The sequence below is a fragment of the Diospyros lotus genome, chromosome 3, assembly GCF_014633365.1.
Source record: "Diospyros lotus cultivar Yz01 chromosome 3, ASM1463336v1, whole genome shotgun sequence".
NCBI classification, from domain to species: Eukaryota; Viridiplantae; Streptophyta; class Magnoliopsida; order Ericales; family Ebenaceae; genus Diospyros; species Diospyros lotus.
Genome location: NC_068340.1, coordinates 24,553,020 through 24,625,108, shown reverse-complemented (window position 1 = coordinate 24,625,108; position 72,089 = coordinate 24,553,020). Strand labels below are relative to the sequence as shown.

General features: G+C 35.2%; 4 protein-coding genes and 1 pseudogene across 6 annotated transcripts in view; 2 read left to right on the top strand and 3 right to left on the bottom strand.

Annotated features, from left to right (window-relative positions):
• LOC127796894 (uncharacterized) overlaps window positions 1-2,770 on the top strand; it is a 5,813-nt gene extending 3,043 nt beyond the window's left edge. The window contains exons 3-8 of the mRNA XM_052329300.1: window positions 10-45; window positions 118-307; window positions 776-1,027; window positions 1,178-1,304; window positions 1,409-2,600; window positions 2,690-2,770. Coding sequence (XP_052185260.1) covers window positions 10-45; window positions 118-307; window positions 776-1,027; window positions 1,178-1,304; window positions 1,409-2,600; window positions 2,690-2,770 — 1,878 coding nt within the window. The remainder of the gene's footprint in view (window positions 1-9; window positions 46-117; window positions 308-775; window positions 1,028-1,177; window positions 1,305-1,408; window positions 2,601-2,689) is intronic.
• A 6,820-nt stretch (window positions 2,771-9,590) lies between these two features.
• Window positions 9,591-10,478, top strand: LOC127798033 (uncharacterized). The gene has a single exon (XM_052331312.1). The coding sequence runs from the start codon at window positions 9,781-9,783 to the stop codon at window positions 10,291-10,293; it is 513 nt and encodes a 170-aa protein (XP_052187272.1). The 5' UTR covers window positions 9,591-9,780; the 3' UTR covers window positions 10,294-10,478.
• Window positions 10,479-27,430: 16,952 nt separating this feature from the next.
• Window positions 27,431-28,486, bottom strand: LOC127797757 (zinc finger protein GIS3-like). Its single transcript, XM_052330895.1, has one exon. The coding sequence runs from the start codon at window positions 28,212-28,214 to the stop codon at window positions 27,546-27,548; it is 669 nt and encodes a 222-aa protein (XP_052186855.1). The 5' UTR covers window positions 28,215-28,486; the 3' UTR covers window positions 27,431-27,545.
• A 9,257-nt stretch (window positions 28,487-37,743) lies between these two features.
• LOC127797662 (chaperone protein dnaJ 15-like) lies at window positions 37,744-45,705 on the bottom strand. 3 transcript variants are annotated; one of them, XM_052330754.1, is made up of 12 exons: window positions 45,540-45,705; window positions 45,040-45,273; window positions 44,044-44,167; window positions 43,310-43,392; window positions 43,123-43,234; window positions 42,937-43,041; window positions 42,767-42,817; window positions 39,208-39,297; window positions 39,004-39,115; window positions 38,760-38,908; window positions 38,616-38,669; window positions 37,744-38,189 (listed from the first exon to the last, which is right to left on the bottom strand). In XM_052330754.1, exons 2-12 carry the CDS (start codon window positions 45,165-45,167, stop codon window positions 37,947-37,949), a joined length of 1,251 nt encoding a protein of 416 aa, XP_052186714.1. In that variant the 5' UTR covers window positions 45,168-45,273; window positions 45,540-45,705; the 3' UTR covers window positions 37,744-37,946. The 3 variants fall into 3 exon arrangements, with proteins under 3 accessions (XP_052186714.1, XP_052186713.1, XP_052186715.1); XM_052330753.1 differs by having other exon boundaries at window positions 45,392-45,694; XM_052330755.1 differs by having other exon boundaries at window positions 45,040-45,344; window positions 45,540-45,682.
• A 14,612-nt stretch (window positions 45,706-60,317) lies between these two features.
• On the bottom strand, window positions 60,318-66,910 carry LOC127798180 (LEAF RUST 10 DISEASE-RESISTANCE LOCUS RECEPTOR-LIKE PROTEIN KINASE-like 1.2; annotated as a pseudogene).
• Between the last annotated feature and the right edge of the window lie 5,179 nt (window positions 66,911-72,089).

Below are 72,089 nucleotides of genomic sequence, written 5' to 3'. Positions count from 1 at the left end.
TTTCAACAGTCATTTGATGCTATTGAACCATTTACTACCAATGAGGTATCATACATTTTTATTAAATTTTTATTTCATTATTATTTGAACAATATTTGAATTCTATTTTTTTATCAGTTGTTTAGCAGTAAAGAAGAACTTATTGGATGGGTTAGACAAGTTGGAAAAGAAAATGGAATTGTTATCGTGATAAAGGGTTCTGAATGTGGAGGTCCCGGAAGGCCATTTAGAGTTCGTTTTGCTTGCGAAAGAGGTGGAAAATATAGACCATCAAAAAAGAGAGAAGAATCAGGGGAAGAATTAAAACGTAAGTGTACGGGTTCAAAGAAATGTGATTGTCCATTTCAATTAGTTGGCCTCAAAGTTTTAGACGAAAAATGGAAGTTGATGATTACATGTGGATTTCACAATCATGCACCATCAACTCAACTTGAGGGTCATTCATATGCAGGGCGGCTTACAGAAAAAGAGAAAAAAATATTGAATACAATGTCTAATAATCTTGTGAAGCCTAGAAATATTTTGATGGCTATAAAGGCACAGGACCATAGAAACGCAACTACTATCAAAACTATATATAATGCACGTCAAAGATATAGACTTATAGAGAAAGGTGGTCGATCACAAATGCAACAGTTGATGAAGAAATTAGGAGAATGTAATTATGTGGAATGGCATAGATGTGAGAGATCAACAGATTGTATTACAGATTTATTTTGGGCTCATCAGATGGCTATAGAGTTATTAAAGGTATTCCCCCATGTTTTAATAATAGATTGTACATACAAAACTAATAGGTACAGATATCCACTGCTTCAGATTGTTGGTGTAACATCCACTGAATTGACTTTTCCTGTTGCATTTGCATTCATGGATCATGAATACGAGGATAACTATACATGGGCAATGGAAAGATTACAGAGTTTGATGGGATCTAATATATTTCCGAGAGTAGTTGTTACGGACAGAGAATTAGCATTGATAAATGCAATACATAAAGTGTTTCCAAATGCTACCACTTTATTGTGTAGGTGGCATATATCAAAAAATGTACTCGCTAATTGTAAGAAGTTCTTCGATAGAAAAGAGACATGAGAGAAGTTTATATTAGATTGGCAGCTTGTTATGTTTGCCTCAACTGAGAATGAATATGAACGTCGGTTTCATGACTTAACAGTTGAGTATCATATATATGACAATGCACTTGATTATGTGAGAAATGCATGGTTGAATAATTATAAGGAAAAGTTTGTTGCAGCGTGGACAAATAAGATAATGCATTTTGGGAATGTTACTACTAACAGGTACTATTTATAAAACTCAGATCTTATATATTTTTACTTATTATTTATATTATAATATACTCCAAAATTACGATATCTGATATATCAATATGATTTTGTTCAAGGGCTGAGAGTGCGCATGCGAAGCTGAAAAGACATCTTGGATCATCTCAAGGTGATTTTGAGTCATCATGGACAATCATCAACTCTCTTATTGAGTTACAGCATACTGAGATCAAAGGATCGTTTGAGAAGAGCTTAACATTGGTGCAACATAATTTCAAACCAGAAATTTTCAGAGAACTACGAGGTATTATCTCTAGAAATGCAATGAATATGGTGTTAAAGGAAACACAGATAGCTCAGAAAATTGGGGTGGATAAGATTTCATGTGGATGTGTGATAAGAAGTACACATGGTTTGCCTTGTGCACATGAAATTGCAGAGTTCATCATTCAAGGACGACCAATTCCCTTATCAGTTGTGCATTCTCATTGGAGAAAGTTACATTTGATGCAGACTAGTTGTGATGAAGATATCTCATCTCTACTGATGATTGAGCCAGAGATAGATACCATATATAAGAAGTTTCAATTAGAATCAGAGGCAGGTAAATTGGTATTGAAACAAAAGTTGAGAGAATTAGTTGATCCTGCTACAACTTCATTGATGGCACCAAGTGTTAAAGTTAAAACAAAAGGTAAGCCATCCTCAAAGAAAAAATATCACTTTGATAGTTCTACCAAGCGTGATCCATCTTATTTTGAAATAGTACAGTCGTCTCATGATAATACAACCCCAGTAATACAGAGTTCAAATAAGATAGGGAAGGAATGTAAGCATTCAAAATCTCGTGTGAATGTGAAATATAGATTGCGAGGTTATGATGATTCTTTTCCACCAAACGTACAATATTTCATACACAATATTGTGAATGTAGATTCTGATGGACATTGTGGGTTTCGTGCCATTGCGGCATTACTTGGCATGAGTGAGCAAAATTGGGGAGATATTCGTCTTAACCTGATTGAAGAGTTACATGTTTTTCGTGCTGAGTATTCACAATTATATGGATCTAATATGCGTGTAGATGAGTTAATACATGCACTCTCTTACTTTGAGTCTGTTGCACCTCCCCAGCACTGGATGACATTACCTGACATGGGACATTTGATTGCTTCAAAGTATAATGTGGTCTTGATCCATTTGTCTAGACTTCAATGTCTTACTTATCTTCCGCTGAGATCAGTACCTCCTCCATCACTACAACACAGAATTATTAGTATTGGTTTTGTGAATGATTGTCATTTTGTTCAGGTATTCTTATTTGTTATTATGTTGTGTATTTGGATTATTATATAGTTATTAGATTGTTATTAATAATACATGTTATTATTATTTTTCAGGTGTTTCTTAAATCAAACTCGCCAATACCTCCTGTTGCACTCAAGTGGCATAGATATCGAGCTGATAGTGCACGAGAATGAGAAACACCATATATAGCTAGAATTGAAGCATTTTTGTCTATGATCGACAAAAATGTGGCAACTAAAGATATTATTGATTTAAGTGATGGTTGACAAAAATATGAATGTAATGTTATTGATTTAAGTGATGGTTGACAAAAATATGAATGTAATGTTATTGATTTAAGTGATTGATAAGAAAATTATGTGGTAATTTGTTTATCAAGTTTTATTTTTATAAAATTATAATTGTATTAGTTATAGTTGTTATTTGTATGCAAGTACCATTGATATGTTTCAGTTGCTTTAATTTAGTTTATTTAATTTTTTTGAAATTACATCAAAATTTATATTCATTTTGTTTTAATTTCTTTTCCATTGCTTTAATTTTAACAGAAAATTAAATTAAAACTCTCCCGAACTTCAATATTCGGGGGGAGTCGATATATCTGAATCATGTGATTCGGGAACCCGCAGCATTCCTGAACCTCTAAGTTTGGGGTCATCCTCAATCACCGAATCTAGAGATTCGGGAGGATTTGTAAATTCCGAACTCGAGGGTTCGGGAAAATTCTCAATCACCGAACTCATAAACTCAAAAGTATTTGAAAATCTCGAAGTTAAGGATTCGGGGTCATCCCCAATCACCGAAGAGAGAGATTCTGGAATTTGAGTGACTCCCGAAGGCTGCACGTCGATACCTCCTTGACAGCATTTTTAAGTATATTAAATTTATATTTTTTAAGTTACATTATATTAAATTTATATTTCTTTACTTTTAATTTGTTTAGTTCCTTTAATTTTAGTAATTTTAAAAGTTAAATCAACATTTATATTTATAATTTTTTTTAGTTGTTTTAATTTGAGTTTTCTTAAATTTTTTTAAAAGTTACATCAAAATTCATATTTTCTTTTGTTTTTTTGTCTTCAACCACTTAAAATTTAATTTGTTTAGTTAAATATAAAAGAGAAAGAAAAATTAAATAAAATTACATTAAATTAAAACTAACAATAAAATATTATTACAAATCACTTAAATAACTTGATCTATTTTAGAAATACAGCCAATAAAAGTACTAATAAAAATAATTAATTGATTCAATGTTCCATCCTACTCGTGCTTGAATTAGACATACTCATCATGCTTGAATTAGTCTTGCTCATCTTGATTGGGGGGTTGAGAAGTACGAGATGTGGAGGGTCCGGCAGCATCACACGGGGGCGATGGATTGAAGCTTGTAGAAGCTGATAAAATACGGTTTACGTGGATACACGTCTCTCTCCATGCATCTGAGGATACGGGTTCAACACTTGACATGGTAAGATTGAGAGCACGTAATGCAACATCATTACGCTGGAAAAAAAAAATATATCAATGTTTTTGATTTAAATAAACTATATTCAATAATAACTTAAACATAAACTTAAAATCTTACTGCTTCAGCAAGACTAAGTAGATCTTGGCCACCTCTATCGAACCTTGATCTACGTTCAGGATTTTGTATCAATGCATGAGTAATAGATCCATACCACGGTAAGTATTCATATGTAAAGTGCCACGGAAATTCACAAGGTCTACCACGTCGATGTGGTGGTAATAAATGAATATCCTACCGATTCCAACTATCGTCAATAAATGCATAAATTACTCGATATGATGCCGTACCTGCACCCCGCTTAGCTTCAATAGGTGATAATGGAGGTGGAGGAATAGTTTGTACATACCCAAACTGTCGTAATACCCTCTCAGGATGGTATGGTTCGATAATACTTCCACATTTCAAACAACCCGAGAAAAATGTAATCTCTGGTAATAGGTGATATGCACGAGCCCTCCAATACGGCATCCAAATTACCTGCAAGTGTTTTTTTTAATGTAAACATTAATTTTAGAATATATTAATTAATTTATAAAATCATAACACGAAAATAAAATACCTCGTCTGGTGATAAATCATCAATCTGCTCCCTCACAGATTGTAAAGTATCATTATCACGAACAGGTAACCAACGAAGAGCACGTGGTTGTTCATCACTATATAACAAATTGTATTTATTTCTACTAAATTGAAAATGTTCATACACCCATGCCTGTAAATTTCATATAAATAATTATTAATATATGTTAAATATATGTATATAGAGTTATGAAATTAAAATAATTACCTCGAGTAAAGTAAGATATCCACTGATGCTCTTCACCTCTCGTCTACTCGCAATGCCAAGCTGTCTATATAAATATGCTAGGCATGCAGCTCCCCATGCATAACTACCAATCATACTCAAATCATCCAACAATGTCAAATAGGCCACTGGAATTAATGTACCGCTCTTATCTACAAATAAGCTACAGCCTAATAAAAATAACAGATATGCTCTACTGACATGTTGGATTTCTTCGTTGGAAACTGAATCTGGTACATGCATGAATGTTTTTCTTAACCAATCTAACTTTACAAATGGTCCTCTATTTTCTGCTATCTGTTGGGCTGCTATATCTATTGAAATTCCAAGTAAACTAGATAATAAATCACGAGCTTCGTTACCACTCAAATGATAAGGGATAGATACGGGCCTTCCAGTGACTGGAATCTTCAAAATAGATGACACATCATATAATGTTATACTCAGCTCTCCAAATGGTAAATGAAATGTATTCGTCTCTGGCTGCCATCTTTCTGTAAATGCTGACACAATCGTAGGATTTATAAAACGATACGTGCAATCTATCAAAGGTGATAAACTAGAGACCATAACGATATCACGAACACGTTGATTATTTAATGGCCATTCGGGAATTTTTAATCCATGACTTCTACATTTTAATACACCTCTTTCCTGTTAAAATAAAAAAATACTTAATTATTTCAATTATAATAATAACATGGGTGTAACAAAAAAATAATATAACTTACCTCTCCTGACTATATTGCAAACGCAACGTGATTTTTAAAGCTTTTCAGAATGGATGGATCCTTGGGGCCTCCAGGTAATGGTCCAACAGAAATATCATCGTGATCGAATGGTTGCTCTTGCTGACTAGCCTCAGTAGCATCAGCAGCAATGGCAATAGATGGTGAGGCATGTGGCTCTGAAAGAGATGGATTTACTGGTTCTGATACATCTAGTGGCTCACTAGTACCCTCTACTCGTCTCCTTCTCCTCGATGCAGTGGGACGCTGTCGAGAGGAAGAAGCAAGAGCTCGTTCTTCTTCATTTCTTCTCCTGCGTACCATATCTATACAATATAACACACAAATTATTAATATTTTTCTAAAACACAAGATTAATTAAAAAAATTAATTAGGCAAGTTTCAGGGGTTGGGGTTACCCAAAAGGGGTTGGGGTTACCCAAACAACAGGTTCGGGGGAACTCGCACCCCCCCCCGAACATCGCTGTTCAGGGGGAAAATTTTCTCCCGAACATCGTTGTTCGGGGGAAAATTTTTTCCCCGAACAACGGGGTTCGGGGGAGCCCGAACCCCCGAAACTCGTTGTTCGGGGGAAAAATTTTCTCCCGAACAACGTTGTTCGGGGAAAAAATTTCCCCCGAACGGAAAAATTTTCCCGAGTTCCCCCGAATCTCAAGGTTCGGGGGAACCTATCCTTCAAACGCCCAAGTCTGCCGAATCAAAATTAACAATAAACAATATGAATCAAAATGTTTACCTATTTATGCGATTTGGGGACTCCAACAAGCTGGATGAGGCAAACAAAGTGGGCGAGGCTAAGTCGGTGGCACTGTCACAGAAGACGAAGAAGAAGAAGAAGGAGAATGAGGAGGAGAAGAATAGGGTTTGATACGCGTGGATGTAGTTTTTGAGGGTTGAGTGTGTGGAGAATATATTTGACATGTAAATGGTTGCAAAAAGGAATAAGTGTGGCTGCAAATAGTAAAATTAAATATTTTAGTTAGAATGGTTACAAAGAGCAAATTCTATGGTTGCAAATAGAATTACCCTTAATTGTATTATCTATAGTAATGATTGTCTAAAAAATAAAAATCACTCCACCACTTAGAAAATAAATTTTATGAAAATAAATTCTATGGAAAGAAATTTTAAATACTTGTACCATACACATATTTTTTATAAAAAAATTAAGAGTATTTGATTGTTTCTATAAAAAATATATGTAATAATTATATATTTTTTATAATAAATATATGCAATCAAACATATTCTAAGTGTTAATTGGAGATATGTTGAGCTTCATCATTACTTAAAAAGTTTAATATCATAAGATTTTCCCTACCAAAGAAAATGATAACACTATGAATCATGATTTTAAGATTTTAGGTGTTAAAAAAATTTAAACCACTTAACGTGCATATAAAATTAAAAATATAGTAGAATCAAAATAAATTATGATTCAACTAGTAAAATGGGTAAAATTTAGGGTTAAAACAATAATTTTTTCAATTTTAATTTTCACACACAAAAAAATTAGAGATAAATTTTTTTTTTGTTCTATTTCTAATCAACATAATATTAATTCTAATTTGAGTGTTGTTCTCTGCCTCTATGAGCCCTTATATCTCTCAAATACTTTTCTAGCAGCCTTCTATCGTTCCCTTTTGCCATATGGTTGCTTGGTGCCATTGTCGATTCACAATTCCAATTGCTTGATACTGTTATCGATTCACAAATACAAATTGAATGGTTCACTTCATTAGCAAATCTCGCACATCAATACATAAAACAATCGTACCGATTCAAGTCCAAGAATCACCAACACTATTACAACTAGATGACATGATCATTTTCTATTAAATCATGTGGTCAGTAATCGGTTTGATTGATTGTTTCCCAATAACCATCCACAAGTCTACTAACAACATCTCATGTCTTATAATGTATGACACACTATCCTTCAATCAGAGTATCACATATTGAATGAGATAATAATTTTCGTGTTAGTTCATACTCAATTAATTAAAGTCTTCATTTAAAGAATTTAATGACTAGGAATAATTTAAAAAGTTTTGTTATCAGAGACTTTTATCACACAATCTCAGCAACTTGAGAATAAGATTCTCAAAATAAAAAATTTAAAAAGTCATTCATATAGAGATAATATGAATGAAGAAAACGTTGCATTTTATTAATATATGCAGAGATATAATAAATACAAACCCTTTAAATATCATCCAAATCTAGAATTAGAGCATACAATACTAATAATATGTTTTCGTCTAATTTTTCTTTTGTAATTTCTTCATCTATTTATTCTTTTGCAATTTCTTAATCTAATTTGGTGATTCCTATCGGCCACAGCTTTCTTTGTTTCTTCTTCATCAACCTCGATTAATTTGATTATTATTGTTGGGTTTTTTTAATTTAAAAGTGAATTATTGTTATTTTTTTTAAAGAATATTTGAATGCTTGTTTATTTCTTTAATTTAAAAGACATTTTTAATTATATCTAAAATCTTAGAATCAAAATTTACAATTAAATTTTATGAATCCTCTCACAATTCCACTTTAAAAATCCAAATTAACAACTTTGGTATGGACGGTGAAGTTATCGAAGGGGAAAAGAAGGCGAGAGACTGCGTCGCGGGATATGATCTGCAATTCCATGCAAACAAACAAACAAATTAAGGGAGGGAAATAAACTAAAATTAAAAGAAAAAGAGAAAAACGATTTCTTGATGTGAGAGAGAGGCGATTTGATTCCATTGCATTGCATTCCATGGGCTTCGATTTCTTGAACAACAGGGTGGTTGGTTGGTTTTCAATTTCAAGCATCGCATTAAAAATTGAAAGTGACGACGACGCAACAAACAGTTAACGAATGTTTGCAGCACATGCATCCATGCATGCATGCAAGCTCCCTTTCTATCTTATTAACTAGCAACGAACGAAGCAGCCTGCCATGGGCCAAAGAATTAGCCCTCCTTACTCACAACAACTCCAGGTAATAATAAGTTGCTTATAATTAACAGTACGTAACACACCTCCTCTCCCTCAACCATATTATATCGACTATAATAATGTTAATATATAACTGTCACAAAAAAAAAAATATCATTGCAAAATGCCTAAATAAAATTCTTTAATTTTAAATGACGTACTAATAGTAATTGATCAAACTATACAAGGAATGATTGGATGGGGTTGTCTGCCTTATATAGTGGATGGATGGATGGATGGAGGATTACACCAGCCTTTGCCAGATATTTAAAATTTGATTGGTTTGTTTATCTTCGTATTTTTACTAATAATTTTAGTTTTTAGACATTTTGATTTTGATGCAAAATGTACTTATCTAAGGGAAAATTTAATGTTATTTTGTGCTAGTGATGAGAAGGATACACTTAATAACCAATACCATTAATCTTGCCAAACGTCAGTCTTTTTCCTTATTCCATCATATTTCTTCTTTTTATATTTTTAAAATCAAAATATATTTTTTTCTTTTGATATTCACAACCATTATTCTTTTTAACATAATAAAATTTATGATTTGATATATATATATATATCGTACAATGTGGTATAATAAATTTTTTGTAGAGAATTTTATAAAGAACTAAAATTGATAAAAGTAATTTAAATAGTTGGAAGTTTGGTTATATGGAAATGAAGACAAAAAAACAGATAAAAAAAGTAAAAAATAGAAACATGTAAATAAAAAAATATAAAAAACGTTTTATAAATATTTAAATTACCTTGACATAAATGGATTTTGCGATATATGTTCGGTTCCTTTTTCAAATTTGAGGGGGGGAGAGATAGAGAGAGAAAAAGCCCAGTTCCGCTCCAACGGCTACATTTCCCGCCCCATAAAATAAGTACAAATCGGCACCGACCAGAGCCCCCGTTTTACAGCTCGGCAACCCACCACCCACCCATTCAGAATATTTTCAGATCTCATTATTATTATTATTATTATGCGCTCAATTTCTCCACCTTTTTAGGCCATTAAAACCAACCCAACCCCCCTGGTTCCTGATCCAACCATCACTCCACCCAAGAAATCAAAGCACCCAAACCCCTACTCGTCTAAGCCTTCAATTCTCTTTCCAGATGGCCAGAAAGAGGTCACCCATTTTTCAGAAGAATGTCCCAATCCTGCTCCAAGCTTGCATCTTCATAGCCAAACTGAAGAAACCCATCGTTTCAAAGCTTCTACTCCTCCTCAAGAAATATTCAAGTCGGCCCAAGAAGCTCAAGCTTCTCCACAGGCACCACTACAACCATGGCGGCTACCTTCGGGAATACCAGTTCTCTCCTTCCAGCACTCCTCTCATTGGCTACCACATCAAGCCACCGTTCAAGAAGGGAATCAAATACAGAGATATGTACTCCGTTTTCTTCGCCTGCTGCAAGTGTTTTGGCAGGTGGGCAGACGAAGTCGAAGACTGCCCGTTGCCGCTGCCGGCAGCCGAGGATGCGGCCTCCGAACGGCTGCCGGACTCCGGCGGGGAGGAAGATTCGATTGACGAGAGGGCGGAGAGGTTCATCGAGAGGTTCTATCAGGACATGAGAATGCAGAGGCAGGAGTCTGTGTTGCAGCTCATGGATTACTCCTACACATGATCAGAATTTATCCTCTTTTTTTTTTTTTAAATTAATTTTGGATTGTCATTTTTTGGTTTGGTTTGGTTTGGTTTATGTTTATTGAATCTGGAGTTTTAAGACTCCTTCTCCGCATTGGATTTTGGAGAATGTGGAGATTAATTGTTCTTTTTATTTTGTGTCATCTTGTGTCGTCTTCCTTAATTTCTCAGTTCTAATGTAGATGAAAATTGATTTTTCTTAAAGAAAATAAATTTAAATTTTATTTGAGCTAATGGTAAAAAGACCCCAAAGGATAAATGGTTGTAGATGAAGCCCAACATAGACTATTGTTGCTTAGGATGTTATATATTCAATACAAAAAAAAAAGTATTTAGCGATAATTTTTTTGATGTAGTTCTATAGATTGCCGCAAAATAATCGTTGCAAAATATGGTATTTTACGGCAGTTTAATTCTCATTTTGCGATGGTTTACAAAAATCGTAGCAAAATTTTAAAATTAAATAATTATAAAATAAAATTTTGTGACGAATTTCTAAAATTTGTAGTAAAATTTATAAAATAACTCAAAATTTTAAAAATTAAATTAAATTAACATTTGTGATGGTCAAAAATCGTCACAAATTTATTGATTAAATAATTAAAAAATTATATTTAGAAAATCGCTGTTAAATTCAAGAAATAATTGAATAATTAAAAAATTAAATTAAATTAATATTTGCCGTAATAAAAAATGGTCGTTAAAATAATTAATTTAAAAATTAAAAATTAAATTTAATAACGATTTCCTAAAATCATCGCTCGCTAAATTTTGAATAATTTAAAAATTAATTTAAATTATCATTTTGAGACAATAAGAAATAGTCACAAAAAATTGTTAATCAAAAAATTAAAAATTAAATTTAACAGCAATTTCCTAGAACAGTCATTAAAATTATTAATTTAAAATTTAAAATTAAATTTAGCGACGATTTTTCAAGAACTATTTCTAAATTTAAGAAATAATATAATAATTAAAAAAATTAAATTAATATTATTTTTTTTAATGATTAAAAAATTAAAATTTTTAACAATTTTGAAGAACCATCACAAAATTTTAGAAAATAATATAATATTTATATTAAAAATATAAAAAAATTTAAAATGTATAAAAAAAATTTAAAAAAATATGTTTAACTCTTCTTTTTATTTTTTAATTAATTAATTAATTAATTTAAATTAATTTATTTTTAATTATTTTTTGAGATGATCTATGCAGAAATGTTATATATGTATGAGTATCCATGTATATGTAATTTCATACTTAAATTACAAAATATAAATAAATACTACATTTGAATGTGTACAATTATTGATAATAAACACATACTACAAATGTTATATAATAATTAATTATTGATAATATTTATTAAATGTGTGCAAAATATAAACAAACACTACATTTGAAAAATATTGAGAGATTATATTATATAAAAAAGAGTGTAGGGACTATCTTGTCAGTCTCTTTCTCTCCATAAATAGGGAAACTTTTCACTAAATTAATATATGCTCACAATCTTACTGAAACTATAATTTCACTTCAGACACAAAACTGATTTATGCAATAAAAGGTTTGCAGGTGATCCCATTCGCGTCCTAAACTTGTTTTTTATTGTAGATACTTGGAATTTAGTGCATGTAATGTCAATTTCGAACTTTGGAACGAGAACATAGCTTGGAAACTTAAAACAATGGAGTTTTTGTGATTTCTAGAACAAAAACCCAATTAATGGAGATGTTAATTATTATGAAAAATTGGTAGATATAATCGAGCTTAATTATTATGGTTGATTCAGGATTATTCTATTCAAGTGTAAATGGGCCAATATCGTAATTGATAGAGGGATCAGACAAAATGCTTTGCAGTTTACTTTAGTGAATTTCTCTCTATTGATATATACTGGTGAGCGTGAAGAAGATGAATCTTATATTGAGGCTTCACAAGCGCAACAAGTGTATTATGTTCAAGATACTGTAGAAAATGATTGGAGTGTTGTTGTACATTTTAAACCAAGAGATTTGTATGACATTGGTGAAGATACTAAAGAGATATTCTATGAGAACGAACCATATCAAGCAGAAGACTTAGGGTTATTTTTTCTTAATGATACTGGAATTTTGTCACGGTAAGAGCACAAATAAATGATGATCCAATGCCTAATGTTGAAAATGTTGATGATGAGGATATGCAATTGTATGGATTTAATTAATGCAAATGTACAATATTATATTGCATTTTACTTTGCTTATTATATTGTTGTTAGCCTTTTTTTTTTTTTTTTGCATACCTAGGAGTTCATGTGTCTATTTTATTTTGCCTTTCATTTTGCTTTTCTTTATCTATACGTGCATGTTTTTCTCATTTATAAAAAAATGTAGCTATGATTAGAAAGAAACGCCTAAGAAAGATAGACACTATTGATTTAGGTGGAGATGCATCACTTACCACACATGTTTCAACATCATTGTCAGCTCCACCATAACCCCCAGCATCATCCCCAGCACCACAGCCTTTAACATCATCCCTAGCTCCACCACAGCCTCCCTATCTCCACCACAACCTCCATTATTTGCCCTATCTCCACCACAATCTCCATTATTTGCCCATGCCCCATCACAACCTCCAGAATCTAGCCAGACTCCATCAGAATCATCCACCCCATATCTACCTCAAGATTTGCCATCGACATGCTCTTTTACATCACGCTATTATTGGACAATTAATGTGATAGATATGCACAAAATGTTTAAATTGAGTGTAATTATTATATACTTGCGTTAATTATTAAATTAGGTATATGTATTTTGATTGACAAATGAACAAGGACTTATAAAACAAGAAAAGCTAAGGGTTAAGGATGGTTGGTTATTTGCACGTGGAAGGCATATCATGTTAGAGTTTAATGAATCGCTCCAACCAATAGGAGATGCAGTTGGACTTTTTGGAGAGATTTTAGGAGAATTAGCTTCTAATTTTGTTGTTTTTCTCGTCAATTATCAATTATGAAAGCTGGCACAAGGCATATAAAGATGAAATTTACAAAAATAGAATCATGGTAATTAACTAATATTGTTTGTTTTGATATATTTTTTTGAATATTTTGTTATAATTAATATTGTTATTTTTGAAGGAAAAATTTAATATTGACGAAAGACATGTGAAGAATTTCATTTTGAGAAATATTGAGAAAAAATGAAAAGACAATAGATGCAAGTTATACCATGAGTGCCATGATCCCATTATTGGTGGAGAAGCTAATATTGCAAAACATCCACCAAGAATATCACAAGACCAGTGGACAAGTTTTATTGATTATCGTACACAAGAGAAAACTAAGGTGATGTTACTAATTTTGCTTATAAGATTACTAATCTTTATACAACTAAATGATTACAATTAAACTAATGAAGTTTTTGTTGGATATCTAGGAGATGTGTATAAAAAATAGTGAAAATCGGTCCAAATTGACAATCCTACATACAAAAGGATCGAAGAGTCTAGCAAGAAAAAAACATAAGATGGTAATATTGCAAAAAATTATCCTAAGTATGAATTTTTCATTCTAACATCAATTAACATTTATGTGAAATTGTTATAGATTATAGGAAATTGAGAGTGGTTAGCCTGTGAATAAGGGTTTATTATACATCGCATAAGAAGAACGATAGATCTTTTGTGAATGAAGAAGCACGGACTATAAGCGTAAGTTTTTTTTTTTTTTTATCATAACCATTCCATTTTTAAAACTCTTACAATTACATAAATATATTTATTTGTTAAATGGTGTTTTGTTATTATTGATATTGTTTTTTAATCCATACAGGACAAAATTTCTGAGATTGAGAGTCAAGGCACGTCTTTACAATCAGTCTCTTTACATGATTCACTTGCTCAGGTGATAGGAAAAGAACACTCAGGCTGAGTCTGAGGTTTGGGCTTCGGTTCGAGTCCAAATCAATTTTTTTGGACCACTAGTCAATTCAATGGGATGTTTGTAAGCACCCCCGCCCGAATATCCCAATCACCAGGACTATTCGAACGGGAGCGCCTACAGAAGGGAAAAAGAATGGTACACAAGACCAAAACCACCCTGGCATGCATATACAAAAATAAGAACAACGGAAGCGAAGCTAAACACATGCATGCTCTACGGATACCCCGCAACATGGCGGTCACATGATAAATAAATAAACACAGACTCATGTGTCAATATACACGAGACTCGAGAAACGACTTGGCATAGTAAAAATGATAGAGTAAACCCTACTCAACCATCAGAGTTGACAAAGATTGACGGGACTGCATGTACACCATACCGACTTTGCCACCAAAAGCTAACTTTCTTGCCCATGGCCCACGCTGCAACTACCTGGAATGATGGAAAGTAAGGTGAGTCGAGAGACTCAGCAAGCATAAAAAAAGAAAGGCTAAAGGCTGTATAAATCCAATAAACTCTCCCCAGCATAAACCCTCAGGTACACACAAGCCATGAGACGCTACAACATAATAGCATAACATAATAAAAGCACATACCGGTCATTGGGGCCCACATAAGACACCTGGAACCCAAGTCTCATACCAACCTGCCGCTGCCCTGAAAGGCAACATGAATCTCCAACAAACCTGCGCGCGCCATCCCGGGTCGGTACTCCCGTCACCTGTCCATGTCGGTACTCCTGACACCCGAGCCAGAGGCTCCCTCGGAACGGTACTCCCGTTCGAGAACTAAATACTACCAGTAACCATGCAATGCACATAACAATGCAGTGGCGTAGTGAGCATCAATGTGATATAAGGCGCCCATACATCCAGGCATCAGGCTATGCTCCGCCTACATAGTAAACCACACGCAATGCATATGTCCGTGCTTGATGCAACCTAACCACGCTAGAATGTCTGTGTTCATGCATACTCAATAAATGAATATCCCAACATGCAACCCGTACCCATGTGCATATCAAACCATACAACAAGAATAAAACATAACCAGGCATGCTATAATCACATAACGGCATAGCTAGTCAGCAGTGCCTGACACCAGTTAGCAGTCAGTGACTAGAAGTGTCCACCCGACGATCCACTTCAGGACCGTACAATAATCTACCCCAACGTCACCAACAACCGACCCCTGTCTTACTGCTCGATAGGTCTAATCGAACCATAAATAAATCCGAGAAAACTGTAAATAAACTCGATAAAATCATAAATAAACCCGCACGTCTAGGAACCTAGTTCCTAGGTTGGTTCAGCATCATTCCCAAAACGAGTGGGGGCGGTACAAACCTCCATAGGCTCACAACGAATAAAATTCTAAAAACCTCGGATTTAATTTAAATTAAATCAAATGAATATTAACTCAACAATTAATGCTAGGTACCGAAATAGAGTAAGGGATGTGATAAAATACGAGAAATTACAGGGTCTTTCACGAGAATTAAAGAACACAAGGAGGGGGTTAGGAACTTGCCTTTACACGACCGTTTCCTGCCCTTCTTGCACTCTCACTACGAAATAAAACGTTTAATAACGATTAATAAAATCATAGCTCGCATTAATTCAATCTAACCCTGTAATATAAATAATTTAACCTTCTAAAATCCTACTTAGGCATACCTCCAATTTCATCCTTCAACATTATATATATATATATATATATATCACTCCAATGTCTCATTTTTATATAAGAACCTTCACATCACAGTGAGCAATTCACTCCTCCCACTCACGGCCAAAGGCCACTTAGCTTTGCTCACACACACACACACTCAAACACTCACTACACCTGCACATATATACACACACTGGACATGTTCAATATTATGTCAATATTAATAAAAATCATAATATTATTTGCTCAAATTATACTAACAATAATAAAACCAATAAATATATATATATATATAAAAACTATACCTACATCCCACAATCGCCCCAGCACGATACAAACCAGCATCCCCCTGCTCGCTGCACACGCACACACCTGCACCTACATGAACACACACACACACACACACACACACACATATATATATATATATAAATCAGCACCCATACTTAAAACACTTACAGCGAGCACTCCTTGGGAAAATAACAGTAAAATTCCTCATAGAGGCCTACCCGAGAGCTGCTATACAGAAAATAACCATATATATATATATCTACATACCGCATCCATACGCACTGCTCATCTTCTTCCATTTTTCTTCCTCTGATTCTGTTTCAAATTTGGCCGAAATCGGCCTTACAAACCACAAAAGAAAGCACCAGAGACTGCCGCGTGGCAGCCACCGCCTTTAGGCCCAAAACGACGCCGTTTTGAGCACCCCTTTACTGGAAAAATCAACAAAATCCTCCCTCGCGCACGGCTGACTCGAACCCCAGACCTCCCGCTCCTATGCCAGTGCGCGTGACCGCGCGAGCTAGCTGCATCTTCAATATATATGTGCACATTAATAAACTTAAAGGAATCATTTTCCACTTCCACAAATCACATTTAAACCCCCACAGCTTTCATAAATTGCACACTCGCCCGAACTTCAATTCCTCTTATTACACTTATACCCCGAATTTCTAGAAAATCCACTAAATTAATTTGTTTTCTTATTTCCATAAATACTCCCAATTAAATAATTATTTTCTCTAAACAATATAAATAAATATTTTTCTTAAATCACCAAATACCCAAATAAATTAATATTTTCTTTTAAACCCACAAATATTCAATAATCACCACAAACACATTAATTAATAATTATCAACCAAATAATTTAATTAATTAACTTTAATTCCTTATTTTCCTCAAACCACATAAATAAATTTCTCCTCTTAAATTCTCAAATATTCAATAATATTCTCAAACACCGCTTTGAATTATTATTATTTATTTTTAAATTTCAGGATATTACAATGTCCTTGTCTTCCAATAATACCAGTCCATCTGTTGTAGCATACCAACAAGAAGTGCAAAAATTGTCGGAACAATTACAAACTAGTAATCAAAGGGTTCAAAGTCTAGAGACGCAGGTGCAAAATTTTCAAGGTGCAATGGCTTATATTTTCACAAACATTGTGGGGAATATACCACCTGAGTTTGCTGCTATGCTCAATTCAATGGTATGTTAATATGTTAATTCTAAAATTATGAATTTTGATTTTTTATTTTAAGTGATTGTTTATGTTTGTCTACAAATACTTTAAGAGTATGCTTTTATCTTTTGTATATATCTAATACAATTTTAATTATTTCAAGCACCAGATACATATAGTGGACAAGCTTCACTAGCGGCAAGGCGATCTTCGATATCTAGTCACGACATTCGTGAGACACAACAACCTCCAGACCAACAAAATTGATGTATTGTTCAAATATTTGAACTAGTTGACCTCTAAACTTTTTAAATTTGACTTTGATATGTAAGTCTATTTTGATTGGACTTTGATATGTTATATGTTTGGATATTTGAGTTGTATTGAATATTTATGGTTTGTTGATTAAATAGATTGAGATATTGTGTTTGTGAATTTGGTATATATATAGGTTATAGATTTAATTAAGTTATTTGTGAGTTGGATATTTATGGTTTGATGATTAAGCAAGTTGAGTTATTGTCATTGAGTTGGGTATACAAGTTATAACTTACAGGTATTTTGATATTCTCTCGCAAAAAAAAAAAATAAATAGAGGATTTAAAATCGTAGTTGAAGCAAATGCTTCTATAGAATTTAGTGACGGTTTTGAAACCGATTTTAAAACCGCTGCTAAAATTTTTATAAAGTGTTATTTTAGAGGCGGTTCGCTAAATTCAATACTCTTTACACATTTAGTAGCAGATTTAAAACTGTCATTAAAGTCTAAATTTAGCAACAATTTTAAAACCGTTACTGAAGTTAATGTTAATTACTCATATTTAGCTATGGCTCTGAAACTGCAGCTAAATTTTACTAACCGTTGAAAATAATATATTTTAGCGGCGGTTTGTAAACCACCACAAAAAATATTACTTTGCGGCGGTTACTCTAATGGTTGCTGAAAATCGTCGCAAAATTCCTCTCGACGATTATATTTGCGACGATTTTTCAAAATCGCCACTAAAATTCAAAAATAACTGCCGCTAAATGTTTTTTTTTTTTTTTTTTATAGTGATTCCAATGGACATCTTGGGCTAAAAGGCATTGTGTTTTGGATTTAAGAGCTAGAGGATGATATCCAAATGCATGTTTGCTTTAGGCTTGTTGTATTTGAATGTGGGGTGTTGTATTCAAATAGGCCTTGTGAGATATTCGAATTGGAGATGGAGATATCCAAATTGAGGCTTGATGTATTTAGATATGGTGGAATTTTGGGTGAGGTATCCTAATATGGTGTGGGGTATTCGGATACCATGAAGCATTTTTGTGTGTAGTACTCGAATAAGGGGGCTAGGCATTCTGATATGGTGTCATTGTGGCCTTGGCATATTTGAATATGCCCTAGTGTATTCGGATATGGTGTTGTTTGGCTTTGGAACGTCCGGATATGGTGCCTTGCATTCACATATGGTAAAGTTTTGATGATGCATTCGGATATGGCTTGGAGTTTTGGTAGCTATTCGGATACCTTATAGAATCCTTGAGTCTTGTATTCGGATAGAAGCTTGGGTATTCAGATATTTCTCTCAGCTTTTATCCCTAGTATTCGGATATGTAGCCTTAGCATCCAAATAGGTCTTTGTTCGAATATCTTCTTAAGAATTAGGATAGGCTTATCTGAGATTGACTTCCCAGGCCATTTTCTCATCCAAACCCACTTCTAGTCGGTGGTGGATGACCTTTTTCCAATCTTGCCACTTATATTCATCCACTATCTTCTGTTCCTTGCCTATATAAATCAAGTGTTAGTGAGAGGAAGAGGTATTCATGGAGTGTTCAGCCGAGAGCAGGGAAGAAGAAGAATAAGTAGTAGAAGAAGAAGAAACATGAGGTTGGGTCAAGCTTTTGGGGTTTCGCTTCAAGCAAGTTCATCTCTTTCCTTTCCATTGGCAAGTTTTTTCTTCTCTTCCTCTCCATGTACGAGTTCCTACCTTTCGTTCCTTTTCATGTCTATTGAGTTTGCAACTCTGTCTGAGTGGTTGGCTGTTATGTTGGTTTGGGAAGGCCTTAGTTGGGTTTAAATATGGCTACGGAGAGTTTGTTTCCCTCTCAAACTCTTTGTGGAATGAAGATAGGTTTCTGTGCATGCTAGACCCAATTGTGGGTGATGCTTGTGGTCTCTGTACTTCCCGGTACTTGTCACCTTATGTGCATGCAGGGGCTTGGGGTTATGCATTTGAGGGTTCCATGAGACTTGTGTGCATGGCCATAGGTATGTTAGGTTGTTTTAATACCTAGGTTTACAGGACACGAGCACTGCATTGAGTGTGGTTTCTTATATGGACAAGCAAGGCTTGATGTATGGTTTTATGAGGGCTATGTATCACGTCTATGCTCATATGTCGCTGCATTATATTTGAGCATTGCATGATTTTTGGCTCCTTGTGAGTGTGTTACAGCTGCTTTACAGACGGTTATGCAGTATCGGGTTTACTGACGCTATAAATATGTTGGGTGTCTCTAAGGACTTGTATGTGCATATTTTATTATGCGACACCTTGTTTACCTGTTATGGGGTTCATGGACATGTCATGTATGATCATCGCAAGTAGAGTGCGAGTAATTCTTAGCTTTTATACTCTTGTCAGCCTTTCTTTCCTTGTATGTTTGTTGAGTCTTGTAACTCATCCTTGTTTCTCTTCATTCTAAGGGTGGGCAATGACAAGGTTGGGGGCGAGCCAAACAGTGTTTGACCTATCCCGATAAATGGTGTACAGGGCACCCCTAACAGATCCTGTTTGATATGTATCTTGAGGTGTAGTGCTATGGTTGTTTGGCTTTTGATTGCTTGGCACGATTTGTATATGTATATACCATATAACTTGTAGGTCGGTTACCTTTTGTATGCATTCCTAGGGTGTATGTTACGCTTCCATTGTTGTTTTTTCTGTATGAGTACATGTGATCTTAGTTGAGCATGCATGCCAAGTCAGGGTGGTTTCTCTTCTGATTCTTTATTCTTTTGGAGCTTTTGCTCAGGTTCTTCAGCTTAGCTGGGGTATCCAGATAGGGGTTCTATAGTGATATCAGAAGATTCCACGTTAGAGTGGTAACTATCAAAGATTGGTTTGATAAGTGCCCCACTGAGACGGTGGTCTACATGGCTTTAGGGAGTGAGGTGCCAATGACTCGAGAGGAATTCTCTAAGTTGGCTATAAAATATCAGGTTTACTCTTAGGGTGCGTTTGATTACAAGGGTGGAATTTAGATGGAAAGAAAATGAATTCCAGGGAATTAAATTACCTAGAATTAAATTTTAGGAAAAATATCAATTGAATGCGTTTGATTAGTTTAATTTTCTATCTAGAAATTACCTAAAAATAAATCAAATATACTATACAAAATATTCAGAAAACCACTTCTTCTCCTTAACCGGTTGCAGATCCCAACAAGCCGGTTGCAGATCCCATCACCGCCATACATACATACACCCAGCAAGTTACAGCGCCCATCGTTATCGCCATTACCGGTTGCAGCACCCATCACCGCCGCCATTGCCAGTTACAGCACCCATTGCTCTGTTTTAGAGGAACAGAGCATCACAAAGAACTTTGGAATTCATCCTCACTACTAATCATCGAATCAACCTTAAATAAAAAACAAACACAAATAATCGTTAACATACAACAACAACAGAAGCCATCGTCACTTGTCCAAAATCATGGGAACCACCACCGGAGCCATTGAAGGAGCTCTTACTTCATATTGGAGCACACCTGACCTCATTACAGTGCTCAAAGCCTGTCATGTCATCGAGCTTCATCAACATCCCACTGACTTCTTGTTTCATCCATATACACAGAATACATGTACACACACAGTCAGAGAGGCAGCGGCGAGAGCGAGATTGAGGCGGCAAAAGCTAGATCGAGGGCGAGGGGCGAGGCCAAGGCGACAAGAGAGAGTGAGATCGGCGAGAACGAGGTCAAGAGCAAAGGGCAGGGGGTGGTCCGCCGTTGCCATTTTCGGTACCCATCTCTTTCTCTTTCTCCCCCTTCCCTCCCAAACCCACTTCTTCTCCCTACTTCTTTTCTCTCCCCCATCTCTTCCAAACTTATTTCTCTGGATCTCCCGAAATGGTTTTCTAGGCCAGATTCCTGCTCCTCATTCTCCTCGTCTTCTTTGGAATGGTGATCGTGTCCCGTGCCGATGACTCCGACTACGGCGTTGCAGCCTTTGCCACCATGGCGTGTTTCGACGTGGACTCCCGCTCGCCGCCATCACCGCTTTCTCTCTCGCTTGCTCACTCGTCCTCTCTCTTACTCACTCACTTAGGATCCCTACCACCGCCTCCCGTGGCCAACCAGTCCTTCAAGCTGACATCATCGGCTAGCCCCTCAAAGCCAACATCACCCAGGCGATCCATCTCTCAGCAACTGTTGCACACTCGCAGGTAAAGGCCATCATCTCTTAACGCTTACCTAGAAAAGAAATTCTCTGCCCCCATGGGAATTGATTTTCCACCAAAAGTGGGAAAAGAGGGTTACGTGACCCTGAGTGAGAAAATATTTTCTATGAAAAATTTGACTAATCAAACACTCTAAAAGTTGGAATTTGAATAGAAAATAATCATTTTTCATGAAGAAAATGACTGTCCTTGGAGATTTTGGGTTTGAAGTGAGGGAGAAGAAAAGAAAGTGGTAATAATGCTGGGGAGAAAAGGAAATAAGTTTTGGAATCGAGAGCAGAGCAGAAGGGAAAAAAAAAAGAAGAGAGAGAGAGAGATGGGCTGACGTGGAAACAATAGGAGACTCTATCTTAGTTGCTATGATGCAATCTTCTATCCGCTCTCATTACATGGTTAGCATACAGGCCACCTCCCGGCTTGTAATTAAGATTAATAAAACTCACCTCAGTGCCATGTTATCAACTTTGGTGAGGCCTTCAATGCAAAATCAAATACTAGTGATTCATCTCTAACAAATTAAAAGGTTAGTGATCAAATTAAAAATAAGTACAAAAAAAAAAGTGACGCTGGGTGTCATTTACCCAAACATCCTGCCAACTTATTCCGGTGAGATTTGATGTAAATGTATGAAATATTTTTTATGTTTTAAATATATTAACTATTTATATTATTAAAAATTTATAATACCATTAATATACTAATGATTTTCTCGTAAGAAGTGATTGGTAAACTTCTTGAAATCAAGACTTTAAATATTGAACTCGTTACTTTTTCAAGAACTTTTATATTTGGGTGTTAGTTTAATCATATAATTTACAAGTTTAATAAGCTGAGGGACTTATAATGTTATTAAAAAAACTATAGTAAAGAGTTTTATTTAAGAATAATAAACAATTAAATTTTCAGACAAGCGAGTAAATAAACACATCCTTATGAGCAATAGCACTTACCTTCACAAATGGAAACAAAAAAGTCTCACTTGATTAACCATATTCTTGAATTTTCCCTTTTTTTTTAAGCAAAATAAAAAAAAAATCAAATTATCCTTTAACATTAGACTTTAGTCAGATAAGATTGAGGGGGAGATTACTGTAATTTTTAAAATATGAAATTTAAGTACTGTAATTTTTAAAATATGAAATTTAAGTACTGTAATTTAATTAAATTTCTACAGTTTAGCAAAATTTAAAATGAAAATGCCTGACGAATGGGCCATGGTATATTCTCCCGGCCCCAACCCACCGTTCTCCTCCTGGGCCCATACGTCTCGAGTCTGTCTCCTATATTAAGAATATTTATTTGGTTGTATAAAATTATTTGTACATAAATTTTTAAAAAAATTTATAGTTGTTTTTAATTTGATTGTTATAAAATATTTTCCATAAATATTAAAAGAGAAACTAAATATCTTTTCGATACAAAGCTAATAAACTGTTTTTTTTTTATTTTATAAAAAACTATAAATATTTCAGATTAAAGAGAAAAATATGCTGTAGACAGGTAATATGAAAAATTTGGACGAAGTGGGGTTCCATGTTAATTGTTGACGGTTTGTTTTAAGGAATATTAACCACACTGGAACACTCATATTGGGCCAACTTTTGAAACTCAAGCCTGCAGGCCCCTAATTTTATCTGTGTTAGCCCTAAGATTCTTTTAACCTTACAAATCATGAGTGGATTTTGCAGCAAGGTTAACTATGATCTCACCATCTATAAATATTATATATAATTGCTGTAAGTTTAATCGCAAAGCATTTCTAAGAGGAATTTAAAGAATTCTCTACAGAGGCAGAGCAATCTCAACACAATTAGGGGGACATGAGAAAAGATTCAATTTGGTGCAGTCACATACAAAAATAGTCATACCAATAGTAATTTTTCAACGGACTTGGATTGGCCGAATAGATAGGCCGATAATTAAAAAATATATATATATATCTAAATGATCCATTGTATTGATTTTCACAATAATCATTATTAATTTATTCATATAACTTTTATTCCTCCTTTAATATAATAATACAACAAACTAATTGGGCATGGGTTGGTATTTTGGTAATTCCCATCTCATTCTAGTAATTTTTTTTTTATATTACTTTAGTTGATGCATTAACCTGCAGGCTGTTAGTTAATCTTGCAGCAAAATATATGGATGAACTATATCCAAGTATTATATATAGAGTTTATACTACATATAATGTACCAACAATATTACATGACGAAAAGCTCTCATGCATCGCAATTCTGTCCATTAATTAACAAGCCTCCATTATTGCAGTCAGTCTCTCTCTCTCAAGCTATAAGCTACTTCATATATATCTGCAAGCTAGTGCCAAGCACCATTAATGATTTAACACCAATTATATGGCATTCAGTACTTCATATCTGTACTTGGGCAAGCTTTTCTTCCACCTTACTATTGGTATAATACGATACAATGCATTTTTTAATATTTTCTCCATCAATTTTAATTCTTTCATCATTTTTTAATTAAGATAATATGTATCTGTTAAGAGCCATGTGAATTCAACATATACAAATTAAGGAGCAGGAGCAGGAGCAGGAGGATCGTCCTTCAAGTACTCTTTGATTCGATATATATGATGTCTGAAATATTGATAGATACATTATATGATATCAACCACCCAAAGCAAAGTCAAGAGTGCGCACTGCTCATCTCCTTTCTCTTAGCTTACTATATGAATTGACAAATCATCGGCACTGAAGGTGACAACACACACAGGACATACAATTCAAGATGATCACCAGATTCTATATATGTTGTGATATACACTGCCTTTTTATGTAACAATTTTAATTTGTAAAAATATCAATAATACTATATATATATATATATGTGTGTGTTCCCTTGCATGCCATGGTTTGTTTTAATTTAATGTGTTAATTAATGCTAAAAAATTAATCCCGTCATGGGTTTTTCTTAAATTAACGTGATAGCAGGATTACAACAAAATTGTTGCAAAAATGGCACTTTCTTAATTCTTACGAAGTGAAGAGTATTGAAACTTAAATTAAGTACGCTAGCTTCTTCAGTGTAGGTAATTATTGAAAAATAGGTGTCAGGAGAAAATGAGAGTATAATTATTACATCACTCATTACGTACGTAGTAGGTCATTATGGAATTTGATTGATCAATGGTGAATAAAACAAATAATAATTATATTAATGACAAATTAAGATGGACATGATCAATAATGGTTGCCAATACTTGCCAGAAATGGGGAAAAAGAACTGGAGATACACACGGCCGAGGTAATTAATGTGATATTGCAATCTATCATTTTCCAGGGAAATGTAACGATTGAAAAGATCCAAGGAAACACCAATAGTGGGATTGAATACAATAACGTTAGCGGAACAAGTAAGCCACTTAGATGTAACTTTCATTGCTTTTGATGATCCAGGCATACGTACGTGTGGCTGCGAGCAAGCTGGCTAGCTAATAACTCAATGCTTCTAATTAATTTGATGGATCAAAATAACATTAATTTTTACACAATTTTTAGTTAAATGAAAAAGTAATTAAGGTGAGTTCCTATAGTATTTAATTGCAACTTAATTACATTAATGTACGTACGTAGGGTGGCTCTCAATTCCTATATATATGATAAATTAATTATGTTGGTTTTTATCTCTTTCGTACGTAGTGCTAAATATAAATAGTTTTGTACAAGATGATGATGTTACATTTTAATTAATAGGTTTGGTTCATGACTTAATTACATATGTGGTTTCTTGGCTTTCTGTTTCTCAATATATTGCTAGTTGGAGATCAGTTGAGCTGCATGTATTTGTTCTTAAATCTTATTTTTTCTCTGTGTTTTTCGAAATGAAGTCTCTCAATGCAGCTGCCTTAATTTTAAGGGCTTTCGTGCCGTGATAATTTATACCTTAAAAAAAATAAAGTTACTCTTTAATAATATCATAAATGGAAAGGAAAAGCCAACTGTGGATTATATACAAATATTACCATCATATCATTTTGTTGACAAAAATATTTTCAAGTGCACAACTTGCCAAGTCCATGATTTGTGCTTGAAGAAGCCCTTCCTTCTTCTTGTCTTCTGTCCTTTCACATTAACCCCCCCCCCCCCCCCCCCCCACACACACACACACATAAATTAATTAATTAAATCTTCTCTTTTTTCACATTCTTAGAGCAAATAAATAAATTAACCTGACTGGTCCCCACTCGACTTATTACTGTTCTTGGCTTAGTGGTTAATTATTGGAGCTCCATTAGGAGCACCATCTGATCATCAAATTCAAGAAGAAAATTAAGACAAAAATATTGAGACTGGTCTACATATACATACCAATTTTTTCTTCTTCTTCTTCTTCTTCTTCTTTTTTTTTTTTCTTTTTACGTTATAATGTGATGGCAACCTTTTTGTAATCAAGCCTCCACTTTGCACCGAAAAGAAACACCAACCATCAACCTTAATTACGCTGTTTTTAACTCTGACAGCCAAAGTCTGAAGCTTTAATTTCTTTTGGTGCTTGGCATTCTAGTTAATTAATTCTCGTCTTCTTGTTTACTTACACCAAATTAAGCTTTAATTCGTTCATCTCAAGCCAGTTGAACTGCATATATATATATATATATATCGATAAATCTATATATTTATGTTAAAGGTCGCAAGTAACTTTAATTAGAACCCACCCATTGTCTTCCCAACAAATTCCTAACCAAAGCATTAATATATATATATATATATATATATTAACTTCACTACCACTCAAATTAATTATATAAACCCTAGCTAGATGATCCATCGGTTTGGTTGAGTGGTTTGGGCCCACAATCATCAACAGCTAGCTAGCTTGTCAAGAATGAAACGGTGGTTAATTCATTAATTAATTAATAATTTATTTATTTATTAATTAGATTGAGTAATTGTGAAGACTCTTAATATATTAATCTGGCTGGCATTGACATTCTTAAACTTGAAGAGGAAAATCCATCTTCTGGAAGCTCTTGTGTTTCTTTCACCTCTACTGGTTAACAACACGTACGCTCGATCGGTACTTCAGTTCATCGCTTCAATCAACATATTGTGAAGTCGCAAAAATTGAGAGAAATTTTAATTAAATGAGAAACATATGCATACATACATAATGACGTGATGATTTGTTCAATAATAATAATAATAATAATAATAATAATAATAATAATAATAATAATAATAATCCAGTAGGAAGTAATTAAAAAGTCCATTATTATAATTATGATTATGATAATTAAGTTTAATATTAAATTATTATAAAAAATAATAACGTTTGTAGCATTATTATTAGATTATGTCATGAATCACTCACTAGGAGACCGACGGAACGCAATCCCCATTGTCAATAAATTTTAAATTTCAAAATGTCACTGGCCTACCAATGCCTGCACCTCCTAGCTATTTGAATCTTTCTAATTACTCTCTTTACCCACCCTCCTCCTCCTGCTCGTATATTTTATTTAATAATAATAATAATAATAATAATAATAATAATAATAATAATATCTACATATAAAAGCATGTATGAAGCGGAAAGAAAAGATACCTCCTTCACAAACAAAATAAATAAATAAATAATTTTAAAATTTACAAGTTCCGATTGTGGCAGTGGCTAGCATAGCCGATCCATATGGCTGCTGGCTGCTGGCTGCTGCGAACTCATGGTCATGGTGCAGGAGGAGCTAGGCTCAGATGCAAGTCCAAGCCGAGTGCGTCGTCCAAACTGGGCCCACCACCTCCACTCGAGAATCTGCTCAGCGAAGCCCCATCGATATCAATTCCTCCCCGGGCCACGCCCTGACGTTGCGCTTCACTCCTCGTCAATGTCGAATCCCCTATGCTGCCGGCATAAGATAACGTCTCTGCATCTCTCGGGCCCGAAGCAGAGAAAACGCAGCCATGCGACAAGTGAAACTGCGGGGCGGCGCCGGAGCGTGGGAAGTAAACCCACGGTTGGGCCTGGGCTGCCGCCGGGGCGAGGAGGTGCGGCGGAGGACCGAAGGCGGAGATCATGGGGTTTTGGAGGAAGGAAGCGGCGGCGTTTCGCGAGGCTTGCATTTGGGCTCGCTTCAGTTGCTGTCTCTCTTTCTTGTGGGCGTTCTGGTGGCCGCCCAGGGCTTGGGAGTTGGCGAACTCGCGGCAGCAGTACTGGCACTCGTACTTCCGGCCCTCGGACGCCGGAAAAGAGGCGTGGTCAGGCGACCCTGATGTCGTCTTGCTGGTTGACTCTACCTCCTCATCCTCTGATGAATTGACGTCAAAGCCAAAGAGCTTTAAGGGTCCGTTTGCAGTGGCTGTGTTGTTTGGCGTAGTTTGGTATTCAAATTCTGCCATATGCTAATGTGAGAGAGAGAGAGAGAGAGAGAGAGAGAGAGAGAGCTATATTAACAGAGGTGATACATGTGTAGGTATTTATACAGGTTAAAAAGGGGTTAACGTTTGTGGACTGTAAAACAAGGAAAAGGAAGGAAAAAATGAGAGAGAGAGAGAGAGAGAGGGACCTAATTAATGGTATATATTTGGGTAAATGTATATCTCTCTATGTTTTTGCTCTCTAAGTTTAATTTGTTGCCGACTAATTAACAGTTGCAGACAACTTAACCTTATTGTTTTTTGCCGATCGATGGTTCATATATATAGCAGCTAGTTTACGTGCATTAGGTGTGTATATATAATATTAGGGCCAAGCTAGCTAGCTTGGGAAATTAACTTCATTTATTAAATTGATTGTATATTTGTGAATCATATATGGAAGCCTAAAACTTGGGGCAAAGTAAGCAATTAAGAGATGCATGGATTTGAGTAATATTAGGGGTGGTTGAACTATCAATTAAAAAAATTGATTGAGACTTGATCATGAGAGTTAATTTGTATACATCAAGTTTGAGCAATTAAACAGAACTTTGGCTTTCTTCTTCTCTTCTAGTTTGGCACATTCGCAAGAAACCATTTAATTTGCCAACCACGAACACTAGGCATTGAATAATTAAGGGATAGCTTTTTTCGTTCATAATTAATTATATATATTATATACATATATATAATACTAATTATCTGCAAATTAATTTTGATTAACGCAAGAACAACAGTATATATATAAGTCTTTATTTAATTAATTTTTGGAGAATTAAAATATTAATTAGTTTTAATCAATGAAAACAGATATGCTCTCACGTACGGCCGGTGTCGATTCGTCATTGATTTAGCTTCTAGATCTGCAGTGTCTATAACATACATACAAATTAAGAGAAGGAAGAAACAAAGCTAGGAGGGAAGCATCCAATGTCTTTAGATTGGGGTTCACCCTAGCTAGCTAGCTATACCATATATATGTGTAGGCTTAGTTTGCCTACCTTGAAGAAAAGAAAAGCCTTCTAATTAATTAAATACACAACTTAAAAGCTTCTTATTATAATTTCCCACCAAGTTAATCAAGTACACTTTCTTCTAATTAATGCCAAATATTACAAAATTTAGCCAACCTAGCTAGCTAGCGGGCGGGTACGTACGACTACAGGAAATTAATGCGAGTATATATGTATGAGGACGGAACAATATTGTGCATCCAATCCATATATAATCTCTCTCTCTCTCTCTCTCTCTCTCTCTCTCTCTCTCTATGTATGTATGTATGTATATATACACATAGCTAGCCAGGGTGAATATTTAAAATATATTATCATGAGATCCTAGAATTACGTCTGGACGATCAATTATTGAGTAGGAGGTGGTGGCGTGATTGACGTTGATATATATATATATATATCCCACACATATACATATATATATATATATTATCATCGTCAACATTTGTGTCTGTGAATGAAAAATGAAGAGTTTTAACACATAAAATGGAATCATTCAAGAATCTTCACCGCAACTCCAAACATGACCCACCACACTCACTATTCCCATTCCCATTGTCTCTCCCTTTGATTTCCATTTATAACTTCTCTCTCGCCCAAGTCAAATTTTCCCACATAAGAAAATTATTACGTGGTTCCATCATCAACCCCAAACCAAAACACATAAATTAAAAGTGATCGGATCAAGCTTCTCTATCAATATACACACACTTTTTCAACTTTAGATTCTTCCATCATTAATCATAATTAATTCCAGCGCTTGACTTGCTATATAAAATGATAAATATATTCGGAATTAATTCAATTATCGATGTTGGCAACTGGCTGGATATCCTTAACCCTATACATATTATGGGTATTTCTTTAATTTTCTTCTTTTTTTCAATTGACACACACACACATTACATGTAGAGAAAATTACGTTCGCGTAGGGTAATATACATCATTTGTCTTCTGTTTGTCATAAAATATAAAGTCGTCTCTCCGTTCAAGAAGAAACTCTTTTGACTCACCTTCAAACCCCCAAAATTAGATGCTTATATGTATTCTTCCATATTTTAAAAAAATATGAATACTTACAAGAAAAAAGTCAAATCATTCTACAAATTAATATGAACAGATCAATAATGTGAGGATGGTGTTCTTTGCCCTTATAATCGATTTTAGTAAATTTTTCCTAACTCATTGCACAACATACATTTATAGATAATTTGCTTTATCTTCTATAAAAAATTTCATATAATTTTTTTTTATTTCAGTACGTATATATATCACATTAATACTGTTCTTCTTTTACTCGTTTTCATACAATTCCATTCTCTTCCATTATTAAATCTCTCCCTAAAATAGTCAAATGTAAACGGATGAGATGGTTGCAATTAATAACCAATATATATGTATAATATATATATATATATATATATATGTAGACAGGTTGTACAAGATGGGCCCATGCATTCTAGAAATCAAGTCCCTAAATTGTCTCCTAGGAGACCTGAAATTATGGCTGCAGACATAGGATCGATGTCCATCCTCAGATTTAGAACTGGCAACACATACCAAAACCTAACCACCTTTTTACTTTATTTTGTGGATCTAATTATATTGATCTTGAATTTGTGCTTAACTCATGCTTCTTAATTAATTTATCTGCCTTGGGAGGGTTAGAAACCAAATAGCGCGGGTTGGGCCACCATCACCTACTTTGGTCTGACTCATAAAAAGAGAGAAGCGTGTTGAAGTGACCCTCCTCTCTCTCTCTCCCTCTCAAGTCTCAACTCATGTCACCTGCAGCTAGTCAGTCCTGGCTGCTCTCTCCTTAAGCTTCCAACTTAATTTGCTTATGGTTGTTGGCTTTAGGCTGAGCAAATTAATCTGCAACATGAATGTCATCTTGGCTTCACTTGACCCTCTTGATTATTTTTTTGTTCACTGGTGATTAAAGTTGGGATGTCATATACTGTGTTATATTTTAGATTATATTATTATATAAATATTATTTAAAATATTATAATTGAATATCTAAATAGTGTTTTTTTTTAAATAAAAAGGTTTAATGCATATGTGTACAGATGGGGACAAATTAAGTTGCCGGCCAAGATTAGGGTAAAAAAGCAGATCTAGCTAGGAATGATATGCATACATACAAGAGACCCTACTGGCCTAGCTAGCTATATAGATTTTATTGTTTGAATTAAGGAAGTGGAGTTTTTAAAGTGATCTTTCTCTGGTTCCCGTGCATGTTGCAGGGAAACAGGACCCACGTCCAACCAAAGTTCTTTGACAACAATTAAATTATGGAAGCAGCTGGGACATGCTAGCTATGTCTTCAAGTTTGGTACTGAATATTGAAGCTCACTTATGGCCTCTGCATCTTCCTGCTCTTTAGAATTTTATTCAAGTGGGTTGGTGGTATATAGGCTTTTTTTTTTCTTCCTTGATAAAGGTTAAGGCTGAATATCTAATTAAGTCAAATAGATTAAATATGATGTAACTAAAATCTTATTTAAAATTTGCAGAATAACACCCAAATACCGTTAGTAGATTTAACAATATGTTGTCAAAATCGTTATTAATCCCCAGATGACATCAAAATGCAACTGGTGACATGCATTTTCAAGGGCGTTGCTATGTACTGTTTGGATACTTGTATTTAAGGAATGTAGTATAATAACAAAGGGAGTAAATGTAATAATAAGAGGTGCACATAAAAATAAATAATGTAAACAATGGTTATTACTTCTGGTTCTAATTAATGGTTTCTACCATTCAATATTAAAACATTTTTAATTAAGGACCTTAATCATGCTTTCTTCCTAGCTGATTGAAGTGATGCTGGTAATTATCATCTAAAGATCGACCAAATCTCTACTAGCTAGCTAGGGCGCACCCAGTTGTGCTTATCAGGGAAAATCAACCAACGAAACGACCAAATTATGAATTCAATATATATTCAGACAACATCTACATCGATCATACATATATGAATAACTCCCTTCATTTTCTATTTTGTTTCATATTTTCTTTACTAACCGTTACCTTTGGAAGGAAAAAGGAATAACCTAAAAATATCATCATTTCATTTTCCTAAGTTCAAAATCTCTTTTTTGGCAAATCACGTATATATAATCAGAAATAGTTATATACAAAAAATTCATAAAAAATTATGCACCTTATTATATCTTTGATTCAAAAAGAAAATCTGTACATATTAAACTAACTTATAATTCTGTGCGTCGTTCTGTAATTTATCCTCTCAAGTGGACTTTCCAAAAGTATTTTGAGTGATTTCTTCTGCCCCGCAGATTTCGGCCCTACCTCTCTCTCAAAGTCATTTTCACAAGCTACACCTTGGGAATGTCTTTATTTGCAGCAAGATTTCCTATGAATACTTGTCTCATTAAGTCATTGATTCCTCAGCTATTAAACTGCTTCTTCTATTTTTAATACTTGTAGTCCATCTCGCCGTCTTTCTTTGGTTGGGTTGTAGCTTTTATCAGTTGTATGGGTCTAACCCTCCATCTTCTTGTTAATTTTGTTGGCCTAATTCGCCCATAGTTTCAATATTAATTAGTCGCCCCCTCCCCCCCCAACAAAAAAAAAAACTTATAATTACAGAAGTCTAACCATCTTATTAATTACTTTAATAATATGATATTTTGTATAAAAAAATTATAAGAATATACGTCAACTTTCCTTTTTCAAACATGCCCATTTTCTGATAATCCAAACACATAATGTGGGTAGCTTTTAATATAGAAAGAAAGGTGGAAGTAGCTTTAAGTCAAGGGAAGTGACTTCATAAAAATGTATATCAAAGGCTAAGCCTAGTTTAATTAAAGTCTAAACGAACTCCCAAACAGGCTTTCAGTTTAAGATACAGAGGATTGATGAATTGAAGTCCCGTGAATCGGAGGAAATTAAGGACTTATTAGTCAATGAATGAGACAAAGTAAAATGTGACTTTGGGTTTGATCATTATAATTAAATTAGAGACAACATAACATGTCAGGCAAAGATTTTTGTTCGACTTGGGAGAAACCTGCACCTCGTCAACCTATATAATTAATTAATTACTAATTATTTAATTTTATCATCATGCTTTAGGATTAATTTGTTTTAGTTTATGCATTGCTTTTTGACGACTTGAATTAATGGTTTGACAATTGCGTGGTGCTTAAACTTTCTAGCATCATTTATTGTCTAAGTCTTTGTACACACAATACGTGTACATAATGTTTTTGACGAATTTAAATATTATAAAAATATAATTAAGAGAATAAATAAAGACATGCGTGACACCTCATATATTTATCTAGAATTAGATAAAAATAATGATTTATATAACTGAGCCTAGTATAAGTAGGTAATTACGTATTACAAAATATTTGTTTATATGGAGATGGAGTCACGTGGCAAAATAAAATAATTTCACGGTCCATTGCCACGTGTAAACTATTGGCACCAGTAGATTCATAAACTTGTAACTAAACAGGCTTTGGAGTTTTGACTTTTTGAGGTATCTGCCGCTGCAAGCGAATCCAAGCAGCAAGAGGGAAGAATATGGGATCTAAAATAATAAAAGATTGTATTAGGTTTTGGATGTAATTAGTTGATTAATGTATATAAGTGTTTGTAATTAGTCACACAAGACAAAGATAAATTCAATTAATATATCGATAATCCTAATTAATCTAACCTAAAGTCATCATAGACAACAATAACAACAACATATTCATCATTTATCTCACTATGTGGGGTCGGGTACATGAATTCTAGACTTCTATGTATTTATGTCTTTTGTTATATCTTCATTTAGATCCATACACTTCATATCAAACTTTAATGTCTCTTCCAAAATCTTCTTGAGTCTGCCTCTATCTCTTTTTTTGACTAACTGTTGCATTTTATCAACTTTCCTCATAGGAGCGTCTCTTGGTCTCCTTTTCACATGACTAAACTATTTTAGTTTAGTTTCTCTCATCTTCTCCTTGATTGGCACTACTTTTACCTTATTAAAAATAAATTCATTTCTAATTTTATCTTTTCTTGTATGGCCGCGCATCCATCTTAAAATCCTCATCTCCGCTACACTCGTCTTTTGCTCATGATGGTATTTGACTGCCCAACATTTTGAGCCATACAACAAGACTGGTCTTATAGCTGTCTTATAGAATTTTTCTTTCAGTTTTAATGGGATTTTACCATCACATAGTACCCCCGATGTATTTCTCCATTTTAGTCAACCTGCCTTAATTCTATGTTTGACATCCTCGTGAATTTCTCCATCTTTTTGAATCATTGATCCCAAATATCGAAAATGGTCTTTTCTTTGTAAGATTTGTTCTTCCAATTTTATTATAGATCCACTCTTGTATTCTTACTAAATTTACATTCCATATATTCTCTTTTCCTTCTACTTAATTTAAATTCCTTAGATTCTAAATTGTTTCTCCACAACTCAAGTTTAGTGTTCACTCCTTTTTTTGTTTCATCCACCAACACTATATCGTCTGCAAATAGCATACACCATGGCACTTCTGTCTGAATATCTTTAGTGAGTTCATCCATTACTAGAGCAAATAAGTATGAACTTAGTGCAGAACCTTGATAGAGTCCTATTGTAGTTGTAAACAATTCAGTATCCTCTCCATATGTTCTGACCCTTGTCTCTGCACCGTGATACATGTCTTTAAGGGCTTGAATATAGGCTATTCTGACTCATTTCTTCTCTAAAACCCTCCATAATACTTCTCTAGGGACCCTATCATAGCCATTTTCTAAATCTATAAACACCATATGTAGATCCTTTTGATGATCCCGATACATTTCCATTAGGTGCCTCAGTAGGTATATAGCTTCTATTGTTAACCTACCAGACATGAAATCAAATTGATTTTTCGAGACCTTTACTTCTTTTCTGAGTCTGTATTTTATTACTCTCTCCTAGAGTTTTATGGTATGGCTCATTAACTTAATTCCTCTATAATTTTCACAGTTTTGAACATCTCATTTATTCTTGTATATAAGAACCAAAGTACTCTTCCTCCACTCATCTGGCATATTTTTTTATTTAAGGATTGCGTTAAATAATTGCGTTAGCCAGGAGATGCCCTATTCTCCCATGCATTTCTATGGTTTTATTGGTATATTATCTGGTCCCTCCGCCTTATGATTTTTTATCTTTTTCAATGCTTGCCTTATTTCATTTGAACTTATGAGTCGATAAAATGTATAGCTCATGTTCCCTTCGGAGTTACTAAGATGTCCCAACCTAACTCTTGTGTCGCCACCATCATTGAATAATTTTGTGAAATACTCATTTCATCTTTCTTTAATCGTTCCCTCATTCACTAATACATTTTGATTTTAATCATTTATGCATTTCACTTGATTTAAATCCCGTATTTTTTTTTTCTCTTGCTTTAACTAATTTATATATATCCCTTTCTCCATCTTTTGTATCAAGTCGTTTATATAGATTCTCATATGCTTTTGACCTTGCTTCACTAACAGCTCTTTTTACTACATTTTTTGCTTCTTTATAATTTTTTTGATTTTCTTCATTGTTGCATTTATATACAACCTTATAGCAAGCTTTCTTATTTTTAATTTTCAATTGTACCTCTCCATTCCACCACCAAGACTCCTTAAGGTTAGGGGCTCTACCATTTGTCTCTCCAAGGACTACCTTTGTCGTGCTTCTCAGGGCGTTAGCTATTTCTTTCCACATTTGGTTTGTCTGTCATTCTTCATTCCATTCCCTTTTACCCTTTAATTTTTCTTTAAAGATTAGTTGTTTCTCCTCTTTTAAATCCCACCACCTGATTCTTAGATTTTGTTTTATGTGATTTTTTTCTCTTCCAATTTCTTACTTGGACGTCAAGTACTAGAAGTATATGTTGAGTAGTCAAACACTCTCCCGGTATCACCTTACAGTCCCTACAACATAACCGATCCTCTTGTCTCATGAGGAAGTAATCTATTTGGGTGCTTGATGTGATATTTTTATATGTGATTAAGTGTTCATCCCATTTTTTTAACCTAGTATTAGTTATGATGAGCCCATATGCCATAACAAAATCTAGAATAGACTTACTCTCATTATTAATTTCCCTGAATCCATACCCTCCATGTACCTCTCTATAGCCGTTTTCGTCTCTACCTACGTGCCCATTTAAATCAGCTCATATAATCACTTTCTCTTCTCTTAGTATCATTTGTATAAGTCCCTCTAGGTCCTCCCAGAATTTTGTTTTTATCTCATCACCTAACCCTGTTTGTGGTGCATATGTACTAAAGATATTCATAGTCATTCTTTCTAGGCTAACATTCACCATAATAATCCTATCCCCTATTCTCTTTATATCCACTACCTCATCTACTAAGCTTTTATCCATAATAATCCCCACTTTATTTTTCGCTCAATCATTTTTTATGTACCATATTTTATATCCAGTTTCTGATAAAGTTTTTATTTTTTTCCCTACCCATCTTGTCTCTTGAAGGCACATAATATTAATTTTTCTTCTAATCATCACATCTATCACTTTCATAGCTTTACTTGTTAATGTTTTTATGTTCCATGACCTAATCCTTAATCTATGATTTTATTTTTGGCCTTAACTTTGAATTTGATTTTGTTTTTGGCCTTGACTTTGAATTTGATTTTATTTTTTATTTTGATTTTGATTTTGGACTAACTTCTTTACCCACATCCGTCTAAGCAAATGCAAGGACCCTTACTCATTTGTCACTACATCCGGGCGTCAATGCAGCGACCCTAGCTCACTTGACACTACAAGTGGGCAATGTAGCGCGTCGCTATGAAGCGTTACGCCTACACTCAAACGATTTTTCATAATTTGTCTAGAGTTCATGTTTTGGATCCGACTAAGTTTTACATTGGCTGTCGGTTACCTAACACAACCCTCCTCCTTTATCCGGATTTGGGACCTGCAGTGGATAGCATCCCCAAGCGGAGTTAACCTAATGTCATCATATTTGAACTAATATGAATCATATCTAATCTAAATTATATCTTTAGCAACAATTACACAATTACTTTTATATTATGGTTACCCACAAATGACTTTGGTTGGAACGAAGGTCAAGGCATGGTTATTTGGAATTGAAGAAAATGATTTAAGGAAGTTGCTCTTAGGTCATTTTCATATTCTTTTTAAGTCCAATGATTTAATTTACGCCTAAGATGGTGGTGTTTTCAAATTTCTAATATGTAAGCATGACCGCAAGTTATGTCACATATTCTCTTTATGATGCAGTCATTAGATTATGAGTTTGAGTCACCATAAATAAATGTTATTATTATTTGAATAATAATCCCATTTTATATAGTTTACCCACAAATTTAAATATAAAAAATTACCGATACCGTTCAGAATAGACCCAAAAAAGATATATATTATGGACAACCAAAGTGCACTAAGAATGGAGCACAACTTGGCATTCAATATCTTGCTACACCTTTTCACATATGAAAGAAAAAAACAAAGACATACTTCGTATTTATGTAGTAGATACACCATTTATATATATCATTTGGAATGTGTGCACACAGAAAAAACAACAATAATGGGATGGGAGGTAAAGTAACACAATCCAGTGGCTCAAATGTTCATATAACTGAAACCCCCAAAACTCTCAAAAAACAATTCAAGACCATCTAAGAAAGTCCCTATCAGCCAACCTTATTTTCCCATCCTCTCAGGTTAAGATTGAACCATTTCCTCTTGGATGATCGATCCATTGCATCTGCGCTTCCATCTTCCTCTGGGCTCTCGGCCGCCTTGAAATCTTCGCCGGTGACTCTGTTCCTACCCTCATTACCAGAAGGAGTGCCACTTCCGCGACCATTGATGACTGACCGGGACATCGTGAATGAGGAGTGAATGGTGTCTCGCTGCTTCAGCAGCTCGTCAACCTGTTCCCTCCAGAAGTACGATAAATAAACGAATGAGGTTCCAGAAACAAGACTAGGCCTGCCGTAAGATGACTCAAGAAAAATGAGATTGTTATCTTTGTTCTCTTTGTTTGCAAATAGAGTCAGTCAGTGTGTAACTGAAACAAACTGAACTTATGACGAACTTATACATGTTGTATAAGCTTGAAATTAGAGATGTAACATTTGAAAGCTCGGTCTGAGCACAGGTTTCACAGCAGAGTACGAGAAACCCAAACATTAAACTCCGGATTCAGTTAAAAAAAACAAAAGGAAGGAAAGAACTAAAAGATAGCACATTTAGAATGAAAATATGGCTACGGTGAGTAATGGGTTTGCAAAATGAGCGCTAAGCAGTTGAGCCAGAAAAATTCCATTAGAACTATGAGGGAAGTAGACAAAGCTTACAGACTGCTTTTCCTGGCTGTATCTGTTGGTTACTTCCTCAAATTGTGCCAATACCTGCAAGATGTATCACAAACAAAAGTTAAAAACCATGCATGAATCGCCAAAAACCGAGGAAGAGCATCTCTAGAAATCAGGCTCCAGTACCTTTCTGTATTCCACCTCAAACAGCCGCAGCTCAGCTCTCTTCCTTAAAATCTGAAACTCTATCTCCTTAAGCTTATGTGTTGTATCCTCAAATGACTTTGCACAGAGAGCCTCAATTGTATATGTAGCTGTCTTGAAGAAGTTATCACCTGTACAGATCAAGGTAGGACTTCATTAAACTAGTGGCACCAGAGGCCAAGAAGAGGAAGACGCAAATAATTGGCTGATTCAGAGCTATTCAGACCATAGACAGCAAATATGTGAGTTCCGGCTTTTAGTTCTGAGACTTCACAGGGTTGAATGCATTCCAACCTTTTGAACAAAGCAGCTGCTTCGGGGTCCTTAGCCATTGCTAACTGCATAGCCACAGTTACAAGTGAATCTGATATACACTGTAAGAGGAAAACCTTCAAGAGAAAAATGGAAACTGATGGTCGAAGTAATGTACCGCATTCTCAGTTGAATCCACTCTATACACTTGAAAATGTAAGAAATACATTCCCGCAGAGGTCACTTTGCCAGTCTTCTCACTATCTTCCTGCATGCAGATGTGATATATTGTGCTCACAAGTTCAGCCACAACATAATTGCAAAGATAATTAATTGCAATATATTTTGATATAGTGTTAATGAAGGCAACCATAAGAAACAAAACAATATTACAGGCCATGGATGAAACAAGTTCATAGTTGGGGACATCATTAGCTCACAGATCTAACAATCAACCAAGAAAGAAAATAAATAGACAATCTCATACAAGGATTCTCTAAAAGAATTCAGAACAATCATCCAAAGACAAAAATCTAGAACAAGCATGGTAAGGATATAAGTTGGGTAAATGACCAAAACAATACCAAATTAATTATAGAATGTTTTTTAGATCTATTCTTGATGCAGTCACTCATCAAGACTGGGCCCAAGGCCGACCCGACCACGCCGGAACAGTAGTGCCAGAACAATATTTTAATACTTCATAAGTTTTAGAATTCTACTTCATGTTTTATTAGAATTTATTTCTATTAGGATTCTAATTGAATTTTATTTACAAGTATTAGATAGATTTGGATTAGCCAAACACTATAAATATGCCTAAAACCTAGAGTTTGTAATCAAGTTTTTCTCAATACAAATTTCAGCAACTTATTTGGATTTTCTTAGCAAAACAGTCTTGTTTTTGCGTCTTTTTGAAAGCCAATCTTCGACCATTGAAGTTTGTTCTTTCAAGCATTTATTTTGGTGTGTTTTTTTCACACTCACTATATGTCGCGTCAGGTGGTATCAGAGCGGTTCATCAACCAATCAGATGACCAATCTTGACCAACCTTGTGACAGTGATCGGGGGTTGCCCGCAGTTTGGAGAGCAATCGAAAAACAATGGGAAATAACTTGTACAATGCAGCACCAATTGAAGCGAATCCGCAACCAATTGGGCATTTTACAACGAGTTAATGATAACTGGAACCGGACTAATGGCATGAATCAAGCCGGCTACTTTAAATCGGGAAGACCAGTCATTAATCTTGTCCTCGTTAATCCTAGAAGACCGATGAGGATGATCTTGGTCGTATGATAGGCAACCCTAATGGTAGAGGGGTTAGAAAGAATGAGCAGCAACACAACCATTGGGGAAATGACGAGTATAAACTAAAGAATGGCTTTTTCGGTGAGTTTGGAGTTTGATCTTGAACATTATGTTGTCCCAACAACCTCAACGTTTGCAAACTCAGGTTTGGTTTATGCTACTAACATGACAGAAACTCCAAGATTGTTAACTCATACTGGGGTATTTTCCAGTCTTGAGGGCTCAGGCATTGCTTCGCAATCCAAGGATGGTGGTGTTTCTTTTGATCGGCTTACAACTGTAAAGGAGATGGAGGCCATTGTAGCAAATCCTTTTATAGTTTATTCAGACTCTGGCATGGTTGAATCGAAGGCAATAGGAACATATCCACCTTTGCGATTGCAAAAGCAAGATGGTTACAGGGGTCTCTTTGTAGATAAGGGTGTTGGATCTCCCAGGCTAGTTAACTCGAGTAGTGGAACTGCTTTCGGTATTAATCTGAAATTAAATTCTGAAACTAAGAATGTTGTAGCAGCTGTTGCTATAGTTGATCAAGTGCTTGGACCAAAGAAGGATTCAAGCATCAATATTTTAAGTGATGGAGAGATTGTTGGTAGTCCTGGAATAAGGCTCTATTCGAAATAGTTGCAAAAGAATGCTTCTCCAGGTAAGAAAAATCTACGGATAAATTCGAAAGTTGTTGAGGAGTCAAAATCAAGAAAACTAATGAGAGGAGAATGACTTGTGATAAGATCTACTAGATTAGAGAGGGGCTCAAGATAGAATGTTCAATGTCCTTAATCTAACAATAATAATACAGTGGAGGCAAAGGGCAACAAACATGGTGATGGTTAGACCTATGCCAACGAAGATAGGGCTAAGAGGGGGAGGAATGTCTTTGCTCATGTTCCCTTAGAAGAAAAGTTTAAGCGGTTCAGGAAGATGTCAAGCAAAAATTGCACAAATAAGAAGTACAAGGCGACAGCTGACAAGCATAGAAAGTACAAGGTATTTGAGGTTGGAGATGAAGTCATGATATTCTTGAAGAAAGAATGAAATCTAGCAAGAAAGCAGAACAAGCTCAAGCCAAAGAAGTACGGTCCTTACAAGATTACAAAGAAGATCAATGATAATGCTTATGTTGTGGATTTGCCTAATCATATGGGTATTTTCAAAACATTCAATGTTGCTGATCTTTCTTTGTATTTGTCGGATGTTGAGTTGTCATACTTGGATCAAAATTCGAGATCAAATTTTTTCTCAAGTGGAGGTGAATGATGCGGTCACTGATCAAGACCCGGTCCAACGCCGACCCGGCCCAAGGCCAACCCGACCACGCCAGAGCAGTATTGTTAGAACAATATTTTAATACTTCATACGTTTTAGGATTCTACTTGATTTAGGATTGTACTTCATGTTTTATTAGAATTTATCACTATTAGGATTCTAATTGAATTTTACTTAGGATTTATTTCTATTAGTATTCTAGTTGAATTTTATTTATAAGTATTAGATGGATTTAGATTAGCCAAAATCTATAAATATGATTCGAATCTAGAGTTTGTAATCAAGTTTTTTTCAATACAAATTTCAGCAACCTATTAGGGTTTTCTTAGCAAAACAGTCTTGTTTTTGCGTCTTCTTGAAAGCCAAGCTTTAGTCATTGAAGTTTGTTCTTTCAAGGGTTTATTTTGATGTGTTTTTTTCACATACGTGCTACACGCTGCGTCAATTCTGAATGGCAGATTTCATCAATTCACAAACTTAAAAATCTGCACAATTATGTTCTGAACTTTAAATTCAGTTTACATATTCACTCAACTTTGATCTTCTAACTTAAATCTTATCAATTCAAGATGAAGGCAGGCAAACACTTATGATAATAGTGTGTGATGTCAGAGTCAGACGTGTGACAGAAGAGTTCCTAGAGCAATAAGACTTAAACAACTCAAATCTGACGTAGAGCTGGATCTAGACCTTAAGATGAAGTGCCTAATATTAAGGAAGAGATTGCATGTGTTATTGCCTGCTTGCTTGTTCCCTGCTACTCTCCTAGGCTTTCTAACATGCCTAACATGTATTCCAACTCGTTCAATGAGAGTGTGTATCCAGTACATGTTCAATATGGATATTCATGTGCTTCAGAATTTTCATACTTCATAATATCCCCTGAAGGGGCAGGTGATGTCCTGTTCCAACATGACAGGGTGCCTCTTACCATTACAAAATAGGCAATTACAAAATGAATAGGACTTTCAACATTTTCTTTTTTCAACATTAGTCAGAATATAGCAGAAAAACCATATATTAGCAAAACAATAGAAACCAGCACATTTTTTGTTCATTTCCTTTTCGTATTAAATAAGAGTCATATTTGTGGTTAGGCAAAACAGAACAATCTGTAGTATACAGGAAAGGAAAGGGAGAGAGTTAGCATGTACCACACCTGCAAAGCCAAACCATATCCACCATGGGCATCTTGCTCGAAATAAAGTAGCTGCAATAACATAAAGTTGAAATTTTTCAAATACTGCATGTAACAGTTTCAGAAAGTGTTAACATACAATAAAATGCACTCAAGCGAGTTAGTGCAGATGTTATTATATAACAATTTACCTTAAATTTGCTTTGTGTAGCTGAGGTAACTCTAATTACAATCCCTGCCTCAGCTTGTTCCTCATTGATAGTAACACCAAAGAAGTGGGCACATTGCTTTTCTACCTGAAGGGAAAATTAATAATGGTGAAGGAGAGTATTACTGAGTTCACTGTGGATTATCCAGATAAGAAACCAAGCAATCACCCTTCCACTAACTGATGATCCAACTGGGAGAGGTGCAACTGTGACAGTTCCATCCAAAGCTTCTTCAAGAACATTAGCGGAGATAGTAGTCTTGAGAGGGACACCTAGCTTGCTACAAACAAGATGGAAGAGTAACTAGTACAAACCACAGTAACAAAAGATGCTTATATTTCAACAAAAAGAATACCTGAACAGTGCTGCAAACATTGTGTTAACCTTTCCAAGGTTAGAAAGATCAATTTCCATATCAATGTCATCCTCATCAAGAGCCTGTTCATTTAATTTTATAATCAAAGGGGAAAGCAATGGAAGGAATAAAACTTCAAACAAATTAGTCAAAATCACACCATTTGCATTTAATCATATAATTTACCATCATCCTAGCTTCTTTAATTAGCACTGAAATCACAGGTATTGAACATTCTTCAGACCCATATGATGTGAATAAATAAGGGAATGGGTGTTGCCTACAGGGCCAAAATGCATGTATACATGCCAGATTTATCAACGTCTCATATTGAAAGAATTAAAAGCCAGATATAGTGGTCAGCTGAATCTGGTGAATTGAGAAGCAAATGAGTAAATATATATTTATCCTCAAGCCATCAAGAGACCGCCAAGCTAGTTCCAGATAACAAGGGAGTCAATAGAGAAAGAGAATGGAATGCCCATTTTCCAGCCATTAACAGTTAATGACAAAAAATGCCGGTAGGCTCACTTCTAAATGAAAACAGAGGAGAAAATTAAATGTAGCGGGCAACAAAATGCTCAAGGCATAATAACTTCTAATATGTAGCAAATGGGAAAATTTTGTGGAACTGGAACCACCTGAACCCCAACTTGAAGAAGCTTAAGGATGAAAAATAGCAATAAACTTCCATAAAATATAAAGCGTAGCAAATAGACAAGGTATAGAGGCACCTCAAACCCAGCAGTATCATACTGGCTTCTTTTCTCTGGATCAGATAAAATGCTATAAGAATATGCGACCTCCTTGAAAAGTTCTGGAGCTTCGGGATTACTAGCATTTTTGTCCGGATGGTACCTGCCCATTGCCGAGATCACAGATTCACAATCCTAGAAAGCTTTGAAAGCTACAACAATTGTGTCATTTGTTATGCTATCAGTTTTAAGGACAGAATAGTGCAGCTACATGAATAGAACTTTGCCTATCCCACCTATATTATGATTTGTTCATGAACAATGTTTTTAAACTGTCATTGAGACCAAAATTTAACTTCACCAGTGCACTGATTGCTGCACAGGACACATAAAGAGTGAATATCTTAAACCCATATTGCAGCCCCCATAAATCATCATTTCTTTATATCCACACTTCAAATGCACTTCACAATCACAAAGATCAAGAACCACGTCCCAAAAAATTCCTTTATAAAAAATAGAAAATCATGTCCAATTGAGAAATTTTTTTAAATAGACATCCAAAAAATCTGTTCTTCAAATTTACGATGCGTACTGGAAAATATCTTTGGTTTGTTTTTTTACTGCTTTCTTTAACAAAAAAGTGGCATCCCTTGTTTTTCGAATGAAAATGAAATTTTCACCCTGATCAAAATCAAAACTAATTATATTTGTATTAATATTAACATGGAAATAGAATTCTTCCTCCCCAAGTGATAAAATGATTGATTACAAAAATCAAAACTAATTGATATGTCTTCTCTAGTAAAAATAAATTCAAAAATTGCCTAATAATTATAATAATAAAAATAATAACATAATATATATTGTCATATTAACAATATTAACATCAGTTTTATAGATAAGAATAATATTAATAGCAAAATAATATATTAAAATGGGTTCAAAGAACAACTTCCAAGAACAAATTAAAGAGGGTTCTCCTCATCCAGATCATACCCAGGAAAAGGAAAACAGAAAGAAAATTGAACTCACTTAAGCGCAAGCCTCCTGTAAACAGATTTAATCTCCTGATCTGTTGAATCCCTAGGAATGCACAAAACCTCGTACGGGTCTCGACGAGGCGCCGGCGCGGAGCCCACTTCCGGCTTGGAACCCTCCATTTCCTCCTCCTTTTCTATCTGCTTCCAAAATTCAATCCGCTTTTCCTCTAAATTATGTGGACTTTATCACAGTTTTTCACTCGCCACCATGAACAACCCGCCAAGTCTGCAAGTTTATCGAAATCTTCTCATCGGCAGGCAAATCCAAATTCAAAGAGAGTGAAGAGATAAGGGAATCTATAAAAAATACAAAGAAATGAAGCTAAGCAACCATCAAGACGGACCATAGACGGTTGACCAAAGCGTTTGCGAAATTTATCTAACATTACACGACAGTGACTCAGTGAGGCTGCTACTTGTGTAATATAGTAACATATTTTGCTGCAGACTGAGTTAATTATGAGTGATTGGAACAGGAAAGAGTGAGCAAACCAATCAGGAAAAGCTTTCGCGTTTTTTTTCCTCTCTCGAGTCCCTTCCCTTCCCGTCCTTCCCTTCCCTTCCCTCGCTCGCGCAAGGGACACACGGTCGGCCAATTGTTTCTCTAATAATTCCAATCCAACTGTTTCTTTTCCCTCATCTCCTCTTTCAGTCCTTCGGTGTGTCGCACGTTCTCCTTTCCACTTTATATTTTTTTTTTCCAAAACATGCCAAAAGCTTATCCTAAATTATCTTCAATCTTCATCTTGTGAACGTCAATGCTCACCACTTTATCATCATTATGAAAAATTAATTTGAACATACATAATTTTATTTTATTTATATTTTTGTATTTAAATTGTTAATTATAGTATATTTAGTTAATTCCTAATTCTAGAATTAATTTTAAAATTTATAGATATATACATTGAAAAATATAAAAATTTGTGTATACATATATTTTTTAATATTTTTTTTTTATTTTAACAACGTTGTTATATTAAAGATATTTTAAGAAGTAAGAGCAAATGAAAATTTAATTTTAAATTCATTCTAAATATAAATTTATAAAATTTAATTAGATTCTACATTTTAAATTGTGTCATTCCAAACACAATCATTCATCTACAAATGAACTTCATAAATATGATAAAAACAAATTTTGTTAGAAAGAGACGCGAAAAGGATGGAAGGAAAGATCGTTTTCTTCTCCCTTCTTTTCTTTTTTTTTTTGTTTTCTCTCTTATAGTTCTTTTCATTATCTTTCTTTTTTTCATTAATTTGGTTTTTTCCTTTTGTTTTGTTCACATGAGGAATCTTTTTGCTTTAATTTTAATAAAACCCAAATAAAGTCTTAAAAAGGTGTTTGGTTTAGTTAAAAATTTGAGTTTACAAATCACCCTGTAAATTTCCCAAAGGACTGTGAGGTTGGTTAAAGAGAGACGGATTTAAACACGAGCTGTTCACAATTAAAATTAGTTTTTTATATTAATTTTTATTAATAAATTAGTTTAAAAAATTTACACCCAATCCCAAAATATGTGATGTATAGTTTTACATCTCAAAAAAAAAATTTAACCTTCCCTTACATAAATTTTTAGATTCGTCCCATTGGTTAAAAATTTAAAATACCAATTTCTCTTAATTTTCACAATTATGTAATATTTTTTTTTATTTATAGTTAGGGTGCGTTTGATAGGAATGAAAAATGAAGGTGGAATTCATTTTCTATTCAATAGTTTTTTTTTTTTTTTTATGAAATTCGAATTCTACTTTAGTTCAAAAAGTAAAGATTTTTTTTAAAATTAAAGAATTAGAAATCCTGAGAGGTGGGGTGAGAATTAGAATTCCATAAAATTATTAGAATTCAACCCCACTTTTCATCCCCCAATCAAATACACCTTAGTTCAACATTATTAAATTTAAGAAAAAGACCAAACTACCCTCAATTTGCACTCTCGGTTGATGGTCTTCTCCAACAAGGGCCATTGTGCGACATGGATGGTGGAGTAGGTCAATCACCTCACTTTTTCCTTTTCTTATTTCCTTCTCTCTTTCTTTATCCTTAATTTTTTCCTTAGTTTCTAGCTGGGTATTGAATATTAATAGTGAACTAGTCAAGTACCCCATCAAATGGCAATAGGGTTTCAACCCATCGGTTTGTCATTAATGATGATTAAAATCCTATTGTGATTAGATGGGGATTTAGGCGGTTGATTGAAAATGGGCTTTAGTCCTTCCCAAACGACAAAAAAATAGCAAGAGAAAAAAGACAAAAAAAGAAAAAAAAAAGAGTCGAGGAAATGAAAAAGAATGAGACTAAAAGGGCAAGAACCTTTCCAGCGGCAACGATGATAACAAAGAAATAGGATGGTTTAGGCATCAATGAAAAGAATGGGATATGAGAAAGAAAATATGAACAAAAGAAAAGAGTTTAAACATAGAGGTAAAATGATTAATTTTAATAATTATTTAACGGTGACAGATATCTATATTATCTTTGAAAATATAAGAATAATCAGTACTGTATTTTAACGAAGCTTTAGGAATAATTTTGAAATTTTATCATTAAAATTTTGTTTAAATGAAACTTAAAAGGTTTTGTTGTCGAATGACGAAAAGCTTATAAGATTGAGTAGCTTATAAGTTCATTTAACAATTTACTTTTTAGTAACTCGATTTCTTATAAGTTATAATAAAGTACTTCAAAATAAAATCTTATTACAATTTTTTTTTTTACAACTTATTATGAAATAAGCTCTTAAAACTTATAAAATTATATTATTTAAGCTGAACCAAACAAACTGTTTTACTTTATTATGTGTTTATTTTATTATAAAGACCAATATATATATGATAAAACACCACAAAATTTTATAAGATTTTGGGTTGTTAGTTGAAAAAAACTTGTGAAATAAATGTTTTGATAATTAACGAAAATTGAATTTTGATGATGAAATTTTTTTAGGGGGTGTGAGTGCAATACCCAAAAATTTTATAAAATTTTAGAATGTTAATTTATGAGAAAAAAATCATTAGAATAAGACTGATTGACGAAGAAATTAGAAAAATAATAGTGAGATTGCCAAAAAAAAATTAAGATTTTAGAATATCAATTTTTGGAATAAAAATTATTAAATGAATGACATAATGATTTATTAAGAAATTTGGAGCTAGTGTAATTTTCAAATTTTTAGAAAACTAATTTTTAAACAAGAATAAAAAATGAGTTTAACTGATAATTATCCAAAAATTTCAAGCGTTAATATGATTATTTAAAATTTTGAAATTTGAATGGCTTGGGAAAATAATTCTTAACAATCAAATAGATTTTAAGATTATTTCCTAAGTAAAGGTTGTAAAAATTGAGATTGAGATAAATTCAATTAATAACCGAATAGTAGCATACATTACAGAATAGTGAAATTTGAAGATTTATTTGATTCAGTGAGTATATGTGAAATTAAATAAAATAAAGTGATTGATCAAGATAACAGTTAAATATGTAAATATATAAATATATATGCAAAATTAGAAAGTAGAATACTTGATAAAAAAAATTGATTAAAAGGATAGGTGGATATATATATATATATATATAATGTAAAAGAGAGAAAGAATAAGAAAAAAAAAAAGAAAATTACAAAGCTCTCTTTTCTTTAAATTTTTGCTTGAGAGGGTGGCTGGTAGCCAACACACCTTCTCTTGGCACCTTTATTTTAAAATGACTTCTAATTTGAATTAAATGGGTCAGTTAGACAAGAAAGGAAACTTTTAAAGATAAATTAAATTAAATTAAAATTAATTGGGCCCTCAATAAAAAAAATTAGGGCAAATTTTGAGTGTATATAAAAGAGAAGATTATAATGGTCTTCCACTATTTAGGGACGGAAGCGCTAGCATTGGTTTAAAGAGAAAGGAAGAAGCTTAGGGGCAAAATAAGTCTCCATCGAACACAATATCAAGGTATGAAATATGAACAATTTTTTTTTTTTTTATATATTATTTGACACAGTGATTTAACTTCATAAATGGTATTTTGAATATCTTGTGAAAATGGTCATACATATGTTTGTTAGGTATTTTTTAGCAAATACATACTATATGTGAATATTTTGATGTATTTGAAGTTTATTGGAAATATAATATATATCAAAATATTTATATAATACTCAATAAATGTATAATTCACCTCAAAATGTATTTTTCCACCTACAAATGTATATATATGTAGATGCGGGAGTCGATCTTTCAATAGTAAAAGGAAGATTGTTGAAAGAAGGAATATGGATTTTGAATATGAAGTATGTATATATTCTTTAGCTTTGATTTCATATCATAAATAAATATTATTGTGAGTTTTTAAATTACATATATAGATTTCATTTTGATATAGTTTTGTATGAAAATAAATCTCTATATAGAAATATGTGAACCATTGAAAGGTTGATATATATATATATATATATATATATAAAGGAATGAAGTTATGAATAGTCTCAAACTTTATATAAATTTTCAAAAATTAAATGATATTCTTTGAAATCAATTAATTAAGTATATAGAATAGTTATTGTGAAATTTTCATAAATTTTTATTATTATTTAAATATTTTAAGTATTTAATTTTGATGAGATGTTGAGCAAATCAAAGAAAAACTCTTAAGATCTTTTTTAAATTTAAGGGTGGGTTAAAGATAACTCAAAAAGAATATAAAATGGTGATATGAATAAGGTTCTATCTAAATATGTTAATACATTGAAATTCTAATTATCATTCTTAATCATGATTTTGGAGTAATTAATTATATTTTTAAATGGATTAAGAGTGACACTTGATCATTGGGTTAACTTACTTAATCAAAGAAAAAAATGTTAAGAAATTTACTAGAGGAGCCAAGGAGAAATAATTAATTTAACAATGAGTAATTAAATTAATTATAATTATTTAAAAAAAATTATTTTAATTATCAATTTAATAACATGTTTAAGGGAGGAGACTGTTATTATCATCCTGTGTATCAGGACTCCTTGCATAGTCATCAAAATACTTTAAAATTAACTTTCACGGACATAACTTAGCGGTTGAGATCGTATTTGTGTTGGTTACAAAAAGTCTTGAATTTTTACTGTTATATAGCTAATCACAGGTCCCGTGTTCGAATCTCACTGCTGGATTTCGTGATTTACCTCTCCTGTAAAAATTTTGAGATTGAGCTGCGAGGGCCCTTAAGGTGAAGGATTTGATCAAAAAAAAAATACTTTAAAACCCAATTAATGGGGGGAAGGTATAATCTATTTGAGAAATTAAAACCAAAACTTAGGGTTCCCCATTGATATCAGTTTTAAATTTTGTACACTTGTAAACTTAGTTCAAACAAATAGTATACTAGCAAATCTAGTATCACCATATAAACAGAAGGTTCCAATAATTAACTTGAGTTTTAACTATAATTATTAAAATAAGATGAATTTGACTAATTGAATTAGGAATCAGTCATCGTATCACTTTGATTCGAGAAAAAGACCGAATATATGTATAAAATGGTCAAAAATTGGTTTGTTGTGAATTAAAATAAAAAAACTAAATAACTCTCATCTTTAATTCTTTACGGAGTATGTAAGCACCCCTATCCGGATATCCCCAAACACCCGGACTACTCGAACGAGAGTGCCTACGAGAGGAGAAAAAGAATAAACACAAAACCAAAATCGTCATAGCATGCATACACAAAAATAAGAACAACGGAAGCGAAACTAAATATGTGCATGCACTACGGATACCCCGCTAGCACAGCGATTACATGATAAATAAATAAAGACAGACTACTGTGCCGACATACACAAGACTCAAGGAAAAACCTGGCACAGTACAAAATAATAGAGTAAATCATACTCAGACATCAGAGTTGACATGGATTGACGGGACTGCCTGTACACCATACCGACTCTGCCGCTAGAAGCTGACTCCCTTGCCCGGACCCACGCTGTCACTACCTGGAATGATGGAAAGCAAGGTGAGTTGAGAGACTCAGCAAGCATAAGAAAAGAAAGGTTGAAGACTGTATAAATCCAATAAACTCTTCTCAAAATAAACCCACAGGTACACTCAAGTCATGAGACGCTACAACACAATAGTATAGTATAATAAAAGCATATACCGATCCTTGGGGCCCACACAAGACACACGGCACCCAAGTCCCATACCAACCTGCCGCTGCCCTGAGAGGCAACATATATCTCCAACAAACCTACGCGCGCTGTCCCGGGTTGGTACTCCTGTCACCCGTCCATGTTGGTACTCCCGACACCCGAGCCATAGACTCCCTCGGAACGATACTCCCGTCCGAGAACTAATAACTATCAGTAGCCATGCAATGCACATAGAAATACAATGGCGTAGTGAGCATCAACGTGATACACTAACGCTCATACATCCAGGCATCAGGCCATGCTCTGCCCACATAGTAAATCACACGTGATGCATATGCCCATGTTGGATGCAACCTAACCAAGCTAGAATGTTCGTGTCCAAACATACTCAATAAATGAATATCCCAACATGCAACCCGTACCCATGTGCATATCAAATCATGAACAGTAATATAATGAATCTAAACGTGCAGTAAATCACATACTGGCAGACTTAGTTAGTAGTGCCCGGCACCGATCAATGGCCAGTGACTAGGAGTGTCCACCCGACAGTCCACATCAGGGCCGTACAATAGTCTACCCCAACGTCACCAACAACCGACCCCTGCCCCACTACTCGGTAGCTCTAACCGAACCATAAATAAATTCGAGAAAAATTGTAAATAAACCCGATAAAATCGTAAATAAACCCGCACGTCTAGGAACCTAGTTCCCAGGCTGGTTCAGCATCATTTCCAAAAGGAGTGGGGGCGGTACAAACCCCCATAGGCTCACAATGAATAAAATTCTAGAAGTCTCGGATTTAATTTAAATTAGACCAAATGAATAATAATTCAACAAATAAGGCTAGATGCCGAATTAAAATAAGGGAGATGATAAAATATGAGAAATCACGGGGTCTTTTACGGGAATTGAAGAACATGAGGGGAGGATTAAGAGCTTACCTGAAATTAGTTGCTTTCAACTTCTCTTGTACTCCCGGTACAAATTAAATCATTTCCTAGCAAATAACACAACCGAGACTTAAATTAATTAATTTTAATCGCGTAAAATTTATAATTTAAATATATCACGTTTCTACTAATTTTTTTCCTAGGTACCTAATCGCTTTCCATGCCGACAAAATCCCAAAATTCTATTATTTTTCTTTATTTTTCTTTCTTTTCTTTTCTTTCTTCTTCTCCTTCCCGCACCCCTGCTTCCTGGGCCTTGCTTCTTCCTCTTCCTTCTTTCCTTCTTCTTCTTCTCCCTTTCTTCTTTCTTTTCTTCTTCTTCTTATTCTTCTTCTTCTCGCGACCGAGCCAGCACCACCACGGCCACCTGCGCACGCACCAGCACCCACGGCCATCTGCCTTGGCCGAGCTCCACCAACCCCGCCACCTCCTACCGACGGCATCATCGGCCGCCACCCCACGGCCGCGCTGCTGCTTGCATCGGCCTCTCGCCCAGCTGCGAAGTTCGCGGCCATGGCTGCCATGGCCGTGGCTTTGCTTGCTTCTGGCCGCTTCCTCGCTACCACGAACCGCCGCTCCACGTCGCTGCAAGGCCGCCATCGATGGCTACCTCCCCACGCGAGCTGCTTCCGCTTCGGCTATGGCTTTCCTCGCGTCGCTTCTTCCCTTGCTCAGCTGCGGAGCTCGGCTGCCATGGCCGAGCTTCACTCGACCAGCCTCTCTCTCTCTCGAGCTCTCTCTCTCACGCTGCTCTCCTTCTCTCTCAATCTCGATCTCTCCCTTTCTCTTCCTCGGCTTCCCTCTTAGCCAGAAGCTTCAATGAGAGACAAAAATATCAAATTTCGACTACTGTAGTTAGCTTGGCCTCCAAGCACGCGCACACAACCACACAAAATTATAACATTTTAATTAATTAACTAAATTTAATTTAGGTAAATTTAATTTACGCTTTTATTATTTTTAGGATATTACATATTACTTTATGAAAGACATCTATGATGCATGAAAATATTTTGAAGGCATTGTTTTGATGTTTCCAAAATGTTTTTATTTTTGAAACACCAAAAAGGCACAAAAGAAAAATGTTTGCGGGTTATTTTTATAATTTTAAAAATATTTTAATATTATTTTATAATATTAAAAAAATATCATAAACACTGCTACACTTGCTTGCAATGGCTTCCACAGTGCCTTGATGAAGCTGGCCCAGTTATGCCTCTGGTCTTCCTTAGTCCCTTACGGCTTCTCAACTTCTTTTATTCTTTTCCTATGCCGCACGATTTTCTTCCTTTTATAATTCTTTTTCTACCTATATCACTTTTTCTCAGTATCTTCTTATTTCTTCTCTTGCTTCTTTTTTTCTTTTTTTTTATCTTTCCTATTTTTTCTTTGATTTTTTCTCCTTTTAATATTAATTATCTAATATTAATCTTTAATTAATTAATGATTTATTTTTTAAGCCCAATTAATTACATTTGTGTCCTTTGTTTTTTTTTTACAAAAAATATTTAAATTCTACATAAACTCACATTTTAAATAGAAAAAATGGCATCAACTTAAGACTGATGATGTTGTGGGATGCCTTGAGAAACCTCAAAAATTTCAAAATCCTTGAAAATTTCTGAAGTATTTTGCATATTCTTGAATGACCTTGGAAAGTCTCCTAGAAAAATATCTCTCAGAGTCTTTGAAGAGTTTATGAGACAATCAAGCCTTAGCATTGCATAGCCTAAAGACTCATCTAGAGTCTTTTGGGCCTAGTTCACTCGGTGGCTCCAAAGAGTCTTTGGACCCACCCGAAAAAAACTCATTGAGGCACTTTCACCTTGAAGACTCTCCAGGCCCTCCAGCTTCACCCGATGCATCTCCTCGAAAAGTTTGAAGACTCTCGTCCGTGGACATTTCCAAGTGCTTATAAATACCTACTTGTTCCAATGCCAATGAATTTTTATAGGAACCTTTCCAGACCTCTTGGATCTTTATCTGTATTCTCTAGACTTGAAATGTAAACACCCTTGCCCGAATAACCCCAACCACCTGGACTACTTGAATGGGAGTGCCTACGAAAGGATAAAGAATGAAATACAAGACAGAAACCACCCTAGCATGCATATACAAGAATTAAAGCAGCAAAAGCTAAGCTATACATATGCATGCACTACTGGTACTCTGCTAATACAACGGTCACTTGATAAACAGATACACACAGACACTCGGGCCAACATACATGACACATGAGGAATGACCTGTCACAGTCAAGAATAATAGAGGAAATCCCTCTCAACCATTAGAGTTGAAAGGGACTGACAGAACTGACTGTACACCATACTGACTCTGTCGCTAGATGCTATCTCCCTTGCCCTTGACCCACGCTGCCACTACCTGGAATGATAGAAAGTAAAGTGAGCCAAGAGACTCAACAAGCACAAAGAAATGAAGGTTGAAAGCTGAACATATCCAATAAACCCTTCTCAGAACAATAACCCCTAAGCACATACAAGCCATGAGATGCCCAACACTGCATAAAAGCATAAATAAAAGCACGTATCAGTCCTTGGGGCCCACACAAGACACTCGGTACCCAAGTCCCAAACCAACCTGCCGCTGCCCTGAAAAGCAATATAAATCTCCAACAAACTGGTGCGCGTTATCCTGGGTCGGTGCTCCTATCACCCGTGTGCTCGCGTCGGTCCTCCCGACACCCAACCTGTAGAATAACTGATCCGTAAGCTCCCTCAGAACGGTCCTTCCGTCCGAGACTACTAAACATATAATAATCATGCAATGCACATAAAAATACAATGGCATAATGAGCATCAACGTGATACATTGGCGCCCATACATCTAGGCATCAGGCCATGCTCTGCCCACATAGTAAACCACACGCGATGCATATGTTCGTGGCGGATGCAATCTAACCATGCTAGAATGTTCGTGTCCAAGCATACTTAATAAATAAAAATCTCAGCATGCGTCTCGTACCCATGTGCACATGAAGCCATAAACGATAATACAATATAACGAATCATGTAGTAAATCACATAATGGCAGAGCTAGTACGTAGTACCCAACACTGGTCAACGGTCAGTGATTAGGAGTGTTTGCTCGACGGTCCACTTCAAGGCCGTACGATAGTCTACTCCAACGTCTCCAAATAGCTGACCCCTGCCCCACTGCTCGATAACTCTACCCGAACCATACCTGAGAAATCTATAAATAAACTCGCACATCTAGGAATCTAATCCCCAAGTTGGGTTCATCATCACTCCGAAGGGAATGATGGCAGTACAAACCCCCGTAGGCACACAACAAATAAAACTCTAGAAGTCCCGGATTTAATTTAAATTAAACTTAAGGAATAATAACTTAATATGTATTACTAAGCGCCGAATTAGCGTAAGGGGGAGAATAAAATATGAGAAACCATAGAGTCTCTCACGAAAATTAAAGAAAATGAGGAGAAAGTTAGGAACTTGCCTTTTAATAGTAGATTCCCACCTCCTTACTTTACCGCTACACAAATCAGTAACAATAACAATAATAATAATACAATAATAGCATTATTATAATAACATTGATAACAACAATACATTCATAATAACCATAATCTTGATACCAATAATAATAATGGTAACAATATTGATACATTAGAAGTAATAGTATATATAATAATAATAACTTAATATTTACTAATATGCAAATATCACTTCCTTTTCGAGAATATACACGTAGGAAAGTATATATTTATTAATAATAACATATGTACATATCATCACTAATATGACCATTTCCTATTTTATTTTAATTCCTTTGCACTCACACGCAGTGATATTCACACACCCATACTTTGCATTTATATATATATAAATCGGCACACTCATAGTAACACACACACGAACAAGGTAATATACACTCTCATGCACACAATGAGCTCACTTCTCGCAGAGAGTACATTAGCGTATTCATATACTTACAGACCAAATTAATACACGTTGCAACATAGCATAATCTCTCAAAATTAATAAAATCAAATTTAAAATTAAATTTCAACTGTATAAAATTATTAATACTTGCATCTCTACTTACTTGGCTAATTAATTCTATCATTATTTCTATAAATATTTTCAAATAATTTTATTAATTACCTAAATTTCCTATTTTCACAAAACAACACAATTTATTATTTTCCTTAAATCTCTAAATATCCAATAATAACCTTAACATTAATATTTCTAATTATTATTAATCTCCCAATTTTCAGGATATTACATGAAGACTTAAGACTTAAGACTTTATCCTCTACAAGACTCATCAGGAACCAACTCTTCAAAGACCTAGCTTGGATATGCATGCACATATTCACACTTATATCTGCACTCCATTTTCTTGACATCAGTGTTTGACTTAAGCATCGGAGAGGTTCATGTGGGAAAGATCTCTGCATGCTTTCTAATTGCCTTTGTGCTACAAATATCCAAGGACAATACCTCAAAGACCAGAGAGCAGTTCCTTGGAAAACCTTGATGACAATCACCCAAAAACCTTTCAAATCCATCTAGAGACTGCTTCTCGAAGACTCCCAGAGTCTTTCCGCCTCGAAGACTCCTACGACCTTCTAGGGCCTCGAAGCTAAGGGTGTGCATTCGGTTATAACCAAACCGAACTACCTCATTTTACCTAACCGAACCGAACCGACCTTATAGATATAACCGAACTGAACAGATTTGATACACTAACCGAACAAACCGAAATCGAATTAACCGATTTAAACTTTGAACTAACCGAATCGAAAATCGAACCGAATACAGTTTGTTCAATGCACACAGATGCCTCCTTGTTTTCCCTATTCAGTTGATCAATTATTGCTTCTTTTCTCCTAACTCTGTTCTCAGAATTGAATCAAACACAATTCCCAAAGAAAGAGAGAAGAAAGCACACAAGGATTAACATTGTTAGGTTGTCTAGAATTTTTTACATGACATGATTTCTAACTAAATTGTTCAATTTAGTGGGGTTGCAACAAAGGGCAAAGGATAAAATTGCTTAAAGAGGAATTCTATCGAACACGTGATATGCAGAAAAAATGGATTGTTGAAATTTTAATTCTTTATTTGATGAAGCAACATTTATATAGGCATTTTAATGTCAGAAGCTTACAGCTTCATAGAATTCTAGGATCGATTTGTCGTAAGCATTTTATCAAACACTTGAGCAACAAAATAGAAGCCAAGCTTATATCATCCAAGTGGACTTAAAACTCCAGAAATTAATAATGACATAATAATCTGTCATGGTATGAGCAAATTAACCATTAAACCCAGTAGAAATAGAAGTTGTATTTCAAAAAGGATCCGGATGTAGTGACAAATATTTATGTATATAAATTATGTATAGAATATTGATTTCGTTAATTTAAAGTTCTTGCTTGTTTGTGCATCAATTTGGTTTCAACTTGTTATAGAGCGAGGAAGCGAGGTGGTCGACTACATACCTGGACTTCAACCAACCCGCTTAGCAGATCTTCCAACATTCTTCTACAGCGACGGACGGAAGGTCTTCCATGTAGCTGTGGAAGCTACGTCACGGGTGCGAAAGGTGCAGTTTCTCCTCTTTGCTTCCACCTACGAGATCGAATCCCACACCATCGACATTCTTAAGGCAACAATCCCTATCCCCATTCACCCCATTGGCAACGGCCAGGGATGGTGGAGGGAAAGACGAGATGAAGACGAAGAGCCTTTGGCCAGTGATCGACAAAGTCTTGAAGAGCCTTCGTCTTTGCCATTGGCGACGGGGAGAGATGGTGGAGAGAGGGAGAAAGGACGAAGAGATGAGGCAGTTGCCGACCAGATCTATGAAGACTCCAAAAATAGAGAGGAGAAAATGGCGAAGGAGAGATAGAGAGAAAGAGAAGGATGAAGAGAAGTACAGATATGGGGTGTTGCGCCCGCGTCAGAGGGTCAGTTCGGTTCACGTGGGGGGGGGATTATTTGGTATAAGTTTGATTCGGTTTTTCGATTATTTTTACCAAAATAACCGAACCGAACCGAATAATCGATTTTTAAGGAAAAATATAACTGAACCGAACCGCTCTTTTTGAAAAACCGAACCGAACCGACAAATTCAATCGGTTCGGTTCGGTTAATTCGATTTAACCAAATTTTTGCTCACCCTTACTCGAAGCCTCATCCCCTCTCGAGTCAAATCCCCGTTCTTGTTGACCCTTGGTAGCCATCTAGATTTTCTCAAGGACTCTGCTTTGGCTGTTCTCAAAATAAATAAATTTAATTGTTGTATTTAAGTAATAACAGATAAAGATATCAATGAGATCATAGAAAGAATGATGAAGTAGATAAATTTTTATAAATTATATTATATTTAATTTATTATTTATTTTTAATTAATAAGTCATGATTTATGAATGATAGAACTTAGGCCATGTTTGATTGGCCACATTTTTCATCCAAATTTCAAGTTTTGATGTGTTTGATTACCCAAATTTTTCATGAAAAATTATTTCCATCTTTTGATCACGCGATGGCTAATTACTACTTTTGCTGGAAAACAAATTTTCAAGGAAAGGGGTTGGAAAAACTTTCCAAGGAATTAAAAGTAGGCAACCAACAGAGGGGCAACGAAGCGAGAGAGAGAGATGAGAGACTCACTAAAGCACAGGCCAACTCTATTGCGTCGGAGGTGGACAATGGCCGCTGCAAACTAGCTCCCATAATTGCTTATGGTGATGACTTCAACGGTGACGTTTGCGTCGACGACGAATGGCGACAAATGCAATAGCGAATCTACTACCGACAAATCTATTACTCTATTATCATGAGCAAGATATGTATATATATATATATATATATTTAGAGAGAGAGAAGGGGGAGACAAGAAAGTGGGTTGAGAGAGGGAGAGAGAAAGATAGGGGAGGTAGGGAAAAGGAAGAAGTGGATTTGGGAGAGGGAGGCAGAGAAAGTGGGTTTGGGGGGGGGGGGGGGGGGGGAAGGGTGAGACATCGTGGGGTTGGGGGCTAATTCCATGGAAATTAAGTTGACTAATTCTATGAAAAATAAGTTCTAATCAAATATCAAAAAATAAAAAATTATAACAAATTTTAAGTAAAAAATTAAATTAATTAAATAACTTTAATTAATAATTTCTACGTAAATAATTTTTAGGCAATTCAATTGTCTAGAACTTATTTTATTTCCATGTAATTTTCATACTTGCAATCAAACACACATTTATGTTTATATTTGTTTAAATGTATTATAGAATTTATGTTAATTTTTAGATGGAATAATTATTTTTTTATAATTTTTTATATTAAAAATTATATTTACAAAAATATTTTTATATTTTTTTTATTTATACATGTCTTCTGCATTTCTATTTCATATGTTTTTTTTGACAAATGTCACTTTTTTATTTTTATTTCACATTATATCCGATTCTGATTTTTGTTTCCGTGCTAAGTCCATCACCTCGCATAAGGAATGAATGGGAAGAATGACTCGTAAACTTTTAAAATCCATAGAACAATAGGTTACTACTTGTAATTTTTAAAGTTTAAGTTTGATTCATAAATTGTTACATTAAAAGTTAATATAAATTTCTATTTGCGTGTATTGTGAGCTGTGAGAGATTTGAACATCTTAATTACAATTTATATATATTTAATTAGTTTAGTGATGATGAAATTTCAAAATTTAATTAGTGATTTAACATTAACATTATTTTATTTATGCATATATATATATATATATATATGACACTATTAGTCTAATACATTCTATACGTAAAATTTTACATTAAATAATTAGAACTTGCTCAATCTTAATAACTATACTTTTGATACCTCATGTGTGAGCTCATTTTTAGATTTAAGATCTTGATCACAAGAAAACATGATATTTATAAGGAACCCAATAATTGAGCAAATAAAATGTCTAAAATACTCTAGTTTGGGATTTACATTCCCTAAGACTATTAAAACCAACCAAATTAAGTAAACAGATTTTTGAACATTATAGCCACTCAGTTGAGTTAATGAACTGGTTAAGAATATCAATATTCTTTTAAACAAAATTATTATATTTGAAACATAAGCAGTTGATATTCAAACGGAGAAGACAGGTGGAAAGGCAAATGTGCAATATATCCATGAAATGTATCCCGTAATCACATGCCATCAAGTTGGGAGTCTTTTTGGTTATTTATTTATTTTTTCTCCGCAATAAAAATTCAGGCATGGTACAAAAATCTCCACATATTGACATGTAAACAAATGAGAAGGAGCTCCATTTACTATATACATTCACTCTCTCTATATATAACTAACTATCCAGTAGGATATCAATGTCCAAAGAGACAGACAAAAAGAAGAAGAAATTCACACAGCTTGGTCGGATATATATATGTATGACTGGATGGATGGAGCAGCATCCCTGATGTAAGAAGCTTCCCACTTGGCAAGTCATTTTTCGTGCGCCAACATTATTATCTTTGCTTCACAAAGAGGCTGTTTCCGTAATTTGAATTGACGAATAAGCAACCTTAGCATGCTTTACCAAGGTTTGCCATCGGTTGCATTATATATATATATATATATATATATATGACTAAGGAGCATCTGGCTTAGCTTTAATCATTTGGAAAAAGATGTGGAAGAGCAACTAAGCCATGCATCAGTCACAGAGTTTGGTGAACGCAGCCCCTTGCCATTCCTCAACAAGACAGCATGGTCACCCTCCGGGGAAGGAAGCACCTTTGTACTCCTCAGACTGTCAAGAGCTCCCTCGGAATTGTCATCTTTATAATCGCGAATTTCCTTCAAAGCCTCCAAAACCTCGTCCATGGTAGGCCTCAGATCCTTTTCGAGCTGCAAGCATTGAAAAGCCACCTCTGCCACCAAGGTAATCATCCTCTTTGTGGAAGAATCTGACTCTAGCACGAGAGATCCATCTATTAGCTTGTCAAATGCATGGTTTTGGATCTTGTTTATTGCAAACGTAGACAAGTTGATCTCATGCTTGTCCCGACTAATGTCAATTGCAGGCATCGATGATATGAGCTCAATCAGCACAACCCCAAAGCTATAAACATCACTCTTATCAGTGAGTTGGTAGCATTGGTAGTATTCTGGATCGACATAACCAGGAGTCCCTTGTGGAGCTGTTGAGACATGAGTTACACCGGCAGGTAACAACCTAGAAAGCCCGAAATCTGCAACTTTGACACAAAAATTGTTGTCAAGGAGGATGTTGGTAGTCTTCACATCGCGGTGGATGATATCAGAAGCATGGAGATAAGCCAACGCATCGGCTGTTTCAATGGCTATGTTCATGCGAATAGGCCATGTCAGTGAGTGCTCCGCAGCTCGATCACCATGCAGATGATCGGCAACTGTGCCATTAGAAATGTACTCATAGACAAGGAGGAGTCCCTGGCTCCGGTAAGAGGTGCAGCCATAAAGTGAGACGAGATTGCAGTGGCGCAAACGTGTGAGGATTTCAATCTCATTCATGAACTGGTTAACTCGCTTGTAGTTGTGCTCGTACAGGCGCTTCACTGCAACTTCTCTCCCATCACGGAGTTTTCCTGGTCGAGAAAAGATCAAAGATTATGCCATGAGATTCAGAATATGAATCTGAACATGCAAATTGTTTAGCAGATCAGATCATATCCCTGAAGCTTCTTACCATGGTAAACAGTGCCAAATCCTCCATCTCCCAATTCCTTAGAGGGATTAAAGTTTTCAGTTGCTCCTTCTAGGTCTGCATAGGAGAAGACAGGGACTCCAAAGTAGATGCAACCTCCTTCAAGGTCTGCTTTTGAGGAGGAATGGGAGAAAGTGCTCCTCGAGAAGATGCATGAAAAGAAATATTTCCATTTCTTGCGATATAGGATTACAAGAAGTCCAAGCAGAAGGATGAAGCTTATCGGTATGACTGAAAAGAATAGAGCGGTAGGCAGAGGCCTTTTTAGTAAAAAAATTCATCATACTCGTGAAAGAAAAAGCTAAGTAAAAGCAGGAAAAAAAAAGTTCTGATCAATCGAATTTAGGTGGGAAATCAAATCCATAAGGTATGTAACATGTTTCAAAGAAATAATTTGTGAAAGATATATCATGCACATACATCTTGTCTAATTGATCAGAGGCATATTACCTGTTCCCAGAATCAGCGGCAAATTACTTCTTCCTGCAGCTAATGTAATGCAGAAAAGCATCAGTTAAAAAAGCTGGGGAAAAAATTAATTTAAGTAATTTACTCTTACATAACTCTGAATGCTCAAACTCAAACAAAAACAACAGTTTTAACTTTGTATTATGGATTAGAGTTCAAATGAATGAAGATTCTTAGATTCAGTCTCAGGATGGACATAGAAATAACACCATATGAACTGAACATTGGCCTCCTTCAAGGTGATAATTTTGACATTCATTCGCGACACACAATCCAACAGACAACTCATAGGCTAATAGTGGAACAGATCACTAGGATTTTAGTTTTGAATTGATGCTGGTAGTCTCAAATAACTTCACAATGAGAAGTATGGTTGGCATATATTAATGGAACATGGGAATAATCAGAATCACATTGGCCTGAAGTTGCAGGAAGCCGGTAAAAATCAATATTATCATAGGACAGCGCAGATGACTCCATTTTTTTAATAGCCTTCATCCATTACATAATAGAATAATTAAAAAATGCTCACCTTGCAGTGCATACTTGGTGTAGATTTTTCACATTGACACAATTAATAGATTTCATGGAGCATAAATTTGGAATTCGGGGATGGATTTTGATCACTTTAATCTAATTGTTGCAAGATTATATCCCAAGTTAATGTCCCAAGCATGATCCTTCCAGTGTAAGTGCTCCAAAATAAAATGACGAAAGTGCATTGTGTATCCAAACATTGATATTTTGTTTTTCACAAATAAACACGCGTGCATGTGGATGCACGCCAACAAAAAATAAGTTATGTATTCAATCTGCCTGAAATTTGGTATGTAGTCAAATGGTTGAATCAATAATGTCTCAAAAGAAAGGACTAGGTGACTTCTTAGAAAGAACCCCACTACATAAAAAATCTAATGCTGACATATCCTAATTATCAACATTCAAATTGGACAAGCAACATAAACAAAAAAAACTACTAGGCATCCCTCTCTATCAAGGGACTCTGCTCCTTGGACTGAGCAGCTCTATCAAGACCATTCCTTCATTTTGAGAAACTAAATGCAATGGCCACATATAGCAGTCCCCAAGTTGGGACACCATCAAATGTCAATTCTTAAGGTCACGCAACTCAGTCTAAGCAGCAGGATCAAGTCTCAGATCCCATCCATATTTGATATACCAGACCCAAATTCATGAGATCAGATCCAGTCCACAGATCCAACAGATATGGATCTGAAATTACCTGATTGGTCGCCCAAACCCTGTTCCATCCAGTTGAGATTTGACTCGGAACAAAAACTGTAATACCCCGAGAGCCCAGAGAGATTAGTATATATTGAGGATAGTGTAAGAAAGGAAACAACACCAGCTGGATACTTTTTGGGCTGAATGTTGGTAAAGAACTCCCAAGTTAAGCGTGCTTGACCTGGGGTAATTCAGGGATGGGTGATCCCCCTGAGAAGTTCGCGTAGGCCCATTAGGATAAGTTGTTCCAGTTCTTATTTGATATACCAGGCCCAAATTCATGACATCAGATCTAGTCCACAGATCCAACAGATATGGATCTGAAATTACCTGATTGGTCGCCCAAACCCTGTTCCATCCAGTTGAGATTTGACCCGGAACAAAAACTATAATACCCCGAGAGCCCAGAGAGATTAGTATATATCGAGGATAATGTAAGAAAGGAAACAACACCAGCTGGATACTTTTTGGGATGAATGTTGGTAAAGAACTCCCAAGTTAAGCGTGCTTGATCTAGGGTAATTCAGGGATGGGTGACCCCCATGGGAAGTTCGCGTAGGCCTATCAGGATAAGTTGTTCCGGTTCTTCCTATCGCTCAAGCGGGATGTTACAGGTGGTATCAGAGTCGACCCGGGCCGTGTGTTGGGACCATGTACTAGCCAAAGGTGTATTGGACTGGGGACCGTGTACTAGTCCAAGACTGGGGGTACTGGACCGGGGACATTGGACCGGGGAGAGTTGGGACCAGTTGTAAGGTCGCATGACGAGGACATCATGTGCTGAAGGGGGGGAGAATGTAATACCCCGAGAACCCAGAAAGATTAGTATATATCGAGAATAGTGTAAGAAAGGAAATAACACCAGCTGGATATCTTTTGGGCTGAATGTTGGCAAAGAACTCCCAGGTTAAACGTGCTTGATCTGGGGTAATTCAGGGATGGGTGACCCCCTTAGGAAGTTCGCGTAGGCCCATCAAGATAAGTTGTTCCGGTTCTTCCTATCGCTCAAGCGGGATGTTACAAAAACAATGTAAAAGTCTTGAATCCCCCCCCCGAGAACCCAGAGAGATTAGTATATATCGAGAATAGTGTAAGAAAGGAAACAACACCAGCTGGATATCTTTTGGGCTGAATGTTGGCAAAGAACTCCCAGGTTAAGCGTGCTTGACCTGGGGTAATTCAGGGATGGGTGACCCCCTTGGGAAGTTCGCGTAGGCCCATCAAGATAAGTTGTTCCGGTTCTTCCTATCGCTCAAGCGGGATGTTACAAAAACAATGTAAAAGCCTTGAATCCCCCCCCCCCCCCCCCCCCCCCCATTTGGGAATGAAGAAGAGAGGTGAAATGGCAGAAGCGAGTGTGTTTTCAATTGCTTGAAGAGTGTGTTGAGTTTTGTGATGAGGCTATTCTTCTTCCATTGTGTGCGCTTCATTGCAGATGCGCAACTTCTACTTATCTGACAGAGGCCAAAACGTTGAAGGACCAAAACAGGGAGCCTTCTTCTCTTTCTCTCTCATCAGATTCCACAAGTCATTGAGATTAGTACTCTTCTAAGTTGTAGCTGAGATTGTGGCCTAGTTGGCTGAATTTTCATCCAATAACAGAGCTATCTTTTTCTTTTACCTTTCCAATATATACCTTTTTTTGACACCAAAATGGCTTAAAAAACAACCTTGTCAAGTATCGAATATGAGAGATCTAATTTGATTAAAACTGGACCTGGATCAGATCAACTTATTTTTGGATCCAATCAAAATTCAGACCATTTACCAGCATATTCCATGATGGATCTTGGTAGTCATTGTTAAATTATTAATAGGGTACAAAAATCATGCGTTTCAACATTTGAATACTAGTGTGTAGTTGATCTATTGTCACGAGCCACGTTAGAACCCATAATGCCACTAAGTAGTAAGTTTCCCCATCGTGTAATGTTCTATTCGTAACCGCAAAACTTTTTGCATCTGCGTTTAATTGAGAGAGGGCTTTCCAAACAAACTCAGTAAGCCCCTTGTACGATGATAAGGTTGAGTAATACCCTCACCTCTAACATCAAACTACGAAGGAAAACTAAGTACAAATAATAACATAAACCGGCCTTACATCAAGCATATACATTTTGCTAGACAAAGATATGAGCGTAACAACAGACAATTAGCTAGCAGTTCCACCAAGATACTGCAGAGAGAGAGAGAAAGAGAGAGAGAGAGAGAGGACTTACTTGGGTTAAAATTTTTGCAGCTGCCAGAATGAGGCCTATCAGGGCAGAAACATTTGAAAAGGGGGCTAGTCGAACTATTATCAAACCCGCAGTACCCTCCACTTTTCTCACACGCAGTGCAATTATAAGCCCTCCATTTCAACAGAAACCCTCTTTTCATCACTGCCAAATAGTCCTCCTTAACCCCATCATTTCCTTGCAACTCCACCGGTGCCACCACCTGGTCACATTTCCTTGCAAATGTCAAGTTTTCGTTGTCACCCAAAATTGCCAGATCCCAAGCCCCTTTCTTCCCTGCACCACAGCCAACCCTATGATCCATAACCCCCTCTTCCGAACAATTGGAGAAAAGGAAGAGGTATGAAAGATTAGGACCATATTCAAACTTGTAACTGTCGATTGATACATTTGCAATTGCCGGCAAGCAGTCGCCGTCTTTTAAATCCGAAACCGCATCGTTTGACACCCGAAGAGACAGATTCTCGTAGATAATCTCCTGGACTCGATAATCGTTTCCGGGTGTGTGAAGAATGGGATGGCCATTCCGGCAAGCGAGATCAAAACCAGGCCAGCCACAGTAAGCCTGTTGCTGGCCTCTAATCCAGAAGGGGAAGCTTATATTTTCCCTGCCGCACCTTTTGGGCACCATACAGTTCCAATATTGATAGCTTGCATTCCCGCAAGAAGCTGTTTGTGAGAAGAGGAAGAAAGTGAAGGCACCAAGGATTAAGGATGAAGATACGGTGGAGAAGCTATTGCGCTTCATTCAGAAGGATGAAGTTGCAGCGAGAAGAGAGAATAAATATAAATATTTGATAATGACGACGACAAAGGGAGGGGGATGGGTAAAATCCAATGAGCTAAGAAAGGTTGTGGTGGTAGCAGGGGTGGCGGTGGTAGTGGCGGCGACTTGACGTGGTATTATTGGTGGATGGATGCAGACAGAGACTCTTACTTCCTATCGGCCTCACATCTTGGACTTGGACTTCTGAATTTTGGCCGCAATATGCTGATTTGCCCAGATGGGGAGGGCTCATTCTGGGGAGTCTTACCCCCCACGCATTGATGGCTCTTTGCTTTGCCGTCCAATCAGCGAATCCAATTTGCACGGTGATTCCAGATGCCTTCATTTTCACTTTGCTTCCGAGCTGTTGTTAAATGCCGACTCCCTAATCTCTCACTTTAAGGTCCTGCCTCATAATTTTACGATTATAACAAAGGAGGTTAATTATAAAAATTAGCATTTAAGGATAGAATACGGGATCTCAGATCAAAAATATAGCGGCTACAATCTAAATTCCTTTAATATCATCCTCGTCCTCAACTGATGAACTATATCCGTGAATACAAATGATGATTACCTTTACTTCTTTACTTCTTGATCTTGAAGGAGGGATAGAGATTTCATTTCATGGGGGTTTGAAATTTGAATTATTCTTTCTTTTTTTCTTCTCAACTCTTTATTGTATTTATATTTGTATTTGTATTTGTATTTGTATTGTTGTATGTATGTAGGATCACAAATTGAAGGTAGTTTGGATTTTGGAACATTTTTGTAACTTTAAGTAGCCTATAATTCTCTTTCTACGTGTCCAAACTTCCAGATATTTTCCCAATAGGGCCGGGTGAGAATGAAAGTGAAAATTTGCTGTTCAGGGATGATGGGGCGTACATATTTTGTTTTTTAATAAAAAAAATACTTTATATTTTATTTTATTTTATATGCATATAATATTTTTTTTTATAAAAGAAATAAAATATTATTAATGTTTAAATGTATCCTTCTTCCTTATTGTTAAATTTGAGCATTGAATGTTTTTATCAATTATATTATTTTTAATCTTTAGAAGATATGATGAGAAATTGTTATAGTAATTGATTTGAGTTTGAAAAAACAAAAGGTTTGTTGAGAGATAGTAGAGAATTTAAGACCACAGAAAAATAAACACGAAGAGAAGTTGACTTTCCTCAAATCTAAATCTCCAACAAACGCAAAGATGTATTTATCAAGACCCAAAACAATATTAAAAAATAAAAAATCAATTAGTTCACTGGATAAATTGTACTCATTTCTGGGTCAACGGTCAAAATTCTCATGCCATTAAAAAGAGAAGTTTTACGGCCACAGGTTCCTCCTCCGACCTTAGCCATTTTGATTCCAATTCCGAAATTCAACTAAGAATATCATCAATTCCAAGAACAAACGGACGGTTATTCCTTTTTAAGTTCAAATTAGAAAACTATCAATCAATATTTTGATTTGGACGGAGTTTGGGGGTTATATGCTTTGCTGAAACAATTTTGTATTTGTATGGAGCGTAAAAATTTATGGAGAATAAGATCCGAACATCCCATGTTAATTATTGAAACGTTATTTTTTATTTATTTATTTTATTTTTGTGTATTCAGGTCTAATTGGTTCTGGCTAGAGAATAATTAAGAGGGTAGAATAGAACGTCTTAAGGAAAAATGAAGGTTGAGGTGGTGGAGCTTCTAGTTTCTACCTTGTTAAGGACGCAAGTCCATGGAAATATTCTAAGCACAACATTAATTGTGGGAGTATTATCATGGAAAATGACTTTGAAATTGCGATTGTCATAAGTTAATGAAAGACGAATATTGTCTCGTAATTATAAATTTATTGTTATATTTTGATAATAATAATGAACGTCGTTCGTGAAAATCAATTAAAAAATCCAAAACAGAGTAACAATGCCCGAACAAGGAATATTGCAAATTGGCCAAGTCAAGAAGGACCTAAAGTTCACTCTTCCAAAGTCTCTCAGGAATTAGTCACCCAAAAACTCCCAAAGGCATTAGGAGACTCTTTCGACGGGTCTCCTCCTAAGGGCGCCCTTAATTCGGCTCCTCCTATTGTACCTTTTGCAAACTATGAAACTCTCTAGAGATAACACGAGGAGACCATGCAAACTACTGGGAGATTGATGGATTACTACAAAACATCATGTCTCACGCCTTTCTACCACAGACTTTGCAAAACCTTGTGCTAGTCCTGATGGCTCTCTCGAGCATAAAAAAAAGATTTGTTTCTTCAAGAGGCATCTCGATTAGATGGTCCCTGAGATACTCTACCAAAGTTGGCTCCACCTCGGGAGATTTTCTTGAAGACAACTCCATCCTAGGAGAAGGAAGGTGTACGTTATAAGCCCCATATAGATAGAGAATTCTTTCAAAAAAAAGAAATATCTAGAAAATGTGGAGAGTGCAACTGTTGGAGAAGGTCGAGTCCCTCCCAAATACCAGGTGATGAGGGCACAAGAAGTTGACAATCTCTTAACATTTAGGGCCAGACAAATGGCAGATATGAAGAGGATGATAGAGGATATTTTGGAGCAAAAAAGACTAATGCCAAATTAAGAGGACTAGCCAAGGAGGAGAATCTCGTTCACCCTACAAATAATGGAGAAATCTCTCCTCGAGAAGTTTAAGATGCCTCACCTGGCCACATATTTGGGGAATGGAGACCCCCACGACCATATTCAGAGCTATAAGTCATTGATATTGCTTAATGGGTGGGAAGATGCAATCATGTGACGGGGATTTCCTCTAACATCAACAGATCATGCACATGCCTGGTTCAACGACCTTGCCGAATGATCCATCCTTTATTTCGATCAATTGAATTCATAATTCATCAAAGCCTTCATTATCAATAGCTAGAGGAAAAATGATGCTAGTTATCTCCTTAGCATCAAGCAAAGCAATAAAAAAACACTCTGACGATAAGTCGACTGATTTCAGAACATGACCTTGGAGCTATGAGACCTATAGGTCATAATGGTTGTTGTTGTTGTCACGCTTTAAGGGATTTGGTCAACCCTTTTACAAGAGTCCCTTGCTCTTGATCAGCTAATAACCCTGGCATATTTGTTTGTTCAAGCAAATAAAAATATCCTTGAGGCTGAAGCAATGAGAATGGTTAAAGGCAATGAAGAAAGAGAGAAAAAGATGAGAGAAATGAAATCTAATGAAAGAACTAGCTAGAGAAACGAAAAAACCAGAAAGCTAAATGGCCATCTAGGCTGTACTTTAACCATTATACTCAACTCATTAAATCAGGATTTGCCATCATGGTAGTTATTGAATGGATGGGTCTCTTTAACCTCCTGAAGAAAGTCTATTGACCTTCGGGAAAGAATAATGATGGGTATTGTAGATTACATGGGACTCATGGTTACTCTACAAATCATTGTGAGTTAAAAACTCAAATTAAGTTCCTCATTAAGGAAGGGAGATTGAGGAGAGAGAAATGACCAGAGGTAAAACGAAAGGCTTAAAAGACAAGATGGTCCAAACAATCAATTATATAATAAGAAGAGAAAAGAACTTCTCCCTTAGATAATGAGCCAACATGTAATGTCTCGACTCAAAATGTATAAATATTTCATATTTGTCAACAATGGAAGAATCTAGGAAACAATTTAAGTGTATTGAATAGTCAAATCGATAGGAAGGAACACCTCGGGATGCACATGACTTAAAAGAATGAGATATCCATAGCAAGCATATTAAGATAAGATTTTTAGTGTCGAGAGGAATCGAACCAAGAACTGTTTTCGGTACAGTTTTGGACCAGCTTAGAAAACTGAACTTTCGTAAAGGAGTCCCAGAAAAGGCAACAGGGCCCCAAAGAAAGTTAAAATTTACATGAGAAATGACCCTGGAGAAGGTTCTAGGTAAAGCAAAGGAATTAGCTATCAAATGCAAGTTCACATAAGTTTCGGGCCAAAGCGTAATTTTGGAAAATTCTCGAAGGAGGTCAAAACGTCATTTTTTTTAAACTTCGAGGGTCAAATGAGAAGTTTAGAACATGAGGGTCTCAACATAAGTTTTTAAAAACTCAAGGACTTTGTCGAAAGGGTCGAAATGACATTTTAGAAATTTAAGGGGTGAAAGTGTAATTTTCAAAAAAAAAAAATATCTATGGCTGACCAACCATCCAATCACCGAATTCGGTCATGGGAGACTCTAGGAAGTGGCTAGGGGGCCTCGGAGCAAGGCCAAGACAAACTTCTTGAGTAACAAACGGCCAAAATCGCGTCAGAATTAGCCAACTTTCGACCGAAAGTTTGGCCATTGAAAATCGATTTTTGAGGGCTCTTTCGATGGATTTTGGACTCATTTGGGACAAGAAAAGAAGTTAGTGACCTTGGATGAAGCAAAATTAGTCATTTTGTGGGTCGAATTTGAGTATAAATAAAGCATGTAGTAGCTGAGGGTTTTGCAAGTTTTGAGCTTCAAATCGACCCTATTTTCGAACGAATTGAGAGATGCAATTAAGGGGCTTTTGTTGCCCATGAGTTGAGGATCAATTCTGAAAAATTTGAAGGGTTTTCAAGTGCATTTGGTGGGGTTTCGAAGGTTGCCAAAGTTTGAGATGGACGGTCTGGCCGATGCTTTAGCAGGCTAGTTGAGGCCCTTCTAGTGCTCTTTTCAAACCATTAATTAGAGGTGCCATTAGGATCGACTAAGGACAAGGATCGTCAAGGTACAAAAATCTCCCATCGTCGGAGAAGATGACAGCCACGTAAAGCTCACACGCCAGCCTTCACACGCAGCCACTCGCCCTAGCCTGTGTGGGTGCGTGGCAAATTAGGTTTTTTTGAATTTTTTTTTATCATTTTCCTAATTTAATTTTTGAAATTTTTATGTAAAAATATTTATAAAAATATAGATGTAGGCATTTATTTTGGAATGCTAAAGAAGAAAATTGGAGAAAAATAGAGAAAAAAGAAAGAAAATTAGGGAAAAAATAAGTTTTGATGATTATTTAAATAAATATATTGGATAGGGTGCTTTGGGACTTAAGGTGAAGTAGTTTTGTGTTATCTTCGAGATTTGGCATGAAAACCGAGGTGGTGCACATTTTTCAAGATATTTGATACTTTGTGAAAGGTAAGTGGTACTACTAAACTGGATTTATTTTGTAGAAAAGACTTGTAAGTGTTTTCAACCCAAAACCCAGTTTCATGAAAGCATTTTGTTATCATGTCATGGTATACTATGTATCACGTAGATTGCATTTACATTTTTCAATGATGATATATGTATATGAGCACAATGAGATTTACGGTCATACGTTGCATGGGTTTGGGATTAGGGACTGGCGCTGTTGCTTTGTCAAGGGTGCACCCATACATCTCGGTCTAATAGGGAGACTGTAAAAATGACGAGTAACAGTTGGGTGCAGTCGACCCAAACATAAGAGTAATGATGATATGTGCATTGCATTCATACACATGCATTAAATGATGTACTCTTACTTAGATGATTTAGCATCTAATGT

Excerpts from the sequence above, each read along its gene's own strand:
- LOC127797757 (XM_052330895.1), bottom strand. The coding sequence starts at position 28,214 with ATGGCAGAATTTGAATACCAAACTACGCCAAACAACACAGCCACTGCA.
- LOC127798033 (XM_052331312.1), top strand. The coding sequence starts at position 9,781 with ATGGCCAGAAAGAGGTCACCCATTTTTCAGAAGAATGTCCCAATCCTG.
- LOC127797662 (XM_052330754.1), bottom strand. The coding sequence starts at position 45,167 with ATGGAGGGTTCCAAGCCGGAAGTGGGCTCCGCGCCGGCGCCTCGTCGA. Across the intron at positions 43,393-44,043 it reads ATGATACTGCTGGGTTTGAG|GCTCTTGATGAGGATGACAT; the intron begins GTGCCTCTATAC and ends TTAAATGAACAG. Across the intron at positions 39,116-39,207 it reads TGGATTCAACTGAGAATGCG|TTAGCAATGGCTAAGGACCC; the intron begins GTACATTACTTC and ends GTGGCTATGCAG.